The 68,338-nt window shown below is 41.2% G+C and overlaps 1 protein-coding gene across 2 annotated transcripts; it reads left to right on the top strand.

Annotated features, from left to right (window-relative positions):
• Positions 1-18,320: 18,320 nt before the first annotated feature.
• On the top strand, positions 18,321-56,918 carry SNX10 (sorting nexin 10). 2 transcript variants are annotated; one of them, XM_082045118.1, is made up of 7 exons: positions 18,321-18,371; positions 35,976-36,031; positions 41,569-41,655; positions 45,076-45,176; positions 45,767-45,865; positions 54,063-54,278; positions 54,730-56,918. In XM_082045118.1, the coding sequence occupies exons 2-7, from the start codon at positions 36,008-36,010 to the stop codon at positions 54,806-54,808; spliced, it is 606 nt and encodes a 201-aa protein (XP_081901244.1). In that variant the 5' UTR covers positions 18,321-18,371; positions 35,976-36,007; the 3' UTR covers positions 54,809-56,918. The 2 variants fall into 2 exon arrangements, with proteins under 2 accessions (XP_081901244.1, XP_081901245.1); XM_082045119.1 differs by lacking the exons at positions 18,321-18,371; positions 35,976-36,031; positions 41,569-41,655 and adding an exon at positions 41,677-41,813.
• The last annotated feature ends 11,420 nt before the right edge of the window (positions 56,919-68,338 follow it).

Here is a 68,338-nt window from a genome sequence, read left to right as displayed (position 1 = left end):
AATCCAAGAGGTTTCTTGAACGTCCTCAGCACTTTCCTTACCTTTGGTGTCCTTTTTCTGTTTGGAATTTCTTCTCAAAGTGCCACCTTTAATTCAGCTTTTGAATTTAGCTGCTTGTGTTAAGATATATCTACTCTGCTGATAGAGACCTCCAAACTTGGACTAACAGCCAAGCCAGTTGCCCCCAAATTTGTTTCTGAGGTGCCTCCCCCAAAATGAAAAGTCTTGCTGTACCTTACAAGCTGAAGTGCAATACCTTATGGCTGAATGGTTCCTGGACCAAAATGGTGCTGGGTCAAATGGAGGCACGTTTTTCCTTGTTGATTTGTGAAGCTGTGTCTCCACTAGCTCATTACATAGTGCTTTGTTTAGCAGAGTGCATATGCTGATCAGCTGTTGTGGGGTTTATCCTGCCTTGGATGTGTACTGTTCACAGGCAAGTTCCTCCTGAGAGTGTTTTGCTGTTCTCCCACCCTTTATTTGTGGCAACACTCGAGAGGATGTGCAGCACCTGCGGTAAAGTGTTTGGTGGTACCTTCATCTTAGCAGGACCTGGAAAGAGGCTGCAGAAGGTATGAGCTTTGCTTCTGCCCCTTCCTGTTGGAGGGCAGTCCCAGCCATCAGCTTGGGTAACATCAGATCCTTCTGAAATTCAAATGGAAATCTTCAGTCTCCAAAAATCCTTTTTAGGGACTCCTGTCAGAGCAGTCTGGGCTCTCATTTCAGATAAACTGAAGATGGTTTAAGCTAAAAAAAAAAAGAAGTAGGCCAAGCAAAACTAAAGCACTTGTACCAGAGAAAGAGCCTGTAATTGATCCACCCCCATGCAAGCAGGAGCAGTGCTTTTCTTCCTTGTAAAGCACTTTGGGATTTATTAACATGGTGAGAGAATTGGACATGACTCTCAGGGGTCCAGATGGCACCTGCCAGATGGGAGCTCATATTCTTATGTCTAAAGATGCTGGTGTTGATGACATGGTGTTTGAGAATGCAATAGGCTTTTGTGATGGATTTTCTTACTAGATAATGGTTTTAGCTAAGTGGTCAAGTACTTACATTCATTGCCGTGTCTGCAAAATTATTTTAATCTGGTAAAAAGATAGCCCCTCTGCGTATGGTATTAGATGGCAGGGTTTGGTTTGTTTGCTTGGTTGAATGTACAAATGCCTCAGATTTGCAAGGCCAGCAGAGGCATCACTGGGTTCTATGTCTGATTCTTCCCCAAAATGAGTTTCAGGTGCACTCCTCTGCATAGAGTTCCTGTTTGAAATCTCTGTGTATTTTTTCTTCAAAGTCTTTGTCAAAAAACACTGGGCCTTGCTGTTTGAGTTTATAAGCAGGCTAAATAATCAGAAAGTTCTGTCTTTATAAAGAAAAGGCATATTAAAGAAACTTAGGATCAGCTATTGGTATTAATCTAACATTACCAAGTCTGCCACATCTACATGTCTTTTAAACACCTCCAGGGATGATGACTCAACCACTTCCCTAGGCAGCCTGTTCCACTGCCTGGCAATCCTTTCTGTGATTATATTTTTCCTAATATCCAGTCTAAACCTCCCCTGGCACAACTTGAGGCTGTTTCCTCTCATCCTATCACTCGCTACTTGGGAGAAAAGACCAACACCTTCCATGCTACAACCTCCTTTCAGGTAGTTGTAGACAGTGATAAGGTCTCCCCTCAGCCTCCTTTTCTCCAGGCTGAACAGCCCCAGTTCTCATCAGACTTGTGCTCCAGGCCTCTCACCAGCTTTATCGCCCTCTTCTGAACTCTCTCCAGCACCTCAGTGTCTTGTAGTGAGGGGCCCAAAACTGAACACAGGATTCAAGGTGCAGCCTCACCTTGACAGTGAGCAGGACAATCACTTCCCTAGTCCTACTGGCCACACTATTCTTGATGCAAGCAAGTTAGGCAAACAGGACCTATCTTTCATAAACACATGCTGACTGGGCCTGATCGCCTGGTTGTCCTGTATGTGCTGTGTGATGGCACCCAAGATGATCTGGTCCATAACCTTCCCTGGCACCGAGGTCAGACTGACAGGCCTGTAGTTCCCCAGATCCTCCTTCCTGCCCTTCTTGTAGATGGGTGTCACATTTGCCAACTTCCAGTCAAATGGGACCTCCCCAGTTAGCCAGGACTTGTGATAAATGATGGAAAGTGGCGTGGTGAGCACCTCTGCCAGCTCCCTCAGCACCCTTGGATGGATCCCAACTGTACCCAGAGACTTGCACATGTCTAAGTGGTGTAGCAGGTCACTAACCGTTTTGCTTTGGATTATGGGGGCTTGATTCTGCTCCCTGTCCGTCTTCCAGCTCAGGGGGCTGTGTACATGGAGCACAACTAGTCTTTATTAGTACTATTAAAGACTGAGGCCCAGAAGGCATTAAGTGCCTCAACCTCTTCCTCATTCTTTGTCCCCATGTTTCCCCTCACATGCAAAGGATGGAGATTCTCCTTACCCCTCCTTTTGTTGTCAATTTATTTATAGAAACATTTTTATTGTGTTTTATCACAATAGTCAAACTGAGTTCTATTTGGGCTTGGGCCCTTCAAATTTTCTCACTGCTTATCCTCACAGCATCCTTGTAGTCCTCCTGAGTCGCTTGCCCCTTCTTCCAAATGTCATAAACTCTCTTTTTATTGCCACGTTCTGTCACGGTTGAGATGGACAAATGACATAGACCAAGTTCTTAAGTACAAACAGCAGTCTCCATTTATTGCCACAAATGCTTTTTTATATAGTCTTTACCAGCTCATGTGTCTTTTTGCTATTGGTTACAAGTTGCAGTAGTAACATCTCATTGGCTAATTTTGCTGTCATCAATGTTACTCTTTTACTCCCTTGTCTCTCACAGGTACACCTTAATATCTCCAGATACTCCTTTACTCCCTTCTTTCTCACAGGTACACCTTAATATCTTCAAGGCTAATTTCTGTTCCCATGCCCTCCCTCAGGGAATCCACAGACCCACCGTAGTTTCCCACAAAGTTCCAGCCAGAGCTCTGTTCAGCCAGGCCAGTCTTCTTCCCCACCAGTTTGTCTTTGGCACACAGGGACAGCCTGCTCCTGCACCTGCAATATTTCCTTCCTGAAGAATGTCCAGCCTTCCTGGACTCTTAGCCCTTCAGAGCTGTCTCCCAAAGAATCTTGTCAGCCAGGCTCCTGAACAGGCCAAACTCTGCCCTCTGTGAGTCCAAGGTAACAGTTCTCCTTACTTCTCCAATAACCAAAAACTCTATCATTTCATGATCACTATACCCAAGAGAGCCACCAACCATCACATCACCCACAAGTCCTTCTCTGTTCACAAACAACAGGTCCAGTGGGGCACCTTCCCTAGTTGGCTCACTCACCAGTTTGTCTAAGATACAAATGCACTGATACTGCTTAATTTTCTCCAAGGAATTTTTAGAAAATAATCCTAAAGATAGTTCTCATCTCAAGATAGGATGTGGAAACGTTTTGCAACGTAATACCACAGGACTGTAAGCGAAGCACCATTGCCCAACCAGAGCAAAGACACATTTTTTTCTCTTTGGATGGAAGGTGAGCAAATCTCCACCTTATTCCCAACTCGAAGGTACTTTGAATTCCAGAACTGAGACTATTTGTTTGCACATCTAAAGGTACATGTCTGCTCTGGGAAATCATAATGCAAAGAAGATCGTGGTGATTTGTGTGTGTGTTTCTCAATTGTTTCTATATTAAATGCTTTCAATCAGAAATGGTCTCTTTCAGCTAATGCCTCTGCTGTGTACTGTGGCACAGAGCCGCTGCCTTCTCTTTCTCCGTCATCTTCTTCATTAGGCTGAAGGTCCTAGGCTCAGAATTGGTTTAGTTTGTTTGAGTTCTTTATTTGTAGGAGTTTTTACAGACTGAAATATAACCTTGGTTATTCTTCTCATTATTTTTATTTTTATTTTGAGTATCAACTAACCTGCTCCTAATGAAGTAGAACTTAAGTTTCATCCCAGATGTATTCCTTTTTTGTTTGTTTGTTTTCTGCATTGGTTTGATATTTTGTGATGATTTATATAGAGGTAGCTATCCATAGACACAACATATGTATCGAAGCAAACTGATGCTCTGCCTGAACATTTTTCATACTGGACCACTGCTTTTCAGTCTTAACTTCTGAAGTTGTTTGTCACAGCATTTCTACCTGAAAGGAGAAGAACAAGGAAGAGAAATCTCACAGGAGCACACTTCTCCTGCAAGTCACAGCTCAGCTTTTCATACTTAGCAGATTTGAAACAAGAATTTATACTTTCTACATGTTTACTCAAACTGAAACTTTAGACCTTCCAAGGCTCACTTCTCTTGGTTTTATCCCTTTTAGATGCTTCACAGGACACATTCAGTTGTAGGGGAAGTAGTTTCTCTGATCAGTATTGGGCTTAGCCCCCGTACACAGAATTCCTCCAAGCAGGAAGGTCTAATAAGGAGCATCATAAGAGACTCATCATAATATATTTACATGCTGAGAAGCTTGTGATTTTTGTTCAATGCCATGATACTCCAGAGTTCACAGGCTTAAAGCTTATGTTTCCATTCTTGCTGAAGAGTTTTTTAGCAGAAGAACATAGGTGGTGGAAATATTTCTATCCCAACTTCTCACCAGCTTGACAGGTAGAACGGATTTATGACAATCACCAAGGGGATTATTTGTAGTTATTTAATGTGTTTTCTTCCTATATCAATGCACGGCATCAATGTTAATACAGATGTTGACAGGAATGTTAAGAAGAGAGGCGGATGGCATGGTGAGGAAAACAAAAGATACCTGAAAACCTCTCCGAAATGTAGCCTATGCTGCAGAAACCTCTGCATATCTCTGCTTTTGATACTTATAGTGTGAGTCCGTGGGTAACCATGACAGTGACAGAACCAGTTCTACATCTCCACGGTAAAGGAGCTGTTATAACGCAGTAGGTGAGGTGTAATCATTCTACCAGACCCCATGGATCACTGCACTGTAATTCAGGGCTTTTTATTCCGTGGATTGTTTACCATAATTTTAAACGATTGACCTGAAACAAACAAAAAAAGAACCTCTGCAGATAAGCATTAAGTCTTAATATTTCAGAAAAGTGTATATTGGTGAAATCATAGTTACATAAAGGAAGTCTCTTTGCATAAGTAAGAAATCATTTAAGGAATTCATTTTGGATTACATGAGCAGAGTTGCAGTTTGGGTTTTCAGTTAGTTTCCATTTATTTGATTAATTGAAACAAACAGTTGTACACCTGTAAAACCTGAAAGGAGAATTTTTTCTCCAGAGCAAGGAAAGCAATCACTTTATATGCTGAACCTTTAAACTCCATACTTCGACTGCTGTACTAAGCCTTAAATCCTCTTAAGGCAGCAAAATCAGATATTCAAGGGAGAAACAGCATCTCACCCTCTTGTCACAGACATTCTGCAATTGTTGCAAGAGCATCGCTGGCTTTCAATGAGCAGCATTTCTGATTACTCTATATGATTCCATCTGTTGTATCTGATTAATCTAAAGTTTTGGATGCTATTGGTGAACACTTATTGATTTTGATAAGTCAGCACAGTTGATTTTTAGTAAATGCACCTCTCTGAATTCAGGATTTTGTATTTGGCAACCACCCCATTGCTCTAACTGTAATATAAAATCCAACGAAGAAATAGGTCAGTGCAACTCTACAGATGAGGAAATTTAAGGAAAAAGATACTACAAAGATATACATGAGACATATATAAAGGTGAATAAAAAGGACTTGCTTCCTTAATAAATCACAAATTACAAATTGCGATTTCCAATGCAATTCCCAGTGATGTTTGTCCTACTAGGCTAAGTTGCAAATTTCCAGGTATTCTGTAATCAATGATGGAAAGCTGGTGTTTTTCTCTTTACTTAATGACATCCAAAAGCTAGTTTAAGCTAAATACGTACAGTAAACCCAAATAAAACAGAGGAAAATACTGGGAAATGCATCAACACATTTCTCAACTACAGGCAATGCTAACACTTACTATATTAATTTGTATTGTCTTTTGTTGTCCTGTGGGCAATAAGAATTCCTCCTTAGTGTGTACATACTGTGGTCAGCAAGCTAAAAATATATCTAATTTTTGTGGACAAGCCATTACAAAAGAGGCCAAGAGAATTACACCAATCAGGATAAATACAGTTACAGAGGCTACTATATGGGAACCAATATGTTTGGACAACACAAGACTGCTAAGTTTATTATTTTCATCCACTGTCTGAAATTCAAAGGCTGCTTGAACTTCTTCACCCCATCTTTTAAAATATCAACTGAAAGGCAGGCAATGAATTGTGACTTTGGTTTTCCCAGAACTTCAAAATGCTGTTTGTACTAAATGTATCGGGAGGGTTGAGAACTGAAAACCCATTTACTTCCTCCATCATTGAGCACCAGAAGCAGTCTGGACAAGATGCAACATTTCTGTAGAACAAAAACCAGCTGAAGCAGCATGCAGCCATCATGCTTCCAGTCACCTGAGAAACACTTGTGTCCTTCCAGTGCCAGTAATCAGTGTTAATGATCCAAGTGGAGGCGCCTAAAGCTTTTGCTTTTATAGAGTAATACTTGGTGGTCCTTAGATAAAAAGCAGAATTCATGGGCTTCCCTTTGAAATTCTGTTGTGTCTTTTAATTGTCACAGACCTGCAGGTGCCATGCCTGTTATTTTGCATATAACCGCTTAGAAAATGTATGCTATCCTCTCAATTTAGGAAAAAAAAAAAAAAAAACTAGTTAAACCTACCTTTTTTTAATTAGTTGCTGGGTTACAGCTGGTTTATTCCTTCATGGGTAGCTGAAGACAGAGTTGCTAGGCTTAAACATTTAAATGTGTTGTTAGATATAACACATAATGAAAATATCTCACGTGTAGCTGCTTTTATTTCAGATGCTGTGCCTAGATCTACAAACCCTGACCAAATTGCCCTAGGTAATGGTGGTGGTGATTCAGTAGGTGGCACTGCAGGCTGGGAGTCAGGCAGCTGCCCGCACCCAGCCCTGCCAGACCTGGCAGGTGGAGTGGCTACATCTGCATGGGCTGAGCAGGAAACTGTGAGAAGAACATGATGGAGAACCACAGGAGATCTCTAAACACACCTGGTTGTGCTAGATGTGAACCATGTCTTGGTCTCACAGTCACCCTCATGCCATCCCCCTGTCAGCTCTTCGAAGAGTTTCATGGCTGAAAGAACCCCACGCAGATTGCTGCAGTCTATTCCTACCCTTTCAGAAAGGCATTGGTGCCTGGGAGGGGACACTTGGGTTTTCCCATGTAACTGCAAAGAATTCACACTTGGTATGCTATGCTGCAATTATGTACCTTTTGACTGCCCATAGGATGCAGCTGACAACCTACTGGAATGCAAAGCATTGGAGTCAAATTAACAATGTACCGTTTTTCCATGTTCAGTGCTCCACAGTGAATTTGATGCTAACACTCTAGGTGCCATTTTCAAAGTACTGTGCACCATCTTTCCAAAAATCACTGATAATGAACAGTTCCTCTGGCATATTTGTCCTCATTTTTGTGGATGACTTTAAAGAGTTGGAAGATGCCACCGGCCTGGCTACTGTGACATAACGTGGACAGCATTGGAGAAGGGGGATCATGAAAGCAGCTACTTCTGTATGGCCATCTCTTTGTGATACTCCACTTGGGTTGAGATAGTCCCAAGAATGGAATGGTGAGCAGCAGCCAGAGAATTTCAGAGATGAACAGTAGCTTCCCTTACGATGGTTCCAGGCACTGATGTCTCCTTCAGGAATGTAATTGTGCTGATTCCTTTCTAGTGACTTATCTTTTTGCTGCCAGCAGATCAGCAGTTGGAGCTGCTGTCATGGAGATTAGTGCCTCCATTAAGAGGATGTTTTACTCATTTACAGGGAAGTAAGTGGGCCTGGGGAATAAAGGTAGTAACATAATTGTTCAATATTAACTGCTAAAATATGGTTCAATGTTTGAATAAAAATACTTTGGCTTTCTTTATCCCATGGCAGACATGCAAGATCCATGTTGAAGTTTGCAAATATATTTTTAGGGTGAACAACAACTAAATGATCAAGCTTAAAAAGTTTAAACTTAAATTGAATAGATATGTAACGTAACATTAATTAGAAAATTAAAATCCCTTGCCAAAGATATTGTAGAGGACTCTCTTAACCTGTCGGTAGGTCTGATGAAAAAGAACAGTTTCTCAAGCTGATTTTGGGACAGACATGCTTACCTTCCTGCTTGTGATTTCATGGCTGCTAGTTGCATTGGTGGTGATGTGACATCCTAAAGATTCAACTTACTGGTTGCTTCCTTGGCTTCCAAATGATTTCGCTGAACATCTGGACAGGAGACAGAAGCTGTTTAAATTGATCCAGAACAGCTGTGGAGTAGCAGGAGGGAGCAGATGTGGATGACTGCAGACTAGCTGTACATAGCAATGTGCATGGTTTGCTCGCTGTGCGTATGTGCAAGAGCAGCAGAATAACCACAGCAAATGCTGGTAAACATAGATTTGGGAAACCTTCTCACCAGCTGGACTTTGCAGAATGCAGATATTTCAAGTCGGTTAAGAGATCACACATTGATAAATCACTGTCTTTCCAAGAAAGCTGTTGTGCTAAAGCAGCAGTTGAAGCAGCACCTACTGAAACATTCTTGTTCCTTTTGTGATAACGTCAGTAAATTCTGGACTAGGCTCACAGAACTGACCTTCTGATGCAAGGCTGGGGGTGTAGAAGAGTAGCTGAAGAAAAATGATGTAAATAAATATGACCACTTCACCCATACGGAGGGAATGATCGTAGTGTATATTGGAGTGGTTATGTGGAAAGAACAGATATGGAGCATTTATCTTTTCTTAACACAACTGCAAGAAACAACACTGAGACCATCATAGGCTTCATTCATAGTAATTCACTCTTTCCCATGATGAATATTAGATGCTTTCAAAATAAGAGATGCTGTATTTTGAAAAAGAGGTAACTTGATTTGATAGGCAATACTTTGCAAAGGCAAAACTGAAGTTTAAGGCAGTACTGAACCTTGAGTTTGTGGGGACAATGGATGTACATAAAGCTGTCAGCACTGGAGTAGATTTCAAAGACAGAATTACAAATGTAAAAGATACTTTCTGGTAGTGGAAAACTGAAGTCTAAACAATTGAAGGCCTCCTGTTCTTCCTTACTACCCTTTGTATTACTTGCCATCTGAAGCTGCAGAATTACAGCTGCCACAGACTGCTCACTGCCTGTGTCTGTTTTGAATAAGCATAAATACGGAACAAACTTCATCTTGTTGTGCCTGACTGAGTCATATCTCACTATTAAGACAGCTCAGCAGGTTCTTACTTAAAATTTGCATGCCCTTCTGTTTCCTGTACTTGGTGAGAAATGGATTTTGTAGTTGCTGAGACTGGTCTGAGTGGAGGCCGTTATATCAAGACCTGGACCCTTTCAGATATGAGAAACAACATGCTCTGAAAAGGTAGGTGAGAGCTATGGGTAGGGGAGAGTTGCTTATGTACTCCCTTGAAATCTCAGTTCTAACTGTTCTCCAGATATTACACAACATATCTGTAATCAGAGTGTAATCAGTATAACTGCACCAGCAAGCCCAGCTACTGTGGTCTCAATGCACAGGGGCAAAATTATTTTATTTTACTTAAGTAATAAAAACACTTTCTGACAAAATAAATTAATTATTGCGGGAAGACTTTTGGATTCTTGCTTAACTGTGCTAATGAAGTGAGGGTGTGCTGCACAGTATAGCATGGAAATACTTACTTGAAATTGCAGCAAGTGCATGGTAGATCTAGTCCCACATCACAAGCTGAGCTAAGACAGAAGGTATTACAAACCTCCCTAGGAATAGTGCTATACCAACAAATCCTAAGGTCAGACCAATGAGTTTTGAAATTATTTAACTAAGAAATTCATACCACTCCTCTCACTGCTGAAGTTACACTAATATCCAGCACCGGTTTTCATGAGGTAATTAAAAAATAATACGAAATGCTTTCAGAATTTGAAATCAGAAAGAAGGAATCAAGCCACAGGCGGAAAATAAAGAGTCACTCAGATGCCTGAGAGCATGTCTAATTAAGGCACACTTCAGATAGTCCTTGGCCTGAGCTTTTTAAAGCACCTAATATAACAAATAAACCTCACATGAAGTCATTAAGGGCAGACAAAGCAATGATCTACACCATAGGGCTTGTCTGCGCAGGAAAGAGCTCAGAACAGCTACTGCAGAGTACCTGTTCTGCAGCAGCTGCCCGAGGGGACACATTTTTGCAATAAGTGTGCATTTGTGTGATTTAGCTTAATACACATGACAAGTGAACTATGTTAAAAGCAAACAAAGGCATCCATCATGGAAAATAAGAGCATCTACTTGAGGGACTAGGGTGGGAGAACTCCTGGGCTTTGAATTTCCCACTTCACAGTAACCACCTTATTACAGATCAATCCAAAGTACACTGCTCCTTCACTGTAAATGTACAAAATTAAGGAAATGGAACAACAGACTGCATGGCTTCATTATGAGGTAATAACCAAAAGCTGCTTGTGGTGCTGAGCTATTGCTGCAACTCACGTGTGCAGGCTCACAAAGTCTGAGCTACCAGCTGCAAAGAGGCAACAGTAGTCCCACACCATTGACGACCTACAACGTGGTTTTGTGACCATAAATGGCCTTGCAGATGTTTATAAGACAATCAAAAAGCTCTTTCAAATACACTAGTGCATATGATGTAATTTATATTAAAAGTTCAAATATGACATGGATGTGACTCCTTATTCCATAGAGACTTCAGAATGAGTCAGAAAAAAACAAAACCATTTCTCCACTGTGATGCCTTCAAAGGCAAAGGATACACTTGTCAGAAAGGGACAGAATACAGGCAACAGGGAGAGCAAAGCCTATCTGATGTAGCTATGCCAGGCAGTAGGAGGTATCTGATCCACTTCAGTTACTGCTGAAAGAACTAAACAAGACACCCTAAAATACAGCGTCAAGAGGGGATTCTGAACAGCAGATGGTTTTGCTTGCCTGTCTTCTCTGTTTAACAAGCCAGCTGGTTCAGTAGGTTGCATCCACGTGTACTTTTAAAATTTATTCACAGCAATGAGGTATTGATATAATTAAAAGTGACAGCCATTGACATGTTAAATGCTGTACTAGAGGTTTTCTATGTATGGGAGTCATATCACCACATAAGAGTAGTACCACTCTAACTATATAGGTGTGTCTAAAATAATAAAGCCTTGTCAAAGAGTTATTAAATTTGTGTTAGGAGAGCATATGGATAAGCTTATGCCTGCACTAAGGATGAGAGAAAATTGTACTGATGTGTGATAACTTTAAAACAGCATAATACATTAGTACCAGCAATTGTACCAGTATATTTATCCTGGTAAAAGATTACCCACCCTAAAAGGCACTTAGAGCAGCACAAACCCTGCCTGTAGCCAGGCCGCAGGGCCAAGGGTGGGTAATGGCGGGAGAAGCAAGGGAACAAGCTCCCATCATTCCTTGGCCTGGTGGGAGCCACCCATTGGTGCGACCTCAGAGCGCTGGGAAGGCAAATTGATATTATAGCATTCAGCTTAAATCTTTCTTGTTTCCCATTAAACTAGATTGTACGACATGGCATTTACATGAACCAACAGCAGAGTTGGTGCAACTCAGCTGATGCACAGTAGGTTGTTCAGCTGCCACGTCTCTGGCACAGGAGTAAGCCCTGACCCTTTGCCATTGAAGTACCGATGGAAAATGTTCATTCAGTGTGTAATTAGAACAAGAGCACACTCTCCAGCTGTTAGGAAAAGAGATCTCTTCCCCAGTAACACAACCACTGTCACTAATGCCAGACCCAGTAAGTCTGGATATTTCCAAACCTGTTTCTCCTAATTACATCTCTGCTGTTCTTCTTCTAACTTCATCGGTAGACACGTTGCTACAGCTTCTCTTAAAATATTCACCACCAACTCCATCCCTCCTGTTTGTGCTCATCTGAGATAAAAAGTATCAACCCAAATGCCTATCAAAATGACTAACATTGCCCCTGGCTCCCATTGCTATTACTCTAACTTCCTTCTGCCTGCCCACAGGTTCTCTCAGCAAGTCATTGTACAGATACTATCTAGAAGACAACGATGTCACCTCACTGAGTCAGACCCACCTGCCCCTCAGGCTTAGGGTGCCATCAGCAGAAAATGCAAGTTCCCAAGGCATCAGGAGTGTGGTGAGAACTGTGGGGTAATCTGCCAAAGGAACAGAAGCTTATTTGGAAATACATATGTATGACCTCTAAAGTTTATAAAGAACAGTCAATTTTTTCTTTTTTTTCTTTTCCTTTATTTTTTTTTTTCCCCAGATGTGGAATAAATGGCACAAGAGAATTTATCAGGGGTTTCTTTGCGTTAAAAACTGAACCAAAACAAAACAAAACCAGAAGACAAATACCAGAAAGTTACTTATTAACTGATAATATTTGGACTGAGATTATTGCAAGTCTTCTTATTCTACGTCTTTTTATGAATGTATCAGGACAATGCTGGGGAGTAGACAGCAGTCCACATAGATACTGCCTTTCATTCAATGTGCATGTTTTCTGTGCTAACCGAATGCCGGCTCATGGCCAAGCCTCTGCAAGCCAAAAGAAAAAAACTACCATTTTTTAGCCAGTCTGACCCAGATGCCCTGCACTAGAGTTACAGAATTGCCCTTGGCTGCCTTTCCAGACACTAAAGGCACAGGTGCTTTCAGAGGAGAAATTAAATCCTAGGCAATCTGAATTGTTTGAAGGAGATGTTTGTATCTGCAATGACTGCAGAGAGCTGAGGGACAAATTGGTCCCCAGTGTAGGCAGGAAAAATAGGGCAGCCAGGTCCTTGGCCTTTGTGCCTTGCATCCCAGTACAAAGGGCCAGAGGGAGGAAGGGAAACTGGGAGATATGGAAATAAACACTCAGCTGGAATCCCCTTCAAGAACAATATTGTTCAGGTCTAATGTTTTGCAAGAAAACAGCACACAACCAGTAAGAAACTGCAGATGGAAAAACAGCATCTGAGGCTCTTCCAGTCAATCACTGCTTTACACTATTATTATTTTCCCTGAAATAATCATAAATATCGAGCAAAGTTTGAGGGCTGTATATTTTGTTACTCTAGCATTTGCCACAAATGCTGATTTTAATTTGTCAGTCTGGTGGATCCATGCAAATAAACATAGTGACTCCATGTTATTTTATTAAGCCTTACTTAGAGAAACAAAACAGAACAAAAATTGCCTAGAAATCAACGGAGGATAACAGAAAGACCTGTTAAGAAGCAAACTTAGAGGGGAGAAGGGAAATAAACTCTGTATTCCTTTGATTCTATCAAATGTATAATGGAGGAGTCCCTTTAAACATATTCCTGTTTGTTTCATCCTTGCTTATTTTCACTGTAGAATATCATGCAAGTCTTGCAAGTTGGCCAGACAACTCTCTGGAACACCAAGTGTGTGGCAATAGATCATAGCTCTTTCTTATGGTTTTCAGTTTTTAACAAGGCATTTGGCTTCTGCTCGGGTTGAAAAGATGGCATAGAGATTTCATTAATAGTCTTTGATAATTTTCTTCTTCTCACTAGAAGCACCAGGGACTTCCATTTTAGCTTGTCTTCAGATCAGATATAATACAGAAAACTGGAGCTACTTACAGGGAAAAAAAAAAAAAAAAAAGAAAAAAACCACGTAAACAGTCCTTTTTCATATTGCATACAAATCCAAATAATCCTCTCCCTCCCACAGTCTGACCCAATTTTGCTTGGGCAGACTCTGTTTTTCTAAGCCAGGCACCTTTGAGGCTGCAAACTTACCAGATCCTAATGAATATGAGAGCACAGCACTTGCAAAATCAAGTTTAAAGCTACTACATTCATGGCACTAAAATGTCCAATGTATTGACAACTTGCCTGTTCTAACCAAAACTCCTCCCTTAGCCATGCTCACACAAATGGACAAATCAAGGCCAAGAGTTTCATTCCTCCAGCAATTTTAGATATCAGAACATCCACTCAAGCTGCTTGAGGGAATGTCCTACTCACAGATATGAGTAGTTAAGTATGTTCAACTGCCTATTGTTATACATACTTGGCAAAGGGATAAAAATATTAGCAGGACATCAGCAAATGTGTTGATTTCATGCTTTATTGCAAACAAGCTACAGAGAAATCACCACTTGCCAAATACAATGTGACAACACGATTGAGGGACAATTGTTTTCCACCACAGAACACAAACCAGTAAGGGGAAATATTTGCAGAGTTCCTCCCTTTCTTCTCCTCACTCTTTTCTCAATGCTTACACCTTCCACAACATGAATTCACCAAGCATCTTTTAGAACTGCAATCAGTGGCACAACTCCTGTCATTATTTATTGGTGCTTCCCAAGAATTCCACTACAGCCTAATGCTGTATGATTTCCCCCTTCTTTAGCTACAAAAAGGAAATTATAGGAGCACCTTAAAAACACAGTTATTCTTATTTTGTGTCTATAGTATGCCATGTGTGTTTGTTCTTTAGCTCTTTAGTTCGAAGAAACATACCTTGCAAATGTAAGAATCTTCCCTTGTATCTGAAATTTTTCATAATGTCATGAAGCAGTCAGAATCCAGATAGTCCTGTAGCAATTTATGGATGCAGAGCTTTATTCCAGCCTAATGGAATAGTTGAGGGATTATAAACACGTGGTAACAGAACCAGCATTTTAATCACTCTGTGACTTAGGCTGCGTCTACATGAGCAAGCAGCGGGATGCGACAGGAGAAGCTCTGCCGCACAAACCAGCTTGTGTGGAGGACCGAACCTTCGCCCTCTGCGTGCTCCGGAGGGTTTGTTCCAGCCTGGCTCCATCAGTGGTTGGAGTGCAGACTTTGGTCATGTTTCAGGTTAAACGTTACTTCTGTGTCTTCTGGAGTAGCCCCACAAATTGAAGCCAAGAGCAGGAAGGGAGGGCTACCAGAGATATGCTTCAAAAGATATGTACCTCATCTGAAACAAATGATGAATGCATGCTTAAGTTTGCCCTTCTGAGTAAATGGACAGCCATAGCTGTGTCAGGTTTCATCTGAAATAAGTCAAACTAATGTCAAGGTAGCAGAATAATAATTTATTTAAGTGGAAATTTCAAGAGGGCTGTTGTGGAATAAAGTGCCTGTCCCCCTCCCTTTTTTTTGGGGGGGGGGCTGAAACATGAAGAAAATACCTTATGTAGATTCAATAACTCCCTGAAGCGCAATCAGTTTATCACAGTGTTGAGAGGCAGGTTCTTGGTGTGGAGAAAGAAGTGTCTTCAGACCAGCAGGTCAGCCAAGGCAAGCAGCAGGCCCCATCGTTCATACCAGCACTACAGCTGCACCCCGAGAAAGGCTCGCAAAAAACCTTAACGAAAATGCATTCTTGGACATCATGTCAGCACTCAGCGTTGCTGGCATGAAAAAAAAAGCTGGATAAAAATAGCATGAGAGCTTCACAGAAAATGCACAGGAATTTCCTTTATGCAAATTCTCAGTGGGTAACAGAACTGAATTGGCAACACCAGTTTTCTGAAACTCCCCCTTACCTGTGATATCTGTCCCTTTCCTCAGTATATTATCCCCTTTTTCCATTCCTTCACTCTTTCCCTCCTCCCTATTTTTTCTTCTGTTTCCTCAGTCTTTTCTGTTGTTTTCCTAGGATGCTATATTTTATATTTTTTTAATTTAGCAGCTTCAATAATCCTGAATTTTGCTGTTGAGCTGATAGCCATTTCCCCTGCAGTAGGTCTGGTGGTAAATGCTCTGAGCGGTAACCAACATGTCCCTCTGGATCTCTCGCCAGACAAGGCAAACCAAGAGCCTGTTTTGCTGGCAAAAGCAAGAAGGAAAATGAGTTGAAGCATATGGATATTGTGACAATTGGCACTCAGTCATTTTGATGTAAGCTTTCCTATAAAAATAAGGAGGAAGAAAAATTCAGTAGGAGCATCATTCACATGTTCATGCTGCTGCTCACTGCAAGCAGTCGTCTTAGTCGTCTTACTAAGCTCTGATGTCTTCTAATCTCCATTCTTTCCTGGAATATATCTGCACAATGTATCCTTATGAAAGGTGGCAATCCAGTATGACACTGAAGTTGGACAGAACAAAAAAACTGCGGAAAAGGAATTAAGGATTGAAGTCCTACAAATAAGCAGTTTGGAAGTTTGAACAGACCTTCTCCAAAAGAAAAATTTGTTCCCTGTCATAACCATTCTTTTATTTTTCATCAAGAATACTTGTCTGTACAGCCTCTGTTTGCTAAATTTAACTATATCTAATTAGGATTGTTTGCTGGCAAAATTGCGTGACTCAGCACTATTTCACATTCGTTGCAGCAACAAAAAGAGATTTATAAATCTCATTGATAATTTTTGTTGTGGTAGACTATAAAAAAATCTGAGTTCTAAAAATGAGTTTATACTAGCAATCCTGCAGAGAGCAATTTAGTGGTCAGTTAGCCTCATTCTTCCTTGGGTCTTTTCCTATGCCGGCCTTACTTTGTGAATTGTTTCTCTGACAGGATGGCAGCTCAGAGCCACTGCTCAGCACAGCATCTGGCATTAGTAACAAAAAAGGTGATGTTCAGCATCGGTGCTTTCACCATCCTGCCACAAAAACCATCTCTACAGCACAAACGTCAGCAGCTGCTTGGAGCTCTGTCTACACTCACACTGGGTCTCAGCCACTAGTGATGTTGAAGCATCATTACCAAAAAGCAAATATTTTGAGAAAAATGCTGCTGTGTACACCTCTTGTAACATCCCTGTAATTCTCTGTGTTCTGTCACTATGTACGAATCAATAGTTTTTCATATTGATCTCTACCTGTCTCTGTAGTGTTTTGCTTAAGAGCTCTTATCAGATGAAAGATTTTGAGTACTCAAGACAAACCAATAATAATTATTTTCTTTTAGAATTTTTATCCTAGAACTCATTCATATTTTAATACTTTATGGGAAAAATCAGCCCACAGTTTACATAAAAAGACTAAAAAAAGACTAAAAAAAGACTAAAAAAAGACTAAAAAAAGACTAAAAAAAGACTAAAAAAAGACTAAAAAAAGACTAAAAAAAGACTAAAAAAAGACTAAAAAAAGACTAAAAAAAGACTAAAAAAAGACTAAAAAAAGACTAAAAAGGCTTTTCAGTATTTAGAAATGAAGTAGATATGTCTAATAGTAGTAAAGTGATTTCTCCTTTTTAAAATGGGAGACATTGCTCAGATTCTTTGGTGATTCTTCATTAGTGCATAGGTAACTAAAGATCATTCAGGCTCTTCAGAAGCAGAAACCCTTACTACTTTTTGTTGTAATAGAAAATTAACTCTTTTCCTTCCACTCTCATTAGAGGATATTTCCTAAGGCGCTTTTATTTATTCTTCTGGAAACAATCGCAGCACACAGGAACAGCCTTAGTAGCAAGAAACAAGCATCCTCATGGAAAAATTATGTCCCCAAGCACGTGAAGCTCCTTTTCAGAAGCCAGATCCCAAAACCCAGGGATTCCAGAGATCACAGAATCATAGATGCAGCATTAAGTTGCCCCACTATTTCCAAGACAATCTCCAAGTGCTGGCACGCGGTTTAAATCACGTATTTCAAATCCCTCTTGATACTTTATTGTCTAGCAATCAAAGATGTCATTTAGATAAAAGAAAACAAAACAAAACCAACAAAACCAAAACCAAAAAAACACAGGAAACAAAATTACTAGTGTTTTTACTTCCTTAGAAATCAAGAAAAGCTGAAAAATACCCAAACCAAACCAAACAACAGTAAGGAAATAAACTTACTAGTATCTTGATTTCTTTAGAAATCAAGAAAAGCTGAAAATAAACCTTAAGGAGAGATTTTATTTAACCTTGAAAAAATAATAATTAATTCATTTTATCAATTCAAATTTTTATTCCCCCTCCCCTCCTCGTTAACTGAAAGGCTCCTAAAATTAACTCTTTCTGAGGAAAGCCGCTTTTTGCATTTCCGGGTGCCCAGGTGGAGAACACAGGGCTTAAAAACTCAGCAGCCGCCGGGAAACCCACTCGGCACCCCGCGATGCGGCACAGCCCGAACCGAGGTGCCTCTCATCGCCCCGGTCCCTTGCTGGTCCCTCTCCCCGCACCACCGTCCCCCATTTAGCCCCCGCGGGCGGGTCCCCGGGGTGTGGCGCCCGGCGATGGAGGTGGGCGGGGCCGCTCCTTCGCCCCGCCCACTGCTGGTGACGCACCGCCCCCTGTCGGCCTATGGGCGGTGGCGGGAGCGGTGGTGTTGTGCGCGGTGGCGGCGGCAGCGGGCGGTGAGTGCGGCGGTGGCGGCGGGGGCGGCTCGGGGGGCATCGGAGCGGCCGCGGCGGGGCTGCCGGCGCAGCGGCAGGGTCGCCCGGAGCGGAATATCTCGGTCCGTGCGGGTCTGTCTGCAGCCGCGGACGCCGGCGCGGCTGGGTGAGTGTCGAACCGTTCGTCCTCCGGGTGACGGTGAGGCGCTGCCTGAGCTCTTTAAAATAACCCAGGGTTTGGCAAGGGCTTGGAAAGCCCAGGTACAAGGAGCCAGCATTGTTGCAGAACTGCCGGCTGTGATAGGGCTCGGCTCTTCTTTAAAACATGTTTATTCCGCTGATCTTTGATGTGGGGCTCCGCAGTGATTGACAGCCGTGTAAATCACTATTCCGAGTAATGATTAATGCCAGGCAGTAAGAAACTTCCGTTGAGATAGCTGTTAATCCTGTTTTGAACTAAGGCTTTTTGTTTTGCTGAAGCAAGTCCATCACCTTTGGCAACCATGACTTTTGTGTGGATGTACAAAAGCTCTGCGTGTATATACATTATAGTATTACCCGTATACATTATGTAATCATACATATTATGGTGTATAATAATATATAAATATACAATTTATGTCATATAATGTATACAGTGGCATAATTTTATATTAAATACATCATATTTGTTGTACCTTTTTGTTAGTCAAGAGACTGCCTTATTATTCTTAAATGATATGTGTTATTTAAATTAAGCAACCTGAGCATTTTTTGGTACATCTGAAGAAAGCCTATGAAAACACAGTATGCAGTTAAAACTAACTGTTTTATAAACCAAAGGAAGTTCCAGTGATTGAGTTGCTGGGTTCGCCTTGGGCCATGTGCTGGAATTAGACAGGGAGGGACAGGGGCAGCTGCCTGCACCCTTCCTCAAAATACCCATGTTTGCCTGTTGTCTCGCACCCACTGACTGGTATTGCCCCATAGAGACACGCGGTCATCATCGGATCAGCATGACGGGCTGGGTGTTTTCACAGTCCCTTTGGGGATGTGGCAATTTTCGGTAAATATTGCCTAATTCTGCTAGCAGTGGTGAAAAGGTAAAGGCAGAGGGAGGTGTGGAGCCAGGCCACCTAGGATCGGGGTCTGGCACGCTTGGGTGTGTTTGAAGCTCCCACCGGGCACATGTCCACCCCTTGTCCAAGGAAAAGAGCAGCCTCGGTTATCATTTTCCACTCTGCTTCTTGTGTTGACAGAAAATAGCTCAAGCAAAGAGGACAGTCATGCTAGGGAAAACTGAAACTAAAAGTAATGCAAGGCAGAGATTTCCCGGATGACACAAAACTGGACTTCCTTTAGAAAAAATGGAAATACTGGCATTGCATAAAAGAGGAAAAAAATTTTTATGCCTTCGTCAGCCTACGTTATTATGTAATGTTTCTAATGCTTGACTTGAAATCCAGAAATCTCTTTTTCATAATGTATATTTTATATTGAATCTGAGAAGATTTACCTTTTAAAGAAGTTCAGTTTAAGGAACTTGCATTGGTGAACCATGTGTGCATTCATATAGTTTTAAGGGCTTATAATACATGTGAGCTTTATTATAATTTATTATGATTTTAAATTTTATTTGCAAAATAACTAAATTTAAGTACTTTTTTTTTTAAAAAAAAAGGGAGAAAAACATTCTGAAAATATTACTACCAACAATGTAATTTCTCCAATGCTATAGTGTAATTAGAAGACAGTGGAACCTAGAAGCCTCATTCAGTTACTTGTACCTCATGGTAAAAGCTGTGCAAAGCCAGGCAAAAAGGTCGTCTTTGATCCCAGAGAACTCATGAAATAAAAACCAAGATGCTATTTGTGAATATAGAAATATTTGTTTAATAAAGTACCTTCAAATGTTCATAGAAATAGAAAATCCATTATAAATTATATTGGTGTAATGGTTCCTATTTTGGTTATGTCTCTGTAGTTTAACTACAGTTAACTGTTATCAGGTGAGCTACTCGAAATAAGGATTTGTGCTTCTGTACCATTGCAAAACAGTAGTTGCCAGCTTGCAGATACTAATTCCTAAAATTATCTGGATTTGGACAGAATCTGCTGCAGTAGGTTTTGTGTTTAAATAAGACAGTAACTTATTTGAATGATGTGATTTTTTAAATTATTATTATTATTTTTTCTTTAAAGATATGTTTATGGTACAATCAGTCAGGGTTGTTTGTGGTACCATCAATTGGGAATAGCCCAGCAGAAAGCTGAAGCAGCGTCACTTCACCACAATACTGTGGTTCATGAAATATTGCCTAGATCCTATCTCAGCAGGCTTTCTGTTTTTCCCTTGTTCCCTGCCTTGCAGGCAGAGCTGGGTAAACATTGCCTTTACTCTTTGAGGCCTCTTGCTTTGATCTTTTAATACACTTAGAAGTTGTTTTCAGCTATGGTTTTCCATGTTAACTCCTGAAGAACAGCCATTCTCCAGGCAGCATCTGTAGCCAGCCCTGGTGTACCTGCTGAAGCTGCCTCTTGCACTTGTTGCTTGCCCATGGTGCTGTGAATGGGTCAGATGTGAGTGGTTCTCCAACTGTCCTGGCATTTTCCTCCCCAAGCACAATGCCATAGGGAGCAAAAACCAGTGGGGATTTGGGTCAAACTCAGTATATCTTCAGGTATAAGACGTGGTGGAGCATTAAATCAAGCCAGCAATTAGTAAACATGTGATATGACTTCTCCTGATGAACTGTCACCATCTAGCCAGGACTGGTGATGTGTGACTGATGCAAGGTAACAGCAATGAAGAGTAGAGGGTAAAAGCTACATTCCTACATTTATTTATTTATTTATTTATTTTATACAGCTCATGCTGCTGCGCATTAATCTCTTACAGAATATCTTTTTCCACACAGAGCGGGTCATGGCAGTCATCATTTTGAAGTTTCCTGCGTCCTGTTTCTAGTTAAACAGACCTAGAGTATCTCTCCTTGCCGCATCCCTCCCTTCTTCCCCTGGCTGCCTATTATCCCTGCCCTACAGCGTTTGGCAGTGAAAAGGACGCTGGAGGAATCCCTTGCCTCCTGGAAGTAGGTAGATAGGATAGGTGTATCATGTTTCTGCTATGTATCCCATGGATCTTATTTCCATGCATGGGGTATGTAGCATGCATAAGCTTTTGGCTTTTGTAAGCAGAGAACTATAATATAAGAACTTAGGATAACTTAGGTTAACTTAGGATATTGTGATTTTTAAGTGTTTTCCTTAATGTTAAACATTTTACATCTTTTATCTCAAACAAACAAACCCTCAGCACTTTATTTTGTTCTTCTGATACTAAAAATACTAAGAGGAAAGCACAAGCTATGTGTCCTATAGGAATTTCTTGACTTCTTGGCAGGGTAACTCTTGGGTTAGAGAAGCAAATCATGCTATAGTTGCTTGTTGACTACAGGGAACTACATGCACAAGTATGGTGCGTAGTATTTGGCTTTGGATCTTTGTAGCATTCCTTGCTAAATCTCTACACGCTCCTTAAGAATAGAAATGCCTTTCATAAGCAGTCTTGTTCCCTAACCTGGAGGATACAAACAAAAACCCCAAAAGGAATCCTTGATTAGTTCATATGGTTACAAAACGTTCATGTTTTGGACTTACATAGATGTTGAAGAACAAGGAAGCAAAAATAGAAAACTTGTCATGTCAGTTCAGTGGTGGCTGGAGGAGGGGTCGCTCTGCTCACAGAAAGCAGCCTGCCATTGTGATTTCCTTGTTGGCAGAACCTCTAACTTAATCACATGCTCAGTGAACAGCTCTCTGTTCTCTTAAAATCAAGCATCAGTGGGAGGGGAAGAACAAGCAGAGAGACTGCAAGGACAGCTTAGAGCTGGAACCCCTTGCAATAGCTCTAGCCCAGACTAGCCCCTGTGGTGGGAGGTGCTGGGGATGGAGCAGGGTCTTCTAAGCAATCCCTCTGCACTGTGTGTAGCACCCAAGTGCTGCCTGTGCAGTGTCCATCAACTTGGCCATGGGTTGGTGGCAATGATGTGGGTGACTGGTGCCTTTCAAGGGGGCTGTCCAAGGGGATCCGAGACATCTGGATGGGTCTGGCATCCTGACACATGACCTACAGTTGATCCACCCTCCTCTTGGGCAGCAGCTGAAGAGTAAGCAGGACATCTTATGAGCATCCACAAATACACTGAATGTTTATATTTAGCTATCTGAATCCTACTTGTCCAGGTTTCTGCAGGGCAAAGGGATCAGTGGGAGATGTAACAGAACATAATACAAGCAAATATTTTCGAATGGTCCTGCATTTTGCATCATGTTCTTCCAGTGATCCTCTTTCAACTTGGAGACCTTCAAAAGAGTATTTCTTTTCTTGAGGTCTAATTAGTGATATGTCTTAACAGAATCCTTAAATGCCATCAGGGCTTCTGGTCCCAGAAACCAGTATCCTTTTGGACTTTGCTGGGCATTATACAAATACACACACACGCGGCCGTGCACATACACACACGCTTGTTTCCCCACTATACTTACTCCTTCAGTACTTAGGAGGTGGCCACATAAATAACATACATCCTACACCCTTGCTTGTTTTCTTCTGTTCTGCTGAAAGGCTATAATTAAACAGGCTGTGCCCTGAGATGGGTGCCGTGCAGATATTGCTCAAGGTGTTTGCACACCAGTATTGTACATTGTCTTGCTGTCATCTCAGCCTGAGTTATTTCAAAATGTCTCCCAGTATGGCAGACGAATTTATCAATAGATGTAAACCTCTCAAAAGTCTTTGACTCAGCATGAGCCTGTGGGCCTGGCCCAAAAGGAAGGACTTGATGGGTTTGCAAGGAGTTTCTCTTTGCTCCAGCATCTTCATGTGATTGTTGTTATGGATTGCCACAGCATTGTCTAGCAGGATGTATACTGATGAGTTTCATTTGTTTGAGAACAAATTAACCAACAAAGCTTTTGTTATGGAGGATTTTCTCTCCATTAATTCTTGTGTGTGAAGAGAACACCATTTACTTTCCATGCTGGCTTTTTGTGGTACACAGACATTCCTGTTTCTTGACATTTAAAGGACTTGTGGCTTAAGAAAACTACTTCTTCCTCTCCCTTTCTTCTCTGCCAGAGTTGTCTAGGACGATATGGTCACACATAGGTATCCCGTGCTTCAAAGCAAAATGGATATCCTGCTCCTGTAACAAAACATCTGTTACTAGGGAGCTAACAATGAGTAATATATCCCGACCTCTGAGTGTGTGCTTCCAACATGTCCTTCAAGTTCAAGTTCCTGCCCCTCCTTTCCCTCAGGGAAGCTGTAACTGCTCACCTACCTTGCCCCACGTGTACAACAGCAGTCACCAGGTTAAAACTTCGTGCCTTCTAACAGTCTCCTCTTTTTAATTGCATAGTAGTGATGTGTGGTTTTAAATTAGTCAAAACTTAGGTACCTGTTTTAATGAGATCTTCCGCTGTCTTCCCGGAGGGGAAGACTTTGTTTTCCCAAGAGTGGCGTGCCTCTTCCCAGAAGAAACAAATTTCTACTAATGAGGCATTAAAAGTTGAGGTGGTAAGTGGAGTGTTTACATAGAGGAGGAAAATAGCTGCAGGTCGTGGGTTCTGGAGAGCATTTTGATAGTGCCAGAGCCTATGACATGTCAGGTATTCACATGTGTATATATAGTCACATCAGCGTGTAATGTCATTGCGATCATGCTTGCCTTGAGAACAGCTAAATGTAGTAGCCTTGTCTCCCATAGCATGGAGGAACACGGCCCAAAAATACCCTCACATGTCTTTGGACACGTGAAATAATGAGACCAGTGTTTAATGGCTGTGACACCAGTTGGTCTGCTCACCAAGAATTTATGACTACGTTGCACTTGTTATGTCTGTCTGGTCACGGTGAAGATTTGCTTTGGTATGACTACATGGAGTTGAATTAACAGGGTTGTTGGGTAGACAAGAAGGCAAATCACTCATTCCAGATGAGATAAAGCCCCTTGTCTCCCCCTCTCTGGGTGGATGAGGATGGGAGTTGTTGTGAAGATGGTGAGGAAAGCAGCCAGATGGCTGGCTTAAACAGCCGTTCCACCTCCTAGACCATGAAATTGGTTTTGGGCAGTAAGACCCAAGTATCAGAGAGAGGATTTATAGCCAAAATGTCCCATTGAGGATTTTATAAAGAACTGTTTGACACACATAAAGTCTTGTGCAGGAACAAGCCTTCCTGGGCTTCTTCTCATCCACAAGGAAGCTTTCTGATGCTATTTAACTTGCCATCGCAAGTGGATTTGGAAGGAGGATCTGTTTGACCTGCTGACCAGGAAAAGGACACCCACACTAGGTGTGTAGTCCCAGACTAAACCTTAGAGTGGGGATACAAGATTCTTTCCCAGCTGAGGTCTTTTCAGTGAGCTTTGCACAGCTGGATCACAGTGATTTAATGCAAACCCCAGTAAGTAGGTGTTAATAGTTCAGCTTGCAAAGAGAGCATCTTGACTTTCTCAGGAAAACTACCCTTTGGTACATGCACCAAACTTGTAACTAATGTAAGACAATGGTAAGGAGTATTTGGAATGCTGTGGACTATCTTTAAGAAAACATAAAGGTGTTCTTCATGCTTCAGTCAGCAGATGGATTTCACTTTCCTTTTTGCCATTCCATATTTGATTTTAAATAAAAGATTCAAGAAGTAATTTGCTGTACTATAGCATATGGATATAAGCAATGCTTTTCTTTCAAAAATGATTCTTCTATATTCTCTAGGCTTTTCAGAGCCACAGATCTTTGACAAGGCAAGTTTCTCACCTTAAATATCTTTTATTAGGCTTTGGGATGTACAACCACAGAAATATAACTGAAGAAGAGCTTGCAAATCTGAGAGCTTATTTCTTTTTCCAAGTATACTTCTATCATAAAAGGCACCATCTCTACTTAGAGCACTGTCTTGCATATACTCTTAGGCTGTGACAGTGATGACCACTAATGTGTTTCTGAACACTGCAGGATTATTTTGTGCACCTGAAAATCACTAGAGCTTCTGTCATTTTAACCTTGGGTGTTAATTGACTTATCCCAGACATCTGAAATATAAGTTTGTTGGCAGTGTGGAAAATTGTTTGGTTGGGTCTGTATGATTACCCATTCACTGGATTTCCAGCAAAGCCTAATTCTAAGGAGTGCTGTCTTTTCCCCATAAGCTCAGCTAAACTAGTTCAAACCTCAAACAGCCTTATTCTCTCTTTAACACAGAGTAAATTCTGTTTTTCAGCAGTCAGTTGATAGCTTCTACAGTTACGAAAGCTGTGTTTTTAGGCTAGATGACAATCGTTCTCCTTCCTGTTCTCCTGCTAGATCAATAAAACAGACCCTGTCAAGGACAGCACTATCCCTTGGGGGCTGTGTCCAAGCATATAAAGCACTTGTCTGTGCTGCAGGATTCGAAACTCACCTATAAAGCGGAATATATCATCAGCAATGGTTATTTCCATCTCCACTGTCCATAGCGACCCAATTGCATCAGTTCTGTAGAAAGGCTACCAGCAGTGACCAGGTAGGCTGGATACCTGCAGCAAGGCTTTCCTCTTCGGGTTTCCAGCTGCAGAGGATGTTTGGTAACTGGCACCTTCTGCTCATGCCTTATCTGGGCTGGTTTTTAACTCCAAGTTGCCTTGATTGCCATTTTGTTCCGAGATGTGTGTGTAGCCCTGGACTGAAAAGCCATCATCCCCACAGCAACATTGTGTTTCTGCAAAACGGTAAGGCTGGAAAGGATCTCTTGGTTATTGTCAGGTCCCAGCCACATGATAGATGTCTATTATAGATTTGCCTTTAGGACCACAAAGTAGGATTTCAAATATGTCCATACATAATGTGTAGGTTTCAGCTGTTTTAGCCAAAGGTGTGATTATATAAATTGACATTTGGTCCTTTTTAAGACAGGATTGTGCTTTTTTTTTTTTTTTTTCCCTGAAGTAAATATATTTAAGTGAACCTAGAATAAGCCTTATTTAAACACCACTAGCTTAAACCAGTTTAATCTCAGACTGTTGTTTTCCCAGAGTTTTGTAATACAGTCTAAACTGTCTGGATTTAAAATGAACTTAAATCTGTGCATTCTTCTCATTTAGGCAGCACCTGCTCAGCGAGTCTTTCTCCTGCTGAAGGCAGAAAAAGTCCTTCAGGCCACTTAGTGGCATACTTGAAGTTGTTGCATGGGTTTGGGCACTGAAAGCAAGCAGTGGGTCATATTAGTCCTGCAGGCATGAACTTTTCTACCTTTGCTCCTCTTACTGCTTGACCTTGAGCCAGTGTTAGGTCCAGGCTGGCCAGCAACTCTTTTGACTTGGCTGTGATGGCAGAGCCATCAAAGCCAAGTGCTGCTTTTCTTCTCTTCCTCCTGTTTTTATGTGCTTGTCATGTCTCCTGCTGTTCTGTCACAACTTCTGAAAGGAGTTTTCTGTACCAGAAATCTGCCTCCCATGCTGTGAGTTGGCCAAGGGCTGATGCCAGTCTTATGAAGTCATGGTGCAACAGCAGGGTCCATAATTGGGGTGAATGTACCCAAAATCACATCTTAGCATTTAGTGGGCTGAAAAGAAATGAGCAGCAGAAAATCCAGTGGATATAGATAAATCACACATTTTTCAGTCTGATTTTCTTATTGGTTAGTCTCATGAAAAGATCTTCCTGCCAAATGCTGTTCGCCCCTCAGAATTGTCTGCTTAAGTAATGAGTAACACTATTTGGAAGCTCTTTACTTCCAAAATGTTGTTTTCACACCACTGGCACAGGTTAGCTGAGGAGGAGAACAAAGCCCGTTGAAAAAGCAACCTGCCCAGTTGAAATCACTATTAATACATTCTTGAATGGTTAATTTAGCTGCTGATAAATCCACCTCATAAACTAGTACGATATATGAATGAAGCTACACAGATGTAACACCAGTAAGGTTTTGCAGTAACGATGGGCCATCTCATTAATTCTTCAAAGGGAGAAAGCCCAAAGTGTTAATTGCTATTGTGTGAGAGACAGGATGGCTGATCCAGCTGGACCATTGTAATCATCTCACATAGGCTTGGTCAACTAAGACGACCCAAGAGATGCAACAATTTGACTGGATTTGATCAAAATGCTTGTTGAGCATGCTGTGTTGGCTACAACATTTCCTATGTTCACCAATGCTTTGAGCTGCAATTATAGAGAATGCTTGACTGCTTGGGATTGATCTATCTCAGGACATTATTACTTAACTATTCATTTCATTTTTGACTGTATATGAGCTTGGTCTTTCCCAGGCATCTCCCCAGACACACGTCATGATACTGAGACTTCTAACTCTGTGGTTATGGCCAAGATTATCACTTTTGCTTCACTTTCCTCTCTGGGGACAAGGCCAAGCAGTAGCACTTCCTAGACAGGACTAGGTGGTGCATAACAAAAATAGCTGTTTTGGTACAATAAGGAAATCCGTAGCAGGAAGAAAGCCAAGCTAAAACAGAACTCCTATGTAACAGCAATTCAAACAGCAGAGAAAAATCATATCATAGATCAAAAACATTTGAAATGAGAAAAAAAAGGAGAAATTTCTGGTACATGAGATACAAAATGTTCCAGGGAGTGAGTCAGAAAGGACAGGGTCAGGTGATGTCAGCATTTGCAGGTGAGAGACTGAGAAAGAAATGTTGCAATAAGCCCTCATGGCTCTTCCTGACCTGCTTTGCTTACTCAGCAGGAAAGATACAGCTGCCGTCAGCCCTTCTTTTGCCTTGATGAATAAAAATTAGTTATTACAGAGAGATACCTTGCGGAAGGTAATTTTTTGGGGGCAACTTAATTTGTTTTAATTTGTTTTAATGTTTTAATTCCTGTAAGAAACAGTTTTGGAAGAAAAAAAAAACTTATGTTATCTGAAGATGAACCCTTTGTCAGAAGCAGCATTTGAGATTGTTCTTAGGATTTTAATTGGTGTTCGGAAATACTGGTACCTCAGTGTCTATTTACAAACCCCTTCTTTGTAATCCAGCCTGTAAAAGCAACAGCTGTCTAATGTGCTGTTTGTAACTGGCATCATATAAAAATATTTAGGCACAGCTTATCTGTCCATGATTTTATGTTGCTGGTTCTTGTTGGTGTATTTAATCAGATGTGCTGTGCACACACAAATTGTATGTGTGTACACCTTCACTCACCACTTCTGTAAATAAACAGAACTTTGACTTGGAAAAGTACTTTTTCAAAATGAAAAGTACTTGGGTACTATGTCAGCAAGTGATTTTAGCCTGGAAATTACTTTCTTATTTCCCTTTGTTTTCAAAGGGAAATATCTTGTTTGTTTAAGTACTGGTGAGAAGTCTAGTGCCTGTCCAGCGTTTTCCGTGTTGAGGACAGCTATAGTTGAAAGATGATTAAACTTGCCAGATTGCCAGTGTTGCTGCTTCTTCTGAAATCAGTTTCTCTGAGCACAGGGGATCTCAAAAGTCCTCTGGAGCAAGCACATTTACTGGGACTTCACCTTGGAGGTCATCAGTGCTTCAGTTCAAAACTGCCTCATCTCTTTGACCTTATGAAAATGCCCTAGCAATAAAACCTGCAATTATTTACACTACAAAACCACTTAGTGTAGTTTAAGGTACTTTTTCTGCACTGTAATGTTTGAAAAGAGTTAGCAGAGGTAGGCTCACATGGCAGGAGAACGTGGGAGCTGGAGCTGCAGGAGAGTTTTGAGTGGTCCCAAGTTGTCTGCAGAAGCTGTGGCAAGCACCAGCCTGGGTAATAACTAATTACCATGACAAATACTGGAACATGCTGTTCTTTCAGTGTCTTGATCCACAATTATCCTTCTATGGTCTTTTAAGAAATGGTTAATCTGCCAGTATTAGCTTTACCAGTATTTTCTAATGGCAGAAAAGTAATAGTTGCTCTAGGATCAGCAACCCGCTGAAACTCCAGTATATACATGAAGTCCTTTGTTTGAGCATAAATCTGCAATTTGAGACTGCAAAAAGGAGGGGAAAAAAAAGAGTGAAGAAACATCTAATGCTCTCTCTTACTGTGAACATATTTCTTAGTATTCTTCCTTGTTTATCTTTAAGCTTTTAGAGGTTTCAGACGGGCTTAGCGTGTGAGTCATGCTGCTGTCCAGCAATACAATATTAACTTGAGACAATTCAAATCGTGGTATAATACCATTGTAACTGGAAATGTGTGACCCACACCTGATACTGTAATCCACCTAATGTATTTATTTTGGAGGAGAGAGGGAAATTAATATGTTTGATTAACTCTCTGATTCTCAAGTTCCTCTGAAATGAATGAAAATTTCTTTGATAGGTATTTTGTTTTGTTTTTAATGGACTGAATTCATTCTCTTAAAACAGGTCTTAATAGTTGGGCAGATTGCAGCACAAGGAAGTGTCTGACTGGAAGAAAAATGATAACATAGTGTGTAAAGAGGAGCTGTCTTATACCCGGTGGACATAAACAAGTATTTAATAACCAAATAGAGTGAAATCCTTTAGGAAAAGAGGAGTTAGCTCAGCATCTTGGCAGTGGTGTCTGGAAGTCAGAATTGCAAGCACAGCTGCAAAGGCTTGATTTTTCTGCAGTGCGTTTGTACATAGCGTTGTGGTTGGAGGGACGGTGTGTGGATTCTGTCGCTGGCTTGGAAAGCTCTTGTTCTTTTAAAAACAATTTAGACAGCGTGCTTGTTTCCTGCTTGGCAACGAGGTGATTCTGCTGCTACTGTGATACAACACCAATTAAAAGGGTACCTTGAGCCTGGAAAGTGAGATGGATTTGCTCAAGGGGTACTTCATTTTGTTGACTTCACTATGCAGTCTGCAGACACCGGAGTGCTGTGCAGAGGTTAGATGAAAACGCTTGTGTCTTTCACATTCTTTTTGCTTCTGGTAGGCAGACCCTCACAGTGATTTGCTGAGGGAGGGTGAGGTGGATGACCAGCAGGGTGGATGGGAGGAAGGAAGGAAGCAAGCACTGTGACCTGCACAGTCCAGTTTCAGTCCTCACCATCCTGTTCATGGATAGTGAAGGGCAGAAGGGAACTCAGGACTCCTCTGATGAGCACAGCTGGGTTGACACCAGGTATTAAACTGGACTGAGTGAAGTGGAAGGTATCTGTGTATACTGAGGCTGAGTTACTCTGGATTAACTGGAGGTTCCTGCTTGGGGAACAGCATTTGAATAAGATTTTTCCCATCAACAAGAGCAGAAGTTCTGTAATGGCCATGTTGTGTTATGGCCAGGCTATGTTATGATGTGGGCAGCTTGGCGTCACAGAATGGTACATTTAATATGTATAAATGTATGCTACCTATACATAGTTTTCACATTATTGTCTTCAAAATGGGGGAATAAGCACTCAAAATTTTCCCTGTTCCTTATACTCTGAGGTTCTGATATGAGTCACTGTCAAAGTCACTGCTGGACTAGATGAACCTTTCCATTGATACATATAGTATGTCTGGTCTTACGATTTCAGGCAGTTTTGTTCCATAAACAAGTTAACGTTGCTTTCTTCTACTTATCCTTTCATTTGAAACCTATAATAATATTTAATCCATACTTCTGACTAGGTGTGAGTTAGTACTAAGTGGGGATTTAGCTCCTCCATTTCCTACTCCCTTGCAACAGCAGTGGCACCGGCATCTCCCAGGTCCTCTGCTCCATGCAGGAGTTGCAGGAGATGCTTTTTCCCCAGCAGTGACTCTCCTTGCCAGTGACTGAATTAGTCCAGAACCTTCTGCAAATACAGTAAATGCTCCCCAAAAGAAATTTGCATTATCCTATCCCAAATCTAGGCACTGCTTATATTTTAGCATAGGAGTTTGTTACTGAGTTTATTATAGAATTTTTCTTTTCAGCTCACCAGACCTAGCATCTTCTTTTATGAAAGCTCTATTCTTTATATCCTCCCACTCCCACCATCACCTCCTGCATGTGTATTTTCCTTGCAAATCCATATGGTTGACTTGCATTTCATGAACATAGTGTGGTTGGGTACATGCAGGCCATGTTCTGTGGTAGTGAACTCCATGTATGAATGTAGCTGAAGCTTCTGCAGGCTGTAGATTAAAATTCTTACAACGTTTTTATGAGTGTTAAGGTAAGCAAAACATAAAATGCAGGGAAGATCTTTAAGTATTTAGAGATTTAATTATGATCTGCCTTGGTCACATTGAATCCCTGAATGTAAGTTTCATTTGATACTGATGATGGGAACAACCTTCAATGTGCAGCTGACAACTTTGCTTGTGACTGGATAGGACTTTCAAACATCACCAAGGTATAAAAATAAACCACTCTTCTCCATTAAAGCTTGAAGGTGGTTGTTTAGTTATATGTTTAGAAATAACCCAAGGTGGGTGAGTGGATAATTCTTGAGCTGAAGGTCAACATTTAATGCTTGAGGCAAAACATGGTCCACATGGAATCAGTGGACCACTGCCCAGCAGTGAGAGAAACTGTAGAATTTCGGTGCAGCTAAACACAGCTACAAATGAGGCAGCCGGGAAGGCTCACTTTTGTGTTTGTGTGGTTCTTATAGCAAGTTGTCATCATTTTTGTTTGTAGTACTGCTTGTGTTTTCATCTTTTGGTTTGGGCGCGTAGGGGAGAAGTTCCTTCCTCCTTTAAGAGCATTCCATTTACATGACAAAAGGGTATTCCCTAGTAGTACTAAGTCTGTTTTAGTTTAGATTTTAAAACATAAAATCGACTCTAAAATATGAAATAAAATTCTTAATAGTATTTATCTATTATCTTTAAGAAGAGCACTGCAGTTTATCTGTTTTTCTGTGAGAAAAGCACTGCAGTACTTGGGTTTGGTTCCCCTCTGATTTTATTTATCTATTTATTTATTTATTTCTTAGGCTACAGGAAATACAGCGAGTCATCCTGTGTAATCTCTTTGCTTTTGAGTGGTTGTTGTTGGCAGTTGTGGAGCTGTTCCCTGGTGGTTTCGTTGGTTATGCAATTAAGAACCGTAAAAAATATGTACTGCAAGGAGCTGGTGTGATTAAGAATATGAAACTAATAGAAGAAAAAAATAGTCTTCAGACTGATAGTAGATAGGAAGTAGAACGAACGCTTACTCAAAGCGGTAGGGTTGTTTTCCCAGTCACAGCAGAAAGCATTTTATCGAAACCACTGATCTACCACTGCCTTTTTTTGAATCTTTTTTTTGCCAGCACTGGTTCCTTTCTGTCAGTGGAAAATTTTTTATGAGTAAAAAGACCAGCAACCTTCTGTTTGTCTGCTGGGGGCTGCTTCTCTCTGTCATTGGTATTTTGGGTAGGGATTTTCTACAGATAAAATGTCACCTTCTTAAGCAGTCAGTTGAACGGTTCTGCTTCAGTAACTTCTACATGCATTAAAGAAGTCCTAAAATACATGCCTTGTGGCCAGACATAATGCTGCATTCAGTGTGTATGCAAGTGACTGCAGCATGACTGGGGTGATCTTGGACTTGCTGAAATTTCTGTGTGAAAGATAGCTTTGGGCTTGTATTTCCATTTTTTTTCAAATTACTTGATGAAAAAATGATGTATGGTCCTGAAATATTTATTTTAGTCATTAAATATTTAAAATTGTGATGGCTTTTTGGAGTTTAAACTGTTCTTTCTAGCCTGCACCACCACATAACTTGGCCATTAGAAAGCAGAAGACAAAATGTGTTATTTCAGCCCTGTTGTTCACTAACAGTGTCAGGAATGAGATATATTGTGCTTGTGTAATTTCTTACTTAAGCAGTTAAGAGACAGGAGAGAAAGAGGCTGTAGAATCTGACAGTATAAAGGTATAGTAGAAACAAAAAAAAGTTATTTAAAAAACAAAACCACATTCAACCAGAGCAGAAATGGAAAAAAGCCCCCAAACTGTATAGGTTTACAGCTGCACCCAAAAAGGAGAGGTAGCAGGCAGAAATAGCCCTTCCTCTTCTAACAGCCTGAGCCCTGCACAGTATTTTCCGTGGTGTGGGCTTGTGCTCTCCTGAGAAGTAAAAGCCATTTATCTTCACTAAAATGACTTCTCCTAATATACTTCTGTATTAACAGCAGTGATAACTGATGAGCCAAATTCTTGCCCGCCTCCTCCTCCCTCTTGCAGGGCTGCTTGGCACTGCTGAGCTTGTTGCAGCAAGAAGTGACCAAGTGCTCTTCTACACCTTCAGCCTGGACTATATATGCCAGTTAGGCATAAATACATTGAGTGAAAAAAAATAAAGTGTGTTTGCAGTGTTCCTCTGTGCTTTTATCAGCACCATGATAGCTACAGAAGTGGAATGGTGGCCTTATCTTTACGGAGGTGGAAACCATACTGATGGCACTGTTGAGGATGTCTGAAGTTCAGTGTATGGACTTTTGTATTTGGAGACAGAGCATCCTATTTTGATTTAATGGATCCTATAAAACTTTGATGAAGATGTGTTTATTACAAAATAGTCTCCTGGTCAAAGAAGTATATGTGTGCTTATCTTTGTGCTCCAATTTATTAAAATAGGTGGAGTTGTAATTTGAAAGTTAGATGTGTTTGTAAGAGGCATCGGGCAAGGGTGCGGTGTCCAGCAGTCCTTAGCTGGGATTGACCTAAATATAGTTGTACAATAACAAGAGCAGCTCCAAGCTCTGTATTGCTAAACCTTAGCAAACCACCTCCAAAATCGTAGACATTCCCTAGTCCCATGTGAATATTTTGCAGCTGACCGACAGCAGATGCCAAGAATTGCCTAAGGAAGCTGCAAATTCACGTTTTCCAGTGCAAGGTACCTGCCCAGAGGGGTGCACAGGAGGATTTTGCTCAGCTTCTGCTGCTCGAGTGGCATCCATCCTGACCACGGTGCCAGTGTAGGGAGGTGTGCTCCCAGGGTGAAGGAGGGATCCCGCTCAGGTCCCCTTGGTTTAAAAAGAGGAGGTTGGATTTTAACAGCTGAGGAGACAATAGGATGTTTTTGTAGCTGGGCGCCAATGTAGGTGTTAGTTGGCAGCAGCTGGATGGCATGTGAGCGGGGTAAAAGGGAAACGCAAACTGCAAGTCCTGTTACCCATGGCAATTGTTTTTAGGCAGGTGGTGTGTATGCAAACTAAATAAAGCTGCCTGGCTCTTCCTGTGCAGGTACCTGTCCTGAGCAAACCCACTGTTTTACGGGACTGCAGAAGTAGTTAGAAATTTATTTGGATTTCCAGTGAAAGAGAGGGTTGAAAACATAGGTTAATTACGTGTGGGTTTGTGGTCTTTTTTATTTGATAAAATTATACACTTCCCTGTGGTTTTAAAACCACAGACACTGTGAAATTCAGCCCGAGTTTTTTGCTAGTCTGCAGGATCTGAACAGTTTGTCTCTCTGCTTATCTCCGTTTCGGAGGAACGGTTGAGAGGGGCTTTGGATTCTGTTGACTCAGATGTTGTTTTAGCATCTCTGGACCTCAGCCGTAGTCACGCAGACCTGTGCTTGGGTGCCTGGGAGACAGGTGTGGGCAGCCCTGCCTGGGCTGTGTTTGTGCGCTGGGGATGCTGGATGTGCAGAGTTTGGGAGGTGGGGGCAAGGATGAGCCCCGGGGCGGCTCTTGGAGCAATGAAGAAAAGCACTAGTTTCCAGAGATGGACAGGCATCACTGGACTGTCATGTATGACAAATATCCCCAGAAAGGGACAAACCCCATGCTTCTAAAATGGGGTTTTATAACTTAATTTTTAAAATTAATGAATTCTTAAATGTAGTTAATGCAAACATATTTTCTGGTATATATGGCACTGAGGCACTGTCTACTTATGTCTAGAAAAATTGATTATGTTATCCCCAAAGCAGGGGTTCTTTACTCTGTGTGCAAGCAGCCGAATATACACACAGAGTTGAGATACTGTTTTATTATGAGATTGCACAATGTCAGGTGCGAGGTGGTAGAACCACAAAACTGGCATACCTGAAGTGAGCTGCATAACATATTTATACATTTCAACTTTTAGCCACTCTGAAATCTTGTTAACAATCTCTAACATTGGACAGGTCTCTGAGCAACCTGATCTAGTCGAAGGTGTCCCTGCTCATTGCAGGGGGGTTTGACTAGATGAACTTAAAAGGTCCTTTCCAACACCAACTATTCTATAATTCTATGATACATGTTTTTATAACTCTTCAAAGTTCATTGATACAAACTTTGCTTGCTTCAGTTTAAAGGTACAGTTTGCTTTTATACTTCTCTGTGTGCTCAGTGAGTAGTGCGCTTTTCTGAGAAGGGGGTGTTTTTTGAGTTGGAGGTCATGATCTCCTCCTGCCATCGTTACCTTTTCCCTAGTTACCACTGATTTTTGCTGACTTCAGACTTCTTGGCAATCATCCTGATCGTTAATTCTTTCTGAGGCAGGATGGGCCTCTCTTATCAGTCTTTTCAGTTCCTCTTGATGGATTTATTGGTCACTAAAACCTTGAATTTCTTGTTTGTCTTCCTGTTATCTTCTTAAGGGAAGTTACACTTACGGATATATAGTGAGTATTTCCACACAATACAAATGCGTAAAGTCTAAACAGTAAGTCAACAGTTTTAAGAATAAAGACATAAATAAAGACCTTCAAATAACTACTAAATGCCAATCTGATGTTTTGTTTTGTTTTTAGGTTGATCATTACTGTAATACAGAACAGTAAAGATGACGCCAAAACACGAAAAACAAGTAAGTAATGTCTGAGCTTTAATAAAAAAGGATTCTAGTTTGGTTGTTGTGAATTGAATTTCATTAAGGTTCACGTGGACCAGGAAAGATTGTTTGTGTTCTTCATGGTTCTAATTGCCAGGCTACAGAATATTCTGGAGTGATACAGTGCCAGTTCCATCTGTAAAAGTTTCATGGAAGAATCAAATATTCATTGGATGAGAGAGAAGGAGAGTAAGTGACTCTCTGCATAAGGGGCTCAGAAACAGGAAAGAAGGACTTGGATTTTAGTCTTCTCTCCCATCAGTCTTCAGGTATTTTGTAGGACATAGTGGTTGGAGCTGGGTCTGAACTCTAATTATGAGATTTGCGGACCACAAGAATCACACTTTGCATATTCTCTTTTGCTCAGTCCCGATGAGCATTCAAAGTTTCAACAGCTTGTTTTGTCTTGGCTGTTAGTCTCTTATCAGCTGGACTACTCAACATGTGTGAAAATGCCAATGCTCCCAGCATGAAAAGCTTCATGTTCTTTGTGGTTGATCCTTTTACCAATAGGCAACCTGATGGGAAACTGATTTTCCTGGAAGCTTTGTGGAAAATGATTCTTTGGGGTTATTGACTAATCAGATGTGTAACAGTGTTTCCATGGAGCATGAGGTTATCACCTGATACGCTCCTGAGCAGAGTTTTGAATTAAAATGCAACTGGAATGATTAATGCAAATAATCATCCAATGTGAGATTATTTTTATTCCTCCTCCTTGTTGTAGATTTTTCCCCCATATTAAAATTAGATGTTTCTGTGTCAGATTTCCTATTTTCCTAATAGGAAAATGTTAAAAAAGAGACTTCTCAGAAACACACAGGTTTTGTGGTCAAGTTCTATACAGTAGAACTTCTGACTTATCCTTGTGTCTGAGCAATCCATTGCATTGTGCAGAAATATTTCCAACAGCAGAAAGGATGTGAGAAGAAGGGGGAGGGCGGGGGGAAGAAAATATAAAGACTTCTTGTGTTTGCTTCAGCTACTTTTATGGTGTATTCTTCATTTTGAGGCAAATCCAAATGGGAACATTTCAGTTCTTGGTGCTCATGTTTACATCACCTCAGTGCTGCCCTTTTTCTCTGCTGTCACACTCATGTTCTTTGCATAGGACTGTAAACACATCCAGCCAGAGGTGCTGCTCTGCTGATTCCTGCTCATTGAGTATAATAGTTGTGACTACTTCTTTTGGTAATGACTACTTTTGAGGTGGATTTGAAGTTCTTCATGAGGATGTTTGGGCCAGTGTGGCAGCTGGGATCCATACCAAAAGTGTAGCAGTTTGGATAGGAAATGTTTTGCATATGAATTTAGGAGTTTCCAAGGAGAAGGAATAAATGGACATACCACTTTTTTCCGATAGCTTTCTGTTGAGTCTGTATTGTTCCCAGTGCAGCAGGCTTCTGTGACCAAGCTTGGACACTTTGAACTGTCAGCAGCAAGTTCTGGTTTTGAGAGAATTGTTGTTACTTAAGGGTTACAGAACACATATTCTTGAATGCAGGATAGACATGCAGGTATTGTGCCCCCCAATAAAAATTAAAAAAAAAAAAAAACAACCAAACAAAAAAAAAACAAAAGCCAACCCAAAACTAAAAAAATCCACTCAAAACCACAGAAAGTATATATAATGTGGCATAACAGCTAGATTTGCAATTCTGGAAAAAGCAAGCAGAACTGTGTGGGGGAGGAAGACACCTTGGAAAGGATTACAGCTGATGAAAGTAAAAAGTCCCTGAAGCTTTGTCTCTCTTCAGGCTCTGCTTCCCCAGGTTGCCCGGCTGGAGTGCAATGCAGTCTTGTGGCAAAAGATGAAGTTAGTCTTCATGTAGGCTGTGGGAGGAAAAGGTCAGCCGCACCTCCCTTAGGTGAGCAGTGCATTTCTTGAAGATAGACATGCCTATTGAAAGTATCCTATTTTTATAGCAAGGTGGGAAGGTAAGGAGTATATACAGAGAAGAAAGGCAATTATTACCCAAAGCTACTGTAATCTGGTGACTGTTTCTGACCAGGGAATGCAGGATGGACTCAGCATACAACAGCAATCTCCCAGAGGAGGTTCCACTACTTGGAACCTAATATATTTTACATGTGAATATTGCCCTTTACAAGCCTACTTTTACAGGGGTAAGGAGGCATAAGCACCTTTTCTGGCAGTGTATCTGCATCTGTGCTGGGCAGTCAGAGACACTTTGATTAAATCAGTACTGTGGTCCCAGTGGGGTCTTGTATCCTGGAGAAGGCTTAAAGGTCAAAAGAGAAGGAATAGTCTATCTGGGCAATACCACTGTTTCAGGGCAGGAGGAACTGTGATGGGAATTGGGTTTAATGCTTCCTGAATTCAAGATGTTTACAGGGGAAGTAACCATAGATCTTGAGAAAGGCTGTACATTTTTGGTTTTGTTTTCTAGTTGCTTGATGTTTGTCTTGCTTCACTCTGAACTCAGCCTCTATATTCTTCGGTAAATAAAGGAGGGGAAAAAAAAAAAGAAGCACACAGTATTCTGCTGGAATCATGGTGTTTCAAATCAGAGCTGATGCTGGCTGTGTGTGAGGGCTACAGTTTGCTGAGGTGCTCTGCTGTACCACAGATCATTTTCACTCTTGGATCAGTGATATATATCTGCCCAGATGCCTGCCTACCACAGTGTGTACAGCAGGTCTCCTGTCTTCTATAGACAGAGTCTGCAGGGTGCTTGACTTCCTCAGTATTGAAAATCAGTGACTATTTAGTTGGAAAATTAAAAGTGTACAGAGTTTTTTGTGTAAATCATGTGGTCAGGAATGATTTGCAAGGTAACACGTAGCTAACCCACGGCATATTCAATAATAACTTTTAATCATAATACTTTGGTATAGTAGAGGTTGAAAGAAGCATTTTACTACGAAGACTATTTTGATTCTGTACAAGGGAGAGGGTTATAGAAAGCTTGGAAATGAAGTCATTTGGGCAACCTGGACAAAAGTAAGGGTGATGGGAAGCAAGTATGGTGGTGGATGAGAGGAATGGGACTGAGGTCAGGTTATGAGCAGGATACCTGCATTTGTGACTCTGGGCTGCAGCAGTTGAAGGGGAGAGCAGTCTCTCATTTGGAGCTGCCTGGTGTCATTCCTCTTCTTCCACTTGCAGAATAGAAGCATTTAGTGCTCAGGAAAGAAAATAAAGTGTTTAGGAGATGTGGTTGCAGCTCTAGGGATGAGTAGGGCACAGGGATATAGGAGACTGGGGAAGACAAAAACTTGGGACACCGTAAGACTATGGATATGAATACAAGGTACAGTGGGTCTGAAAGTATTCTATGTCTGTATATGTATGCCAAAGATAATAGACAGTGAGGCAGATGGAAAAAAACAGCCAAAAATGGTTTCCTCTCCTTTGTTCAACACATCGCTCAGGATCTGCTCAGGAGAGGGAATAACTTCCTCATGTCTCCCACTAGCATTTTTGTAAAAGTACAGGCATGACCCTCAGCTGGTAGAAGTGATTACAGCTCTGCTCATTTGTTCCTCTTGTGCCACGTTGGGATGGGGTTAAAGAGCTGCAGAGGAGAATCCAGCCTTCTACTGCAAGGAAAGACACAGCAGAGGTGGTGGGAGCCTATCAAACAGGCTTTTTTTGCCAGGGTTCTTGTGGAACACACCAAAAAGCTATCTAGAAATAATGCAGAAAACACCCTGTGACTAGGAGCTGGGCTAAGTGAGATAAAACTGTGGGCTCTCTCCAGCCATCAGGCCATCCCTGAAGCAGCACCACCTGGAAATCACAGTAGTAAATGATTTAATCCAGACCATGAACACCTCCCTGCCATGTACAGAGTGCAGTGACTGTTTGGGAAAAATATATATCTTTTCATTTCAAGGTTGTCCTTATTCTCCTGTCAGTCCATCAAAGGTTGCTGCTGGTGACACACTGAAGTGTGTGTGGTGGGGGCAGATAATTTGGCTGAAGAGTAAAGGTTTCATTTCTGACATCTGTGGTTTGACATGGAGAGACACATTTTGAGAGCTTTATAGCTCAAAATTTCTCAATTTATGCAAAGGCGTACTAAAAAAGCATGTTATTTACCACAGACACTGTCCTTCCTCCCACAGTCGATTCCTGTACCTGGAGATCTTGTGCAATGCCTTTCTGTCAGGAGGAATGTATCTGTCGCTTAAAATTATACAGTTGTGGGTTTTTTTTTAACTGAGTCATTGTTTAAGTGGTTGGCTTATGTACTTGTGTGAATAGCTTATTTAAGCATCTGAAGTAGGGCAGCCTATTCATTTGCTCAGGGAAAAGAAGGTAGTTAGGCATACTTTCAACCTTCCTATTTTAAAGAAACCTTTTCCATTTTATTATGAACATGCAGGTTCAGCAGGCTTTTTGTATTTTTTCTCTCTCCCTCTTTTCTCTCTCCCTTTTTTCTTTTTTTTCTTAAAAAAAAAAAAAAAAACAAAAAAACAGTGGAAGTTTTCACATGGCCATTTACTGAGGATACTCAGGAGTATTTAATTCTTCAGCCTCTTCCAATTCCTGTTAGTGATGCCTGGTTACATGACAGTGATGCCCATAGACCCCTCACACACCTTCAGGATCCCTCTAAATGATTACATAAGTGTAGGAATTACAAGGAAATAGACTAGATATGACAACTTCTACAACAAATACTCTCTATCATTGTTCCCTGAAAATGGGGAGTTATGCTCTGCAGTGCAGCTGTGTTGCTTCCCTGGGCAGGTTGATGGGCAGACTGAGGTACCAGTGCCCAGGTCTTTCATCCTTGGCTGTACTGTGTGACTTAAGTTCCTGGTGTATCAGGAAGGGTATGTGGCATGTGGCACCCTGGGCACTGGGCCTGAGACCTTGATTCCCTGTGTCAAATCTGTGTCCAAGGCAATTAACAGTGCTGCATCCTTTTGCACTGGGCTGGAGCAAGGGCAGTTCTTCAGCTTTTCGTGGTGATACTGAGCACTTACCTCAGATCCCTGAAGTCAATGGGTATGAATTCTTTATTTTAAAATAGTATAGATAAAATGACAAAGAGAAATTTAGGAGTAAATAAAATGTTATATGTAAGCATTGGGTACACGGAGCACGTTTGGGACATGTTCTTTGTGAATGTTGATTACAGGGGTGGGAAAGCCTAAAATGCCTGCCTAGTTCTTGCTTACATGTGTGACTCTGAATGTTAGGTTTTTAGTTTGTAGGTACTGAGATCACCCAATCTCCCATGCATGAAGTATGTATGACTTCTTACAGTATTACTTAATCTGAAATATTCCTTTTCAGCTAGCAATTTGGTAAGGAATTTCCCGGACATGTGGTGTAGCTCAGATGATTCATTGCTTTTTGCTTCTCCTTTTACAGGGTTACAAAATTCAATAAAACATCAGTTCAGCTTTTAATCTGAGCACAGTAGTTTGTGAAACAGCAGAGCGTCTGTTCAAGAGCGTCTTTCAGGCTGCCTTAGTCTTCTGAAATTAATTACTTGATTATTTTCTAATTTTTTTTTTTAATTATGCGTTTGCAGGAATTTGTAACTGTCCTGGTGCGAGACCCCAGGACACAGAAAGAAGACTCATGGCATTCTTATATAGACTATGAGATATTTATTCACGTAAGTATAAAAGTATCAGTACAGATTCTTTGGGCTCTTATTGCTGTTTCTGTCCACGCCAGGGTTCTCTTTGGGATACTAATGGAATTTCTTTATACCACTTCTGGGAGGCTGGAGGATATTATTCTCCTTTTAATGACTGAGATGCAGTGCAACAGGTAAGGTGTTTGGGCCAAAAGCTGTGTAGTGGGTCTGGCCAAGCTTGGAGTTGAACTTGGTGTTGTGTACACACATGCACTCCATAATGTCTTGCAACAGTGATATTCTCAGCTTTACTTATCAGCTAGAAGACACTCATAGTCAGTGATGTCTTGCCGTTATAGAAGAATTTTGATGTTCAGGTATTCAATGGAAAACAACTTTGAAGTAATGATCTGTTTATTTGTACTTTCAATTCTCCTCAGTTCTTCTTTTTGACAAGTTACTTGGTTGCTGCAATGTGGTTTTCAGTGTACCTTGACATTCATATTATGCTAGTTTAGTGCTGCTTGTATATATCAAGTAACTACATTTGGGTTTATGCGTGTAGGCTACCATATGTTAATGGGAGCTCACTTAGAATTGCGGTTCTTGTGTGTCTTAAATCTGTCCTATACATCATTTTGTTTTGTTGATTATTCTTCTTTGGTAGATGATGTATGGAAGGAGTTATCCTAATTCCCCAAATCTAGATCCAGAGATTTTAATTGCAATGTAAAAAAAAAAAATTGTGAAGTATATCAAGTATCAGGTGAAGAGGACTGAGTTACATGGTTAATGCTTGGCACAAGACCGAAAGCATTTCCTTACCTTGTGGGAATGTTAAGCATTCAGCCTAACGAGAACAAGCAGTTAAATGATGGCTTATTAAATGCCCATTGTGACAAGTACTTCTCTCCTGTGTGGCAATCAGGGCTGTGAAACTTACATTTTGCAATATGGTTTAAGTACTGGTTCTAAAGCAATTATATTTTTGACTTCTGGTAAATAGAAATCCTGTAAGTTTGGTGAGATGGGTGCTGTATAACTGTTTCACAGGCATTGGTGCTTCTGTATATAATTATATTACTAGCTTTCTCAGTGACTGCGAAGTTGAGGATTATGTCATTTAGACCTAGTGTTATATGATTCAGCACTGAGCATCTCTGAATCTGATAAACTTTCCTACCAGCACAATGCCAGGGCTCTTAGAGACCAAGGCTTTAGGTCAGTCCTGCCATCTGTCACGGATGGAGTTTTTTTACAGTTTTTATTTAGCAGCAATTTGAAATTTATTGAGGTAGATCACAAGTTTTTAATATATTATTTTTAATAGCACTCAATCAACAGCTGATTAATGAAGTGATTTAAAGCAATTCAATGGGATTTATTATAATCAAAACAGGGACTTGATTACATATTCAAAAACAGCGAGGATCACACTTTACTTGAGATAAATCAGGTCACATACACATAGGCATGCACACAGGTATATAGAGAAAAACACACACATACAAATTTATAAGTCACGTACTAATCCGTGGATATTTGAGTATATGTGGAAGTATACCTGTGACCAAAATTTCCCTCTCGAGTTTAGTGAATTACTCACTTTAATGCATCAGCATTCTCAACAGGTGCTTGTTGAGTCTTGAGAAATCTATCTTTGCCCACGACTTTGTGGCGTCCATTAATTGTGAGGTGACTGAGCAGCATTCTACCTCGGGAGGGGATGCAAGGTGACATCTCGCTGTGACGCTGGAGAGCTCACTGGGCCTTGCTTAGGATCGCTATTTATAGGATCATGACATCATTTGCTTTCATCAATTTTTTTTCCACTTTGGCCACATTTAGGATGAGGCAATATTCTGTCATTTTTCCATCATTTGTCCATGTCCAGAACTTCTCGGATCATATAGTTCTGGTACTGTCCTTCTCAGGAAGCCACAGGTGCACCAGCCTGTCAGGAGTGACCCGTGGTCACCACCTTTCCATGCAGAAGGGGAGGTCTTTCCCCGCACATCAGGGGCTCCAAGATCACAAAGGAGGTGGTGCCTCCATGCTCTGACTCACTGCACTGGCATAATGGGAATTGTTCTCCCAAACATGGACTTGTTGGAGAGGATCCAGAGGAGGCCACCAAGATGATCAGAGGGGTGGAACACCTCTCCTGTGAGGACAGGTTGAGAGAGTTGGGGTTGTTCAGCCTGGAGAAGAGAAGGCTCTGGGGAGACCTTATTGTGGCCTTTCAGTAGTTAAAAGGGGTCTATAAGAGAGATGGGGACAGACATTTTAGCTGGGCCTGTTGTGATATGACAGGGGGTAATGGTTTTAAACTAAAAGGGGAGATTCATGAGGAAGGAATTTTTTACAATGAGGGTGGTGAAACACTGGCACAGGTTGCCCAGAGAGGTGGTAGATGCCCCATCCCTGGAGACATTCAAGGCCAGGCTGCATGGGGCTCTGAGCAGCCTGATCTAGCTGAAGATGTCCCTGCTCAGTGCGGGGGGGTTGGACCTGTGAAGGTCCCTTCCAACCCAAACTCTTCTATGATTCTGACATGCCTCTCTTGCCCTAGTATTCAAGTGGTCTCGGGGGACTGCAGCCACCACACCATCCAGGCTTCTTAATGGATTCAAAATCTTGGGTCTGACAGGCTCTTAGACCAGCTGGGTTCCCCTCTGCCCAGCTCCTAGAGCATTTGGCATCTTGAACTGTGAGGTATCCCAGATAATCACCTATTCCAAAAAGCTGGCATCTTTGGGCCTTCCTACCATCTGCATCATGTGGCTGTCCAGGGGTTGTGCCTCCTGGCAGGTGATTGAAGGTGGGTTGGATTGCAGGCAGATTTGTAATGGAGTCCTGTCTGGGTGGTGGGGTTTCATCTAAGTGTACACTCCACAGGAAAATTTGTCAAAAGCATCTAATTTCTGCAAATTGTTTCTCTTTTGATGAATTGGCATTTTCGTAGTGGACTAGTAGTGTTCTGTGGGCAAATCTCCAAGTGCTGCTACTGTGGAGAGCAGTCACATTGGTTTCTTTGATTGGATTTAAGTATACTTGCGCACTGGAAGAACTCTATGTAGCTAACTGTTCATGGGATTATAACCAGAATAGCTAAACATGATTTTTTGTTTTCTTTCCCCTGCAAAGACTGGCGGTATCTGCTGAAACTTTTTTGAGATCTTTTTTTGTTATTGCAAGTTGTACTGTAATCTAGATCTCTTGCTTTTAAAAAGAAAGAAAAAAGTGATGACAAATATTTCCCTAAGAAACAGTAGAAACTGTCACTAGTCCTGTCTGAGATAAAGCACAGCCCTTAACCTAAATTGTGAATTAATGCCAAGCTTTCCATTGGTGTTTGGGGGATTGGCATCTTGGATGTGTTTTAAATACCATGCTTGCACTTCAGCTTAAGCTGATTTACAAAGTAAAATGTTTTTTTTTTTTGTTTCCCAACAGACAAACAGTATGTGCTTTACAAGGAAAACATCCTGTGTTAGACGACGCTTTCGAGAATTCGTTTGGCTTCGGCAGAGGCTTCAGAGCAATGCGGTGCTTATGTGAGCAACTTTATATGTGGCTGTTTAATGATCTATCAGTCATGGAAGGGGAGGACTTTTTCATTTTCATTCTGAGAATTATAGAAATAAGAGCTGGAAAGTGTCCTGTGTTTCTTACTAGCACATGTTTATTCTGTACAAGCCATTTTTCTCTGCTTTAAACACAGAAGAATGTGGTTTGTATTGATAGCCTTTGTTTGATGAGGCCCCCTCTAATTTGTAACAGATTGGATATATGTTTCCTTTTGCTATGCAGAGGTAGCAGAAATGGCAATCTATCATAGGTGTATGTAACTTCTCTCTGCACTTTTAGGATGTGTTTAGGTTCTGCAAGGATCATAAGGGACCCAGCCAGACATGCAGGCAGGCTTAACAACTGGACCAGAAAAATCAGATTAGTTTATTTTTCCCTTTGAGGTGTGTCAGAAACCCTCTGGTTTCTCAGCCTTATGTTCCCAAGTTCGATTTCATGACCTTCTGGAACATGACCTGAGATTTTTCATATGCTCAGGGTTGATATTTGCTTAGTGCCTATTTCTCCACTGTTTCACATTTGGTTTTAACTGTGTATTTGGTTCTTGTTTATAAAGACAGCTCCCTGAACTGCCTTCTAAAACTCCCTTTTTCAATATGAACAATCCTCATCATGTGGACCATCGCCGACAGGGCCTGCAAGAATTCCTGGAAAAGTAAGTACTGCCTATCCTAGAGATGTGGCATTTTTATGATGTCATCAGTTTTCTGGTTTAAGATAGCTAATCTCTGGTGCTTGAGAGCCACCGTGTGGCCATCTCTACAGGTTACACATTTGGTTTTATTTTTTATTTGCACAGTCATATTTCATGCATGTGACTTCAGCTCTGGTTATAAGAAAACTTAAACTGCGGCTTTTCCACTGTGTTTCGTTGCATTGGTTATAGTAGTTTTGGATTTATGTTGCTTTCCAATTCTGTACTATCGCTGGGAGATCTTTCACTCTGATGTTTATTTCTAGCTTTCAAGGATGAGCTAGATATTCTCCTACAAAGGGACTCTCCTTCTTTATGTTCACAGAAAATCAATGTCTTTGTGGGCTAAACCCCTGGGAGTATTCTGTAGCAAGATCTCCTCACACAGATATTTCCTATAATGCCAATTACTTTGTTTACCAGTCCCACTAACATAAACAAGCTCTAGCAGCTGTGGCCATTTTCATTACAGCTGCAGTCTGTATAAAATAGTTCATCAGACTTAACTAGAGCCTGACCTGCGTTACAAGGGAGGGCTGTATGAGTTTGTTCTGCATTCCCCAGTCCCACTGCTGTAACTGCTTCACCTTCTGCAGAGGCAGAGACCCTTTTGGTGTAATTTTCTGCTTTCTCTGTCATTCTCATTGTGCCCTGGCACTGCTGGTGTGAGAGCAGGCTGCTCACAGCTGCGGGGGCAGGAATTGTGTGCACATTTGCAGGCTCTCTTTAACTACTGCTTGGGGTAAGGGCATGGTAAAAAAGTGTGAATAGAGGCTATTCATCTTCTTTCAATATCAATGTTTCCATGAATCAGAACTGCATAAGCAAAGGAAAAAAGGCAAAGCATTTAAATAGGCTTTAAGCCTTGTGATCAGTGGGTAGAGGAGTATTGGACCCACTGTTTTTTCCCATCAGTGTATTATAATTATAAGCCTCACTATCAGACAACAAATCATTGGTCCTGAGGTAAATTTGTTAGGCTTAACGGATGAAGTCAGGGAGAACTAACTGCTGTTAGTTCCATGTACAGGTATAGGATCTGTGGCCAAAAGGATAGCTGATGAATACTGTTTGAAGGCATGTGAGACAGGGAAGGGAAACCAGAAAAGCATCAGAGGGTTTTTTTTCTGCACCTCAGGAAAGAAGAATGGTGAAATAGAGTAACTGTGCTTCTAGAGGCAATGATATTAATGGGCATACAAAGGGGAGTGATGGTTCATGTCCCTGGATCTGAGCTGTTGTAGCTTAACTGTGCTGCATTTCCAATATCAACTCTCATTTTAAAATGGCAAAGAGGCCAATCTGGTAACAAGGTACAGTATTTCAGCATCAAAATACTTGCAAGCGCTGTCTGTGCTTCAGAAGGCAAAACAGACAGGTAGATTCTCTTAAAATACGTTCCCACTCTCCATTTTTGTGGATGTCTGTAGCCTAAATGGATACTGACAGCAGAAGATATGCACGCCACATGGAATGTTTTACCTTGCTGCTCTTAGTCCAGGAGTGGGAAAAGAGGCATCTCTCTTGTAAGGTAATGATTTAAATGTTTGAACTTGGATGCTGTTTAGAAAGGTGTCAGCTTTCTCTTAGCCCTGGGAAATAGTTGGAAGGAATTTTCAGAGATAGAGTTGTGTTGTAATGAATTGTCTTGGCACCTTATGTGCTGTAGCATTGCCCTCTGCCGGCTGGCATATCTGTGCTACTGCTGCTTTCAGAAGGGATCTTTTCACTGGTTCAGCTAGGCTGCCGTGATGCTTTCCTCCCCATTTTTTGAGAGTCTGAACCAAAGGTTATGATTTCTTTCTCTGAAATTGAATTTGTGGGACTCATTAACAAATGTGTGTGTGTGTGTAGATATACACACACTTAAAAGTAAAGCTCTGGGTCTGAATGTTGCATGTTCTGCAGTTTGGCAATGCCAAGGGAAGCAGGACCTTCCTGGTATATTAGAAAGATGGTGGGAAAGGAACAAGAAAGTAGTTGCTTGGGACAGTGTAACCCGGAACTGCAAAGCCAAGTGCTCTGTCCGCCCCACCAATGACAGCAATCACTGTGCACAGACTCACAGCCCTGCTTCTGTTTCTTTCTGGTGGTGGGAAGAAATGGGATTCGAGCCTATGAGGACCTGTCCTCCTTCCTGCATTGCTCCAGAACGAGTTAGCATGGGGCAAGGTGCATACTTAGAGACTTTGTGAAGCCTCCCTGTGCTTCACAAAGTAGTGTGAGAATTAGGCAAACATCTGGAAACTAAAGCAAAACTCTAGAGTTTGGTGAGATCTAGAAACAGGTGTCCCATTTCAATTTGGCTTTACGGCACAAATGTAGTGCAAGACCTGCTTGTCTTACAGGTTATTATCTCTGACTGATGAAGACCTGTAAAGCTCACTTCTTGTCTAGGCATAATTTAATATTTCAAGAGCCCATTTGCATTAACGGAAGTCAGCTAGTCCCTTTTCAATTATTAATTACTTTGTAAGAATAAGGAAAATTATGTGTTTTTCCTGGTAAGTAGCCTCATACCTTTGAGGATGTCTGTAAACTCAGAGGAAAAGTTTATTCTTAAATTGGAGATCAAAATTAAAACAGTATTTGATATTAGGTTCTATAAGATGATATTTGCTTTCATCCCTTTGTAGCTATACAGGTTTAACTTCAGGATTTAGATTACCTTCACAGAAGATCACCCATACTTGCTTATTAGAAAACTAGTTAACAAAACCATTTTAGGTGAAGTTGGGTTCAGTCACTGACAGCTTTTTGTTGAGTATAGTTGGATCCCAAAAAATTACGTGGTTCAGGAAAAAATATTAGTCTTCAGTTGGTTTTCAAACATGCAGTTCATGATGGGATGGAAGACAAACTAGGAGTTTTGAGAAATGCAGTGCTGGGATCCACAGGAGATGAAGGGCATCCACAGTGTTGCTGCCCCGGATCGCTGTGTGTCAGGATCACTTGGTGCCAAAGCAGCCATGCAAATCTTGGCTGACTAAGGCAGAGATGATCTCTGGAGATGGCTGGGGTTTTGCCCTCGTCCTCCTCATACTGCCTTACCTTCACAGAGGTAAGGGTCCCGAGGAGGCCACAAAAATTGTCAGAGGGCTTGAACACCTCTCCTATGAGGACAGGCTGAGAGAGTTGGTGTTGTTTAGCTTGGAAAAGGCTCCAGGGAGAACTTATTGCAGCCTTTCAGTACTTAAAAGGGGCCTGTAAGAAAGATGGGGACAGACTTTTTAAGTAGGGTCTGTTGTGATAGGACAAGGGGTAATGGTTTTAAACGAAGAGGGGGGATTCAGGCTAGACATGAGGAAGAATTTTTTTACAATGAGGGTGGCACAGGTTCCCAAGAAAGGTGGTAGATGCCCCAACCCTGGAGACATTCAAGGCCAGGCTAGACAGGGCTTTGAGCAACCTGATCTACTTGAAGATGTCCCTGCTCATTGCAGTGGGGTTGGACTAGATTATCTTTGGAGGTCCCTTCCAACCCAGACTATTCCATGATTCCCTACCACAGTCCCACAAGCAGGAGCTGGTGCAGGGTCGGAGGACTCTCCCAGAGGTGTCTCCACCGGGTGCCCTCTTGGGTGTGGAGAGGGGAAAATGGGCTCCCAAGGGCTTGTCAGGGCTCAGGTGAGAGCATCAATGGCTGTGGGGAAGGTGGGATCTCCTCAGGAGAGTGATGGCTGCCTCTTTCCAATGGAGCCTTGCTAGTATTTCCTATCTGGTGAGGGAATAACGCCTATCAGATATGTGTCACTTAATCCATTCTTAAATGTATGCATTATCAGGTGACCAACAGTTGCTTCCCATCACTAACATTTCCCCCCTTATGAAAAATGAAGGAGGAAGTGCAGTTTTTGGTTTTGTTTTTGTTTTTTTTAAGGGGAAACTGGGGCTTTGTTGTGGATTTGGGAGAGGGGCTGAGGGGCTGGATGCTCAATAGAGGGCACCCCAGCACAGGCCGTCAGCCCCCGCCTCTCAGCCTCTGTTTTTTTTCTTCCCCTTGCTCTCATTATATGATGTAAATGGGCAGAGTAAATTTGTCGAAAACAAAATCGGAGTGTTAACCTTCCACACACATGCAAGTGTGCATCTGTCATTGTATTAGGTTACAGTAGACACAGGAAATCTTTAGTTAGGATTAAGTTGTACTGTTCAGCCATATGTTGTTCTCCAGCAGAACAGTGTATAATATACCTAATAAAATCATGCTGAAGAAAACCAGATTTTGGACCTTGTCCAAATAAGACAAAACACATGTTTTGTCTTTTGTAAATGTTCTTACTGTAACAAAGGGAAGGAGAAATACTCCTTGTAGAGTATCCAGCATTTCCTTAAAAATTATATTATTTTGTTTGTGAAGTGACATTTTTCGGCCCTGTTTCTTTTAAGGGTCTAGAGATCACAAGCATTTATTGAAAGCTTACAAACAAAGATTCACGTGGCCATGAATAAAAAATTATTTTATTATCTCTAATTCCAATGTAGAGCCTTATCCTGCAGCCCTCTTAATCACGTAAGTAGTAATTATGCATGTAAGCAATCTGGCCGAGAGGAGTGAGATCTCTGACAAGTAATGACTACTGATGGGATCAAGACTTGCAGGATTCAGCATTTCGTTCTTATTCCAGGCGTGCATAGAAAATCTGTTGTTCTCTTAAATATGGCCAGTCAGTTTATAGGAATTATCACCATGAGCCATGACTCTTCCATTAACGCGATGGCAGCAAGAGCTGATTTACATCGCTGTAGCCGCAGCTTTGCACTGACGTGGGCTGTAATAAAGCTGTTGGGGAAGCACTGTGAGTGCTACTGGTTGTGTGGAAACTGCACACACATTCAGCCTCTGCTAAGACATCTGAGTATTAATATTATGACACTCTGCCTTTCTCCCTGCCTTTCTAATTTGTTAGGTGGAGTTTTGTATTTTTTTTTCTTAAACTCCTTGGAGCCAAATGTATTTTTTAGATGTACAGCCCTTTACATCAGTAAGTCCCCAGGACAGTGAAAGCCCCGGAGAGCAGCTGCTGTGCCAGCACTTAATGCTACTAGTAACATCTGGAGACAAATGTGTGGTTATTTCCTCGAAAAAGAAGTATTTTGAACAGAAAAGCATAACGCTTATGGATAGCACAGAATTTCTTTTTCACTTTGATTGCTCAAAGGATGCAATTAAAAAGCAACCTAACCTGTTGGTTCAGAGGGGGTGGGAGAAGCAGAAGTTTGGGTTTTGTGTTGTTTTTTTTTTTTTTTTTTTTTTTTTTTTTTTAATTAAAGAATAAATGCTTCAAGGGTATGACTGGGTGAAAGGTGTTCATATGTTTGCTTTCAGGATGGTTTTAGCTGATTTGCAAAGTAGGCATTGAGTGTTTGGTCCCTCCCTTCTTTGTGAACATATATATGTGTGTATATATATATATATATATATATGTCTCTGTGCATGTGATTAGCTTTATGAACATCTTTCCATTTCTGTGCCTTGGTTTCTCTTCACTCCTTTCACCTCCAGATGGCACTGTGAAGCAGAAAAGAAAATTACTGTGAAATAATGAGTCCAATGTAAAGTAAAATTGGAAATTGAATTATAGCTGCAGAAAAAGGACAGTAGCCTTGAGGTCCTGATCAGTCTGTACTCTTATCACTTTTGTTTGCTGTTCCATGTGTTAGGTTACTGCTGAGTTAATAACAGTGCTTTAGCAGTTCAAGGCTTGGCAGAATTGTACTGGACATGAAATAAAGCTAAAATGAATTTGTGTCCAATATCATTGACATTAGTGCTCACTACTTCTCTGGTGTAATGCCTCAAACCATCTAAAATCAATTTTAAAGATTACCCATTATTTTATAAAGAAAATAAAATACATTTCAAACAGCAACAGAGCTGTAAGTGTAGCGTAATCTCGTGAACAGTTAGTTACTCGTGATTTTGTTGGGTGGCAGGAAACTTTTGAAGGTACGACAAGAGGAAAATCTGTGAAACTAAATGCTATCCACAGAATTTAACGTCTTGGCTTTTTTCTGGGTTACTTGGTATTAGATACGCAAATGTTAAAATTGCAGAAATGTGCATCCACTCATTGTGCTCATAAGCCTAGGAAAAACAGTAACACTATTTACTCTACAATAAAACTCCAGCATGTTATTTTTCTTTTTTTCCTAAAGAGGAAGGAGAGTATTTACTCCCCCCAAGTGCACAAACTATAAATGTGGATTTATTGCATGGAATGCCACTTTTTCTTTTACTTTTTGTTGCACTGTTTGTCTTTGTTTGGAATGTATGTTTATCAAGAGTCAAGGCTGAAATCCACTTTTAGTGGCTGCTGAATGATGGCTTTTCAAACTGTATTCGTGAAGCTGTTGCTGTCAAAGTGTATAGACCTGTAAATCCTGTGTTTTGAATAATTTTTACACAGCATTTGCTGGTTTCTTTTAGACTGCAAAGAAGTTTTTTTTTTTGTATATTAATACACTGTGTGCATTGATTTTATTTTTTTTTTTACAGATGTCTATTTGCCGTGTTTATTTTTAAGTAAAATTGTGAGAATTTAGAACATATTAAAAGGGCTTTCTCTAGGTATGAAAGTGTGCTTATTTTGAACTTCAGCGAAATCTGGTCCTTCTCAGACTGAATTTCAAACGCACCTGGTAGATCATTAGGGCCACTGCAGACATTTCCTCATTGCAAGGTGTCAAAGTTTGAATTATTTGGTTGAGACTGTGTGTGTGTTTACCTAGACAAATGAAATGTGCATGTACACAAATATCCCACATTTTCAGTTAAACATCTCTTATTACTTTTTTTGATTTGACAGATTTTTATAGGCTTAGATGAAGCCAGAAATCCTTCAGTATATTTATTAAACGTTATTGTAATATTGGCCGCTTTAGAGAACACTTTTCAGAACATATTTGTGTTTTAAAGCATTACAGTCTAAACACACAACTAATCTTATTTGAGAGAAGGAACTAACTAGTTATACTTTTCATTTTAGTCAGAGTACCTATAGAATGCAATATTTCTTTCTGCTCTTACTAGTTCTTATATTAACATCACCTCTTGTTTCCTATTGCATAACAATGACTTTTTTGGTAACAACTGTAACCTAAATAGGTAGAAATAGGTAAATATTAACACTTAACAGTTTTGATTTGTATAAAGATATTTTAATAATTTTCTGTGGAGCACTGTTTGGCACAGTCGTAGGTTCTGATGACTTTATTACGAGTAAAATTACACATATAAACAAAAGAGTCTTTTGTTAATCATTCTAGGGCTTGTGTATTATATAATTCCTTCCTTAGAGAAATGTTGCAGCAATGTTGCATTTTTTTCAAAGTAGCAATGATGATCCTCAATTCTCAGTCCTTGTAAAAGTATCTCTACAACTTTGTGTTACTGGAATGTATTGCATTTTTGCTCTCACGTGATGTTAAGTAAATACACTGTGCTGAATTTATTTGAAGACTTAATTTAAAATACATATAAACAAAAGATTAAAATCGACTTTTGAAAAGAATAGCTGGAATTAAGTAGCATTTAAGATTCCCAGAAAAATTTTGCAAGTACATTTAAATCAGTGTTCAGTATCGGCATTGTCACTCCAGCTTAAATGTACACGTATTTGTAAAAGTGTAAATGGTTCTTGGTGATGTTGGCTCTATTGTTTACTGGTATTTCAGAGTCCTGACATTGCATGTGTCTGAAGTTCTCTGTACACGCTTCTTCCACGCACCAAAAAAGAGGTCATTTGTAATTCTTAGAAAAGCTTAGTAGTTAAAAAAAAGAGTTCTCAAATGGAGACCAAGTTTTTGTAAGAGTATATGCCTCTAACTGCCTAAAAATCATTAATTGATCCATGTGGTAATAACAGATGGTTAAATGGAAGAAACGTCCTTGAAGTTATTCTAATAACAGATGTGCCTAACTATTAGCTTTGTGTTTTTACTTACCTAAAATTCCAAATAACGTAATAAGAAAGTAACACACACCTAATCGTTTTAGTATGTTCATTACCTTCTGTTCCTGAGTCAGGATTCATCTGAAAACTTAAAAGCAGGACAGCATCTAGAATTTGTTCTGGTAAAACACTTTAGAATATCTGTATGTATGTGTATCTATATAAAAGCATTTGGGTTTTTTTTTAATTTTAATTTTTTCCAGGATCCTGCAAGATGCATTATTGCTGTCAGACAGTAGACTTCACCTCTTCTTACAGACCCAGCTAAGCCCAGAGGATATGGAGGCTTGTGTATCTGGACAGACCAAATACTCTGTTGCTGATGCGATTCATAAGTTCGCCTCCTTGAACAGGCGTTTTCCTATAGAAGAGGAAGAGAGAAAACAAGGAAAAAACGACGCGGACTCTGACTCAGAGAGGTGATTTCTGCATTTCCTTACTTTCCAGGATTATATATACGTACATACACATGCGCATGCTTCACTTTTTTGTTGATGTAATACTAAGATAATGAAAAAATTAATTGACTGAGATTTTATTGAGCTGTGACAGCTCATCATAGAAGTCTTCACACACACCTCCACACTGAATTAATGAATGCAGTAGAAATTCAATTATCTGCATTCTGATTATGTGAATTTCATTTAGTCAGACTTGAATTATTCGCGTTTAAATTATCTTGCTAAAAAAAATATCCAACTGCACTCCAAATGGCTAATTAAAAGTCCAAATTTCCTGTCTCTCTTTGTGACTGGAGATAATTAAAGTTCTCCTCTGTTACTCAGGCTTTGAGTGTGTTGTGAAAACCAATTTCCTCCTTTTTTTTTTTTTTTTTCTCCTTTTTTTTCCCCCTTCTCCTCCTTTCTGCAGTTCCTCCTCCAGGCTGGGACCCAGTGATGACAGCATTTCATGTGCCTGTAAAGCAAGTCCAGCTTCTGAAGAATCATGAAAAATCATTCCAGTATTGCTATCTTAAGGACAGCACAAAGCAGTTTCTACTCTGTTTACTGGTTACTTGTGCTACATAAACACGGCCAGCTGGTAACACGTATCTAAAAGGCGCATTGTCAATACAACCATATGTCCTTAGAAAATTTTAAAAACAGACCTTGATACTATTTCTTTGATTTATTATGTTTGTTGATTCAGGTCTATATGCTACCTATCACATTTAGGTTTTTGTGACTATTAAAATCTCAGTATTGGGTTAGTCATGCTCTACTGACGTATGTGGCAGTTAAAATATTTCCCTTAGTTAGTACATGTCTCGAATCTGGAAAATAAAGGTAACTTAATTCCTTAGCTTAAAAGTTGGTATCTCATATCAAATATATTCAAAGCATCTTTTTGTAATTTGCATCAGAGAAGTTTCATCTTCAGAAGTCATTTGACATTGGTGATGAAATTACATACCCTGCAAGGTATTAACTTTTTAAAGTAGCTCAGCAACATCAGCAAAACAACATTTGTACAAACTATATGCTGCTGACAATTTGAGATATAAATACATCTTCCTCTGGTCTTTCTGTAATGTTTATGGAAAGCTTGGTCTTATCATGCATAAGAACTGAAGGCCAAAATTCTTGAGCGTGGTTGCTTAGAAGTTTGAAATATTAATAAAAATGACATCACTTCTAGGCTTGCTGGAGATTCTGTGTTCCCAGGGAATTAAGGATACTCATTCCCAGTGAAAATCCTGGATGAGGTTCATTGAAACCAGTGGCTGAATTTTGCATCGACCTCACTAGAGCCAGGATTTTATTTTCAGAAGGTTTATTTTAGGCACGTATCTTTGAAGATGCCAGGAGATATGTTTTAGCCTAGCAGCTGAAATGGAGAGTATCTCCATCTCTTGAGATGATGGTAATCGCATAGCTATAACACGCTGTACAGATGTGGACCTCTCCACAATTTGGGATTAACAGGAGCTGCTGATTTCATTGTGGCTGTAGTTAAAACGCTAGAATATTGACTTTTTCACAAACAAAAGGCAGACTTGAACACAACTTTGTAAGCACCAACATTTATTTTGATTAAATGCCAGTTTTGTTCTTTATTGTTAACAGCAGCTGTGTAGTGTCTTGTCCCAGATTCTGTCAAACGAATATGTTTCATTGTGGTGTTGTATTTATATTTGACATTTAACTGCTATTAAAAAGAGCTCGGGGGTCTGATCACCCTAGCAAAGCTCCGATGAACTTCAGTGCTGTAGTTACCAGCCTAGAAATAGATATAACTATATGTAGATAGGTAATTCCCTTTTTTAAGAATTCAGTGAAGATTTTCAAAGAAGGAGCATTTTAAACCTGTGAATTACAGAAGCAATAGATTATTAAATGGTCAGATAATAAAGGTTAGCACAGGCGTGTGTGGGCATGCTTTTTTAAAGCATCCAGCTGGGAATCTGTGTAATTTTAGAAACATGTTTTAATAGCCTGAGGATAACATCTCTTAGGTAATTACTTTAAGCCACTGTATTTTGTTGATGGTAACACTTTTATAGGATAAATATACATGTTTCTTTTTTCTTGATCTTATTGAATTGCACAAATAGATATAGTCACCTTCTCAGCTTGTGTGTGAGTGAGCAGCGAAGCTACTTTAATGTAAAAGTGATATTTAATTAAAGCAACAAGTTATCACTCAAAGTAGCTTAAAAAATAGCTGTTATTGCCAGGCAGAGATATTGATTACTTGACTTTTTTTTTTTCTAAAGATGGCACATTACAAGAAAAAGTGTTTAGCAAATTTATTTAAAAGAAGGGGAAAATATAAAAACAATACTGGAATAATGTCTGAGAAAAATATTAATGTTTTTATTTAACACAGTGTCAGGCTAGTGGGTTTTTATTTTGTTCTAAAACATTGAGCTAAACTGTTGAAGCACTTTACAATTCTGGCCTACTAACAAGTCCTCAATATTCAATGAAAATAACAGAAATAAAAGGTTTTGGGAGCCTTTGTGGCTTTTTTTTGTTTGTTAATTCTAGGAGCTTATCTGTATGTCAGTGACTGTTTCACAAATGAAGATGTTTCTGAAATAAATGTGTTTTCTAGTAGTTCTGTTGTTGTTCTGTTATTTACTTTGTCACTCTGTTCAAAAAATTGTAAGACCGCTATAACACAACTTTCTTCCCAGCTTTCACAGAAATTTGTTTAAATATTTATTTTTGAATGTTGCTGGTATAGCTAGTGCTACTGGATTTTTTGTTATTAAAGGGGAAGAAAAAGTGCTCTAGTATGTTGTCTTTCTGTATCAGCCATTTGTAACTGCATATATATGCTTTAAGACATTGTTTAGTTTGGAACATTTAAATGTGTTAGAAATTTGAATGTAAAAAATATTATTTTTAATGTATTTTGTGACTTCAGTGATTTGGTGATTATTTGTTTTTCAACAGTATGTAATATATTTTGATTAAGTTGATCACTGGTATTTTGATTCAAATTTTTTAGTTTTGAAATAATGCTGATATTTCCTGCTAGTTTTTTAAAGAGGCTAATATCTAGTTTATAATATCATCTAATTACTATTGCTAATATATATCTAATTGCAATAATTCTGCACCCAAAAACTTAAGTTTTTTTGCTTGTAACTTTATATTCTCATTTTTAAGTGATTAAATAAAACAAGTTACTGCTTTCTATCTTGTGTTTAAACCTGCCAGTAAGATTTATTTCAATATAAATTTCCTAATCATTTCATGACTTACCATGTGTAATTACTGTTCAATTATTTTTGTGATATGCGTATATATATATTTTGTCATGTTTTGGGGTTTTTTTAAATATGAACACTTGAAAATAACTCACCATATATGCTATCAAATTCTATAATATAACTTCATGATATTGTAAACTAGTATTAGGCAACCTGTTACTTACAGTGTCATTGGAATACGTTTTCAAGAAATATGAGAAAAAATTATCTTTTGGAAATAATTTCCATTTAAATAGCAGTGCAGTTTTATAAGCATTGAGGAAATTTACACTCAAATTCCCCACCATCTAACTCTGCAAAATTGTGTCCAAGTATTTTTTTGACATGTACTGTATTGAATTTTTTTGCAGAGCAATATCTAATATCTACATACTACTCGTGCCTTGCTCTACTGTGAAATACAAGGTCTAGATAAATTCAGCATGCTCAGGGGTGAGGAGAATAGAACTCGTCTATCTCTCTGTAACCGCAGGAGTGGTGCTGATGCCCAGGGAGAATTTAAGGCAGGGGATTTTCACCCACTACGTTTTTACACTGTTGCAAAAACGTAAATCATTATTTCCAGTATTGAGTTCATTATTTCCATAGAAGGCCTAAATGCTTTAGGAGAGACACAGTTATTGTCTTCTAGGGTGTTAAAAATACGCTGTAGCGTGTTAACGTTGCTTCTTTGCCTTCTGGAATAAAACCTCCTTAGAAAACAATTCAAGCGCCCTTATAAAATAAAATAGGGCAGAAATAAAACTTTCTCCTTTAAGCCCCTGATTTCTTAATTTTGCGAGCCACCCCTGTCCCACGCATGTGCGCGTGTGTGTGATCGCGGCTGCTGGAGCTGCCGGGCAGGGGCCGGCGAGCGCTTCTCCTCGGCGCTCCGAGGTCGAGCGGCACCGCCGGCTGCCCGCAGGGCGCTGCCGCCCGGCAGCGGCCGCTCCGGCGGGCACCGCGCTTGGAAGGAAAAAAGGAAAGAAAACAACAAAAAAGGAAAGGCAGCGGTGCCACAGGTCGCCCCCCGGGAGGCAGGAGCGCCGCTCCCCGCCGCGCCCCGGCCCGGCCCTTCCCCGCGCCCCATCCCCTCCCGGCCCTGCCCTGGGGCCGCCGGCCGCGGAGCGGAGCGGGGCGAGAGCCTTACCTGGGCCGCCGTCCTCTCCGCCCCGCTCCGCCCCTGCCGCCCCCCCCCGGCGCATGGCGCGGATGGCGGCGGCGCTGTGCGCGCACGCGTGTGCCCGCGCGTCCCCGCGGTGGCGGGGGGGCGGCTGTCAGGGAGCGGAGCCGCCCGGCCTCGATCCGGTAACTCGTGGCAACAGCGACCCGTGGCAACGGCGGGGGGAAGCGGGCGGGCGAGGGGGCGGGCCGCGGTGGAGGGGGGGACCGGCCGCCCCGCGCTTCCGCAGCGCCGCATACCCGCAGAAGGCGCCGGCCCGGCTCTCTCCACGGGGCGGCGCGGAGACCGGCTCCGCGCATCCTTCCCCGTCCCCCCCGGCATCCTGTAGCTGCGCCCCGGGCTACCTCCCACCACCCCCGCCGCGCAAACCGCGCCCCCCTAACCGGCCGTGCCGCGCCGCCAGGGGGCGCTGTGGGTCAGCGGGAAGCGCGCACCGGGCGGGGCGCGGAGCGGGGCGGCCACCCCCGCTCCGGCAGCGCGCTTGACATCCGCGGCTTTCCGCGGGGTCGCCGGGGTGATAACGTATTTTTCATTTATTTCTCGGGTTTGCCGCTCCTCAACCCTCATCCGGGTGCCCCTCCCGTATCCGCGCAGCTCCACAACCAGGCAAAACAGGGACGCGCCCACCGCGGTGGGGATGGGGCTCAGCCGCGGCGGGGGGTGCTGCACCTGCCTCCCCACGGGGAAGCCCCCACCGCCCCCCACGCACCAGCCCCCACGGTACGGCAGCACCCGGCTCTGCAATTTTAAAAAATAATTTATTTTATTGAATTTTATATATTTTTATACAAAAGCAATTAGGGGTCAGCGCCAAGCCGAGGCGTGACATTTAGCAGCCTCTGTGGCAGGCAGGCTGCACTTAAATGGAGGCCTTTCTGCGGAACAACAAGAGCCAAAAGGCCTTGTGTCACCCAGTTATGTAAGACACAATCTTGCCTGAAAATGCACAATGAATCGGGAAGGATTTATGTAATTAATTGACCAGTCTTAACCTGTTATCGTGATGTAAGGAATTTGGAACTCATTAATTTGGGCCCTGACAGATTTCATATTAGAGCTGGCAAATATGGATTGAGCCTCTTATTCTTGTAGCAGCTGGAATTTCCATGACAGTGAGGATTAGTGAAGAAGACCTATTGCTGGAGTCAAGCTGCCTCTTTTGTAATCAGCAGCCCTGCTCTGCATTAAAGGGGTAATGGGAAAGCAAAAAGAAATAAAATAAATACCAAAAGGAAAAAAAAGAAAAAGTGAGAAATATATTAATGTATGGAGCAGAGCAGGGGAGGGAGAGGAGGGACATACCCTGGAGAGCAGAGGCACCGGAGTGTGACTTTCCTGGCCCCATGGCAATGAAAGCGTCATGAAGGCAGCCCTGGCATGGTGGAAAGAGAAGGTGCCTGAAGGGCAGGTCCACAGCATCAGTGTGTGCCTTGGTGCCTCTCAGCCAGACTTTCAGATGGAGCCTCCTGGCAGCCACCGAGCACTTGGGGCCATGGCAGCAGAGACTCTGGGAGTGGGCTAGAAGCTGCCAAGGGCTGGAGGGATTTAGAGATAGAGGGGTTTGGGTTGTAATCCTGGGGAAGAGAGGACCAGGAGGTACCTGTCTTCCAGCTTGGGCCTTGATGTCCTCCCCAGAGGGGAAAATGATGCTCAGGGTTGGTAAGGGCCAGGTCTGGGGGCAAGGAGCAGCCTTGGCAGGGGTGACTCTGCACATGATGTGCCTCAATTTACCACGTACAAAGACAAGAGTAAGAAAACTCGCTTTGTCTTCTGGTTTGTGACAACTCCTCACCATGTTTTTTCACAGTCCCTGGCTGGGGAGGGCCCTCATCCCATTATCATTTCTAGGCATTGTTGTAATAGTAACAACATTGAGCACAGGCTATACAGAAACAGTCCAGGAGCTTTTATTTTCTCTCCCAGCAATCTGACTGCCCTGGTAGTGAATACAGTTGTTAGAAATGGCTTTAGAAGGTTTCCATGAGGCATCATCACATTTCTCCCTCCAAAACGTTTACCTACTCTTGTGACAAATGCCGTGCAAAGATGGAGGCATATTTTTCCTTTTCTCAGAGTTTCTTTGCCTTGTGCTTTTTCTTAGTAGAACATTTTCCCTCCTTGATCACTTAGATCTACTCTTTGTTCCTGTGGGTCATTTTCTGCATCATAACCAGGAGAAAAGATTAAAAAGAGAAGGAATTTACAGTAAACCCACAATTGTTTGTGAAGACTAATGGCAAATTCAGATTAAAAATAAAATGCAGCAAATAAGACCTGTCTATGTGGCTCATATCCTCTGGTCAACCCTGTCCATGTGCATATTGGCCTTGTCTCCCATCATTGTGTCAGGATGGTTATATGAACCCTGGTACCACAAATTGAACATTCAGTCCTGAATTTGGAAATCTCCACAGGGTTGACCCTGTGGTGCTGGAGATCTGCCCTTACCAAACTGGAAACTCTTTGGAAAAAGGCTACCATGACTTCTTGAGGGGCTAGACCTAGCTCTCTAGTAGCTTTTACATTGCTTTCATAGTTATCAGCTAATAATCTGGATCACAGTTTTAATCTCCTTGATTTAAAACAACAAAAAACCCACCAACCCAAAACAATAGGTTATAGTTTGATTCTGCTCCTTCAAAGAAAACCTTTTATTTTCTCCTCATAAATTAAAAATTTTGCACATGCCACCTAGCTCAGATTTCCCCCAAAGGTGGGGAATAATTTACCATTTATGATTGTACACAGATCCAACTCAGCCACTGTCTCATGTAGTCTCTTTTGTTTTAACAATCAAGAGTGGCAAACCGCTCAGGTACTACTGCAGCTCTAGATTTTGCTTATACGTTCCTCTCGTTAAAATGTTGATCAGGCATAGCTAACTTCCTTGTTAAATGTACCAGCATATGCCTGAGCTTAGAATTACTTCAAAAAACAAAACAAAGCATTTTTAAGTTTAACTGGATATTATAATTCTAAGTATTTGCACTTTCTCTGATTCCTTCCCATGGATATATTTAAAATATGGCTGAGTGGTAGAACTTTCCTGTGACACCCATGATTTTGGGTGCTCACAAATTTAAAGTTAGTATTTACTATCTATATTTACTACTTTTTTGTTTGTAAGTAAGAAAACAGTCATTGGCTTAGATGGGTGTTTTTCCAGATTCTTGTACTATTTTTTTTCTTTGATGGTTAATCAGAAAGCAAAGCAAAAACATGATATAGAAAACCGAATAAGGAAAAAAACCACAGTTAAATGTTCATAACAAAAATATCTTTGCTGCAGATATTTTGTAACTTATACCAACACAGAAGGCCTGGTTTAAGTTATGTGCAAATACTAAATGCAAATTTCAGAATAGAAGTGGTTAAGAAATATCAAGTGCTGATTCAACTGAAATCAATGGAAAAGACTTTGTGCTGCTTATATTGAATGTGAAAAATTTATGTCTTCCAAATGGCACTCAGATTAAAAATGGCATTGTTTTTGAGCTGATAGGTGGCCTTTTTGAGTAAGCTATAGTTACTTTTTCCTGAAAAAAAAAGAAAAATACCTCATTTGAAGTAGAGAACATTTTCAAACAGTGATTTTCAAATGCAGTGAAAATTTAGTTTTGTTTCTGAAAGACAATTGGTAGATGAAGTTCTGGATATATTTCCTAGTAGTCTAAGAGTTTTCAGTGTACTTACGTTTACATTAAGTCCTGAGTCTTCAGGGCCTGGTAATGATCAGTAGCGGTGACGATAAAGTGGACGACAAAGTCTATCCTTTATTTTTCATATGTCTGTGCTCTCAAAATGCCATATATTTCCAGTTTCTAAGACCTCTCATAGGTTCTTATTTCATGTTATTTACACAGGTAATTAAAATGGTTTCAAAAGAACAGTATCCCCTTGTGCTCCAGAAATGGAGCACTGGTGATTTTTCAGAACTCACACCTCTGAGCTGAGCGTCAGAAATCTTGGTTCCGTTTTATTTCCTATATAAGCAAAGCATTCTTAAAAGGGTTTCTGCAAGGAAAAGGAAGCCAGCAGCCATAGGTGGCCAAGCTCTATTAAAAGCCTGGGTCAGGTGAGGGTGTTGAACACTTGAAAATGGAGCCCTGAGTCTCTCAGGACATCCTTCACTTGGGTCCTTATGCCCTGTGATATTTTAGCAGCTCGCTCCCTGAGTTGTGTTTTTCTGGCTACATGACTATTTCTTCATGTTTTTTGCCAAATTTTTCTGTTTGTGGTTTTCTCCCTGTGAAGCCAGTGTGAGCCTGAGAGCTGCACAGGTACCCGAGGGAGGGAGACATCACTCTATGCCTGTTTTGCCCCTGCAGCCTTCTCCTGATGCTTGCTGGTGGCCTCTGTCCAAGGGCAGATTTAGAGTGACAAGGACCGCTGGTCTGACCCAGCTCTTACCTTCCTTGAAGGCAACAGCTGTTAGGTAGTAACATACAACTTGGTCTTCACCCAGCACTCTCACCATGAAACTGGGCTTTCATTTACCTGGGGAGAATTTCAAGCCCTCAGCATGGGACAGTTGACCCACAAAGTCCAGTGTTCCCATGTTCTCAGTGGTGTCTGCACACTGTTTTTTACTTCATACATTCATTTGAAGGCTCTGTGCTTTGAACAATGAGACTGAGGTACCTAGGGTGTGGGGAGAGCTATTCTCAAAGTCTAACATCAGCCTAGGGAAGCTGGTTCCTAACTAAATTTAGTTGCTCAGACTCATTCCCTGAAGGAGCCTATCACTCCCCCGACATGTGGGAGCCTTGGGAGACCTGGTCCTGTGACAGCAAAGTATCCCTATGAATGTCCGCCTTGGGATAGTATTACTTAGCCCCAAGAAATTACTTTGTTGGAAGAGTGACCTCTATATAGCAACAGGATAGCTTCTTATTATATGGCAATTCCCCTCCCACCCCCCCTTATAAATGCTGTTGATATGAATCTTCTCTTTTATTGCTATTTTCTGCTATATTAAAGACCAACAACTCTTGCTACTTCTAATGATCTAAGGCACTGGGAAGGGAGGTGGGATATGATTATATATCCATCAAAATGTTGCCAGCTCAGTCACACAAAAAAGGAAGTCTTAAAGCAAGTCTGGCTCCTGGGTAGTTTGGATTTTGCTGGGAAGTCAAAGCTCCCCCTTGGCACCAGAGTCAGCACTTCACAGGCTGGATATAGGAAGTTAATAATTTGTCTGTGTTTATGATAAAGCTTTCCTGTCCAGAGTCTCAAAGCCTTTCTCAATGAGGGATTAATTCAGCCTTGCAATAAACAGGATCTACTATTTTACATTTGGGGAAACTGAGGAACAGTGAGGTGACGCACAGGGATGTCCAGGGCATCTGTTGCAGATAAGGGAGGAAAAAGGATCCTCCCACTGCTGGGTTCCACCACTTTACCTGCTGGGAGGGACAAAGTGCCGTGCTCCTTGTGAAAATCTCAACCCAGCTGTCAGCACAAAGTGTTCCTGAAAGGTAGCAGAGGGGCCCCAGTTTTTGATGTTTGACTTGAAACACTTGAAAAGAATTTGCTTTTTCCTTCCAAGTGCTGTGCACTCTGGCACTAGGAAACCAAACTCCCTCTGGCATCTGTTGCATCTGAAAATTTGGGGCTAATTATCCTTTGGGTTGCAGCATTAAGGGAAGAGATTTATGTCTATTTTGGAAAAAAGGGGATTACTCATTCCTCTCACTAATTAAAAATCAGAAGGTGAGAAGAGAGAGGCAATTAGGGTACCTTGTTTGGATTGGTTAAAGCAGCACTGACAGGATTTTCTCTGAGGGACACTTGCAGAAGAGCTGCTGTCTTGTTGGTATCAGATGGTAACAGCAGAACTGGACAGAAGGAAGCAGGGCTGATGTTGACTAAAAACTATAGGAAAGATTTATTTTGGTTGAATTTTTCAGTCTTTACTCATCCACCCATGACAGTATTTATTAAAATAATTTGGGACCATTAGCATGAGTAAAGACTGTTAGTGTGAGTGAGCACTGCAAACCTGGCCTTTAAACTTCCCGTGCCCAAGGTGTAGTGCCTGTTCAGCTGATTTCAGCAGACTTCCTCACAACATGTGAATGTATTTGACGATGGGATATGTCACCTGGCCTTCCATACTTCCATAAGAACTAGTCTCAAAAATTGACTTCAAATACAAGCATTAGAGGTAAATAGAATTTTCTAGATTGCAACAACCCATTTAATTAAACCCAAGCAGGATCTTTCAAGGTTCATATTTTGCTTTCTGACCAGGTGTTTTTCTTGGGGAGATGAATGAGACACGTCACCAGAAGGATCCACGAGCTTATCCTTGATTCTGCATTGTTTATACAAAGTGATGGTGACTTCTGAGCAGGAGATGAAGACTGTGCCAAGAACAGAGCATTATGCTGTGCCTGGAGCTTTACTGGCTCTTCCCTCCCACCCTGTTTCTTGCTAATCACAATGGCTTCCTACAACACATTTATCAGCACAGGCCACTGCTTGTAAATAAGAGAGTTCTTGTCCTTTCCAAAAGCTAGACATACAATGTTATCTTTCCTCTTTCCCACAGAAGAGAGCCATTAGGAAGTTCCTTGGTTTAGTTTGTCCCTTCTTGTTCCTGGATGATGTTGAAGCCATTGTAAAAAGACAAGGCTTACGTTTCCTTCTGAAGATGGCAAACTCATTGATGCATTGGATTGATGAGCCGAATGTGCGCTGATGTGTCGCATCCTGTAAGGAGGGGAGTATTCTGGGCTACTTCAAGGCTTGGGAGTCCACAAAGCATTTTGTTGGCCTGGGCACTGAGTACTTGGGATTTTCCTGGTGAAACACAAGGAAGTATAGACCTGAAGGTTAAATTTAGTGTAAAATGATTTGGGGAGTCAGTTCATGGCAGTGGTGGTGATGTGCTTGCACTCATTCATGACCATCACCCTTAGCACCCCCTGGAACTTCTTTGAAGGCAGTGCCCTAATTCCTGCGTGGGAATAACTTGGGAAGGTGACCTCAAAGATTTGGCCTTATAACATGAAATGCAGTTCCTAGAGAAGAGTCCTCTGGCAGTTCTCTGTTTCTCTGTCTGCCATAGCAGGGAGGACAAGGCGGGGGCCCTGGCTCAAGTTCTCTTGCCACAACTGAGGTGGAACGCTCTGGCTGTGGGTGGTGTCGGGAATGTCACCAGTTGTGGGGGGTCACCAGATCTTGCTTATTCCCTGTTTGCACTACTTTGATGTTGCTTCGCTCTGCCCAGCTTTCCTCCCAGAAAAATGGTGCTTTGGGACACACAGAGAGACACCTGCCAAATTCTGCCACTTGAAAATACGATGTTTTGCAGCTCCCCTGATAGATCTGAGGAGTTCAAGCTCCCCTCTCAGTTAGGCAGCTATTAATACTGTGCACATGCAGAAACTCTACAGGCAGATAAAGGGATTTACTTTTCACGAGTCACAGATTAACAACTAAACCATCTTCACTTACAGGAGTCATCCCCTGAGGTCAGAAGAACCATTTGTGTTAGCAAGAGAGGCGAGACCTCCTAAGATGCGCCAAAATGATCCTGAGATGAAATTGCTCCATTCTTCCTGGGAGGGCCCACAGCATCTTGCAGGGTCGGCTGCGTAAATTGTATGTTCTTCAGGGCAAGGACCTTGCCCTCCGATTTATCTGGGAAGCGTGTGTTTGGTGCTCCGCACTGCAAACAATAAATAACCGCTTCAGCTGCTGGCTGGGTTTGGGATTACGAGTTGATTCTCACTCCTGATTAATTTCTTGTTCCGAGACGCCAGTGATGCAGTTTTACTGGAATATGCCAGTCACTGGTGTTAGGCCCCTGCTCTTCCCTTGCTCACAGTAAGGCAGCTGTTGTCTCCTGTCTACAGCACACTTTGCAGCACCCAGGAAGAATATGAATAAGAATTCCAAAGGGCTTGCTGCCACTTTTGCTGGAAAGGTTTCCTACAAAGGATGTGCAGCAAAACTCCCAGGAGGCAGACAAATACCTCCCACCAAGAAGAGCTAGTGTCATCCCATTTCGTTGTCTCTGTGTCACCATAACACCCCTGTGACTCTGACACACTGCTCTCTGCTGCTCTAGCTTGTGCTGCTCAATGTAATTTCCTTGGTTGGACATCTTTATTTCAGATTTGTAATGAGGTATTAACTAGTTTCATTTTGCCTAACTGTTAGGTGTTTGTGTTTTAAGGAACAGTCTCCTTCCTGGCATAATCAGCTAGAATTTACTTTCCCCATTTGTTTTTGTATCGTATCATATGTAAAAAGAACTCCTTATGTGCCATATTGCCATCCAGGTTAAGGGCTCAGCAGTGCACCTGACAAGGAAACCAGAAATGCACCTTGTCACTGAGCAACTAACACATTTAGCCCAGTGGACTAGAAAAGAAGGTAGACGGAGAGAATCTTAATGCTAGGCGATGAGGCCTGTAGTTTGCTAAATGTGTTTCTCCTGGGTGAGCTGGCAGAGGGTCAGTGTCACTACTTTGAAAAGCAGTGGCATCCCTGCTGTGTTTTCTTAGCCATGTCTCCCTTGCTGCCGTCTCACCCAAGCCTGCTCTGGGTGGTCCCGGAGGGTGACACTCTGTGACACTCTGTGCTCCCACCACCCCTTGCCAGCGGAGACTCTTCCCCGCCATGAGCGGCTCCTCTGGGGTGCAGCTCTGCCAGAGGCACTTGTCGGGATGTGTCTGGTGTCAGTGATCGGGAGACAGGCTGTCTCTTCCAGGTCTGCTCCTGAAGATGCCTCTTAAATGCAAGCCAGGTGTCCTCAGTAAGTCTGTGGACATCAACAGGGCTGCTTTCTAAATGAAGAGGCAAAGTGCAAGAGAAGAAGGGTTCTAAAGCAAAAAAACCACCCAATTATACTAATTGTTGAAGAGGTCCCATTAGATGTTAGACAACCTCAAGCCAATCCAGCAGCTATCTTTGCAGATCTTGACCTTTGTTATTTTTATCCTGTTTGGGTTCAGGGAGGCATCTCTTAAGTGGAATTAGGAGTCTGTGAGCTGGCTCTGTATTTGTAAGTGGATGCTTGTCAAGTGCAGGGCTGTCAAGCAGATTCCCATACCTTTTACTGCTCATTCATACATCATATATATATATTTATATAGTTGAATAAGCATAATGCTTTAGAAAGTTTGACTAATATATCAATTGCATCATTCAGACATAACTTTTACTATGGAGCAGTGATATTGCTTGGTGTATTCAAATAATAAATCCCTAACTACTGCGTAAGGCATATTGAGTTTTTGTTTCATTTTGTTTTCAGATTGAAACTGGGAAGCTGATGTATATGAGTTGGCCTGTTCTGAATCTTTGTCATTTTAGACAGCCCTGCTTATTGCCAGCTCATTTCACAGAGATCTATTTCAAATCAACTCATAAATTATTAATAGTACATGTGTAGGTCAGAGAGACACTAACCCTGACAATCACACCCTAATATTCTCTCTTTAGCATCAGAAATAAGAAAGGAGATGTGAATAATCAGTATTCAACAACCAAGGTACATCTCATACAGATACGGTATATACACTTCGAAAAAAAAAAAAAAGAAAAAAGTTCTTTGCAAAACCTGTCACACTGGCATTAAT

The sequence above is a fragment of the Streptopelia decaocto genome (genome assembly GCF_964273445.1).
Source record: "Streptopelia decaocto genome assembly, chromosome: 2".
NCBI lineage: Eukaryota > Metazoa > Chordata > Aves > Columbiformes > Columbidae > Streptopelia > Streptopelia decaocto.
Note: the sequence above shows the minus strand (reverse complement) of the source record. Positions and strands in the feature narration are given on the sequence as shown.

Coding starts and splice junctions, on each gene's coding strand:
- SNX10 (XM_082045118.1), top strand. CDS start 36,008: ATGACGCCAAAACACGAAAAACAA. Junction 36,032..41,568: donor CGCCAAAACACGAAAAACAA/GTAAGTAATGTC, acceptor ATGCGTTTGCAG/GAATTTGTAACTGTCCTGGT. Junction 54,279..54,729: donor GCGGACTCTGACTCAGAGAG/GTGATTTCTGCA, acceptor TCCTTTCTGCAG/TTCCTCCTCCAGGCTGGGAC.